The sequence below is a fragment of the Eumetopias jubatus genome, unplaced genomic scaffold (genome assembly GCF_037043125.1).
Source record: "Eumetopias jubatus isolate StellerSeaLion01/CBP00866 unplaced genomic scaffold, mEumJub1_p1.0 scaffold_5, whole genome shotgun sequence".
Lineage (NCBI taxonomy): Eukaryota > Metazoa > Chordata > Mammalia > Carnivora > Otariidae > Eumetopias > Eumetopias jubatus.
In genome coordinates, this window is record NW_028274811.1 from 126,768,499 (window position 1) to 126,840,392 (window position 71,894).

Below are 71,894 nucleotides of genomic sequence, written 5' to 3' on the forward strand. Positions count from 1 at the left end.
GGCCGACTCTGGGATCAGAGAGGTGACAACCTGATCCCTCGATTGTAAAGTTATGTTTCTCTTGTATGCCATTGTTTCAACAAACTTGAAGGCCTGGTTCTCTTTCACCTAGGGGCTTTATACTAATTGGTAATCCTTGAATCAATAAAATCATTAGGGTTGACAAAATAACCAATAACCATTTTTCAATTGTATTCACCCGCTGTCCTCCACAGAGTAGAATTTAGAAGAGGGTACAGGATAGGGAGCAGAATATTTGACTCTATGTCGATAGAGTTCCCCATGGAGAGATAGAAAACCCATTAATTTTTGTGTGAGCAATGCAAGGAGGAAAAGATGAGCTAGGAGGGTGGAATGGTGATAAGAACAGAGATTTATCTACAAAATCGAATCTGCTGGCCTCGGTTCTCCAATAGTTTATTATCTAGAGGAAACGTCTGTGAAGAAACATAACACAAGTCAGAGTGACTTCTATCTTCCTTGTTTGTCCCTAGACTCATTTTGCTGGGCAGCAGACTCAGTTTAAGATTCTCAGCTTATATCCAGGACAGAAATACCTTGTCCAGGTTCGCTGCAAGCCAGACCATGGATTCTGGAGTGAGTGGAGCCCAGAGAGCTCCATCCAGATACCTAATGGTGAGTGTCTTGGCTCCCTTTTGCTTATACTCCAAAATATTTGTAAAACAAAATGAATTTAGTAAGTTTGCATGTAGTAACTACTAACAGAGAAACTATTTTAAGCCTTGGCCAGAAGAATAAATAGAGGTGGGTTTCTCATCTCTCCATCCAATACAAAGACACCTGGAAGTGTAGCACTGCTCCCTAGGTCACTGTCAGTGAGGACCAGTTTCCAGGATAAGGGTACAAACACGGGCTTGGCATGTTTCAGAGGGCTTGATGGTTAGCCATTCTGCCCTCCCCATCTGCCCTATCCCTCTAATTTGCTCAAGGTCATCATCTAGTTGTCCCAAAATTTGTAAGGTCGTATGCCATCTCAAAGGCATGAACCAATTTTCAGTCCCTGAGGTCGATTACATCTTGACCCTGTATGAAGGCACAGTACATAAGAGGCACTCAGTTCTAAGTGCCACTAAACAGGGCGGCCTGTGGTCCACAAGAGAATGATTTATCTTGTTTTTCTAAAGTACGTTATAGTTTATAAAGGCTTCACCTTGTTTGGCCCTTCCAACCCTCTCAGGTGTTCAGAGAGAATAGGATTAGCATTAGGAATCAAAAGTGAGGAAAATGAAGCTCAGTGAAGTTTGAGGCCTTACCCAGAACCCCATGGCAAAGCCTAGCTCCTCTGCCAACTTGCCTGGCCAAAGTACAAGGCCTGCTTTGGCTTGGTGTTGAAACAGCCCTGAACTGTGGGTCATAAGATTCACATGTGCATCCAGTTCAGCCCTGGCTCTTATTAAATAAATCAAAGCATGAGGTCCAGAGGCAGAAGATCCAGGTTCAAATCCCAACTGCAGCTTTATAGTTTACATGTTCGTGGGGAAATAGCTCTTTGAGCCTCCGTGTCCTCATCTTTATACACCAGGCAGTGTCTGGAAAGAGCTTAGCACCATTGATGGCTTTAAAAAAACCTTAATATGTGATGACCTTTATTATTATTACTACAGTGGACCATGTGACCTTGAATTTTCTCCTAAAGGGCCAAATAAAATAATATGTAAAAGCATTTTGAAATTTATAGAGTACTGTAAAATATATGCAACGTGTTAAACTTTAATAATAAAAATTAAACCTGTCACTGGGGCACTCAGTGACATGAGCACTCTTTGGATTGCTGTTCAAATCAAAAGAGGGGTAGGGAAGGGGGGGAACCCTTTTGTTCATGACTTCTGCTTATTTGGGGTTTTTTTGTTTTTGTTTTTAATGGTGCTTTGATGTGATCAGAGCTTTCCGACTGTTTGCTTTGTAGATGTCACCATGAAAGATACCATCGTGTGGATCTTTGTGGCCGTTCTTTCTGCTGTCATCTGTCTGATTATGGTCACAGCTGTGGCTTTGAAAGGCCATAGGTACTTCACTGTCTATCACCCCTCCTCCCAATCATGGTTGTCAGGGATCGCAGCCAAAAAGGATAATGCACAGATGTTGAAAACCTACACATAAGTCAAGCACTTCCTTTGAGCCATTAGCTGCAGTGTGCTCGCCCATAGAAAATCTTTTCTCAGTGCTAGCACAAGGAGCAGGATGGACTCCTTTGAAGCTGGTGCTCTTTCCATCAAACTCAGGCTCCCGGTGGTGCATTAGTAAAACTCCCATTAAGAGCAGCTCCAATCAAGAGAAGCAAGTAGTCCAAATAATCCACTCATTTCAGCATCAGCCTCCTCGATGAGCCAGAGTTAAATACTATGTAGGCCCCTAAAATTATTGTCTTCAATTTGATCGTGAGTCTCATGGAGCCCCAGAAATCTAACTCCTGTCCACCATAGTCCGTGTAGCAGGTAGTTAGAGAGAATACTGATCTTTCAAAAATTACAAAGTGAGAAGGTGAGTCATCTAATTCTTTTTCACAAATTATTTTAAAGCATGGTGACCTGCATCCTTCCACCAGTTCCTGGGCCAAAAATAAAAGGATTTGATGCTCATCTGCTGGAGGTAAGTGGGAAGAGGGGGAGAATGTAGTGTGACTCACTGCTTTGTAATGGTGACCTTTACACGGGTGCACATAATTCCCGTCAATTCAGCCTGGCCGGCTCAGTCCCCGCCCAGCTCAGCCCTGCTCCTCAGCATGCATGTTTACAGAAGGACAGGCGGAGGCATGAGGGTCCTTACCTTCAGACACTAGACATCAGAGGGCAAGGAGAGAAAGTCAAGAAAACATGCAAACACACAGTAATACTTGGCTAGCTTTACCAGGTCTGTTCATAAGCACAGAAATAAACATTTTGTGCAAACAACCAATTTAGAAAGAGGGTGAATATTTTAATTAATACAAAACGGGGACCCACCACCTCCTTTGTCATACTTCAGTTGAATTGTTCACTTGAATGTTCTTTGCATATTTGCAATATCCTATTGTCATTGTTGCTCACTTTGAGCACTCAGTAGAGACTGGATCAGTACAAGCGGGCTAGTGTTTGCCAGGGCCCGCTTAGGCTGATTCAAGAGGGATTTAAATTCAAGTGTTTTGGATAAAAAGAGGGGTTAGAACATTTTAAATTTCTGTCCAGATTGAAATATATAGTTTCAATTTGACTTCAGCTTAACACTAATGTGTCTAAAAGTAATGACCTGCACATTACATCACTTGACCCAGCCACTGTGAGGCTAACAACACAACAAGAGTGTGAAAAGTGAGTCCCAGAGAATTTGTCTTGACTGCATTCAGTTTGATTGCAAATACCGGATCAGGGATTAGAGCCCCAGAACTTGGGCTCCTGGTCCAGTGCTCTTACCCCACTACCCAGTCCTAGTACTGACCTTCATAGAACCAACATGAGCATCTCAACTAAGTAAATTAACTACTGTCTAGCTCGAAATTTGACCTTGTAGCCACAGGGACTTAATAATGAAATAACTACTGTCTGTGTCACACACACACAAAAAGGTTTTCATATTCTTAAACACAATTACCTCTCATCTTCAGAAGACCCCTCCCAGATGGCTACTATTATTTCCATTTTACAGATGGAGAAAGTGAGGACCATAGAGCAACTTGTCCAAAGTCAGTACCCTTTAATAAGTGATAGAGTCAAGATTTGGGTACCAGTAGCTGACCTAGGTCACGCAATCAGGAAGAAGAGTGAAAAACAAGAGAAGGCAGGAGGAAGGAGGAGGGGAGAAGAAGGAGAACAGAGAGGGGGAGAGGGAGGAAACGGGGACAGAGGGAGAGAGGGGAGGGGAGAGGAGCAGCAGGAGATGGAGCAGAAGGAGAGGAAGGAGTCAGGTAGGAGGGGAAGGGAGGGGAAAGGAAGAAGTGGGAAGAGGCGGAGTTGAGAGAGACGGGAGAGACGAGAATCTGCTGACCGCTGCCAGACTCCAGAAGATAGTGGAGTTGGTTAGGAGGCCAGCAACCAGACCTCAGGGCCAGCGGGTCCCAGGGCACCAAATGCAGGCATGAGCACTGCGGTTTTTGATGTTTCGCAAACGTCGTATTTGATAGGTGCGTGTTTATTATATGTGCATATACTACTTGCCCATTGAACTCATAATCATTATCGCTCAGAAAGAGACTAAGTTAAAATCATGAATTAACTGGAAGAAAAATATGAGATGAGTAGTAGTCCAGGAGGTGACTCTAGATAGCCTGGTACATAAATGTCTGACGCTTGGGGAATTTTGTGAGGCAATTAGCACATCCCACTTGCCCCTAGTCAGGACCACGGGCTTGGCCGACGTGGAACGCTAGGAAGCTAACGGCCATCTCTCCTTTTCCTAGAAGGGCAAGTCTGAGGAACTGCTGAGCGCCCTGGGGTGCCAAGACTTCCCTCCCACTTCTGACTGTGAGGACTTGCTGGTCGAGTTTTTAGAAGTGGATGACAGCGAGGACCAGCAGCTGATGCCAGCGCATTCAAAAGAACACCCGGGTCAAGACGTGAAGCCCACACCCCTGGATCCAGACAGTGACTCTGGCCGGGGCAGCTGCGACAGCCCTTCCCTTTTGTCTAAAAAGTGTGAGGAAGCCCGGGCAAACCCCTCCATGTGTAACACTCCTGAGGGCATTGAGAAGCCAGAGAATCCCCACACAAAGGTTACCCGCACTCAGGACGCCCAGAGCACACGCTTGGAAGGCAAGATCCCCTATTTCCCTGCCGACGGATCCAAATCCTCAACATGGCCTTTACCACAGCCCCCCAGCCAGCACAGCCCCAGATCTTCTTACCACAGCATTGCTGATGTGTGTAAGCTGGCTGTGGGCACGGCGGGGGCATCGGCCACTTTGTTGGGCAAAACAGACACACACGCTTTAAGATCTTCAAAAACCACCGAGACTGAAGGGGAGGAAAAGGCAGCTGAGCGGAGAGAAGTAGAAAGCTTCCATTCCAAGACTGACCAAGGCACAGCATGGCTGTTACCCCTGGAGAAAACGCCTTTTATCTCTGTGAAACCCTTGGATTACGTGGAGATTCACAAGGTTAACAAAGATGGAGCACTGTCATTGCTCCCAAAACACAAAGAGAACAGCAACCAGACAGAGAAGCCCAGTACTCCTGAAGCCAGTAAAGAGTATGCTAAGGTGTCCAGGGTGATGGATAACAACATCCTGGTGTTAGTGCAGGATCCGCGAGCTCAGAACCTGGCTGCGTTTGAAGAACCAGCCAAGGAGGCTCCGCCATCTCTTCAAGAGAATCCAGCCGAAGAAGACCTGGCCTCCTTCACCTCGTCCCCAAGCAGCTGTGGACTCCAGCTGGGTGGGTTGGATTACCTGGATCCCACGTGTTTTATGCACTCCTTTCAGTGATAGCTTGATTAACGGAATGATTGGTTAAAATGTGATTTCTTTTCAGGTAACACTACAGAGTACAGGAAATGCACCCTACTAGAGAATGCTCGAGAATGTGGGTTAGAATGACACTATACAGCCCATAGTTCGCTCCTCATGCTCCATTTTCAACCAGCTGCCTCTTTCTCCAGCAGTTGATTCCAGAACAAATTGTTTTGTTTCCTGTGATTTGTAGATTGACTTTTTTTGCTCTTAGTTATAAAATTATGTGTTCAATGAAAGAAAAGCACATCCTTTAGTATTTTTGAGGGACAGTGCCAATAGGTATATCCTCTGGAAGGGGCTTTCATGGTCTGGTATGTGACCAAACGAAATGAAATACCCACAGCTGTTTACCACAGGAAGATGATAGATGTGAGAAAAATGCCATGAAAACCGCTTTCAAAAACCAACAAACCTTTGCACCCCTCTTTCATTTTATTTAGATTAACCAAATACGACCCATTTGAAGAAAGAATGCATTCCAGAACACCAGATACATTGTTTACATCAGTTCCTCTCACCTTAGTGATACATTGCCAATATGCAAGCCAAAATGATGCCTCCAATTTTTTCTTAAAATGGTTTGAATTTGTTAAGCATGAATTTTTTTTCTCCCCCTAAATTGTATTTTATTCTGAAGCCTCTAGAGAAAATAGTTTTGGAAAGCGAAATTTTCTAACATGACAGGTAAATGAGTTTCATGTGGTAAATTCTTCTACAATGTTTTCCTGTTTCATTTCAGCATAAGAGATAATTTATTATACACCCTAGTCTTCGGTTAGGTTAAAAAAAAAAATCCCCAAAGAGTAATTTTAAAAGATAATCACAGCAGGATGCTAATGGAAATACTGCCTTACTGTACATACAAATTCTACTTTAATATAAACCCGTAAGTTTCACAATGTATTTTTGAAGACTATTTTTCTATCACTTAGGTAAAATAAAAGACTATTTTCTATCTTCCCAGTACAGCTGTTTACGTATTTAGTGGGTACGGTGTGTTCTGCTATGAGGTTATGAGTATTTGCAGTACATAGTAGTATATGCAGTCCCTGTTTGTGGAGGAAGATGCCATAGCAACCCAAAGCCCATTGAGGAATATGAAGTGGATGATTATATTCAATTTCCAGCACAGCGTTGTATAGTTTATCTGATTCTTTTTATCTCTGTGATACTTTCAACAGTCGCCAGACAAGAGGTTTAGGGCTTTCCACAGACCAGAAACTACCTGTGTAATTTAGGGCTACTCTGGGGCTTCTGCTCTTCTCCGGGTGAATATTCATAAAACCACCCTGAAAAGGTGAGTGATAACATCTCACATACTATTTTAGAGAGAGGGTTTTGTTTGGTTTGGGTGTTCTGAGAAATCCTGGGCAGCCAAGAAAATGTAAGCAAAGCCAGGAGTTAGTATCTCTCTGAAGTAGATCCATTTGCGAAATCCTGACAGAGGCAGATACAGCAGTCCCAGCGGAAGCGTTCAAATAGAAGTTCTAAGGAAGCAGGCATCTGGGCAGTGGTGGCAACAGCTACAGCGGCCAGGGTCTGGTAGCAACAGTCTCCAAGTCTGTTCCAAGGGCAGCCTTCCCAAGAGCGGCCATAAGCCTGGCTCTCCATTTTAAAGAGAACGTTCATGACTCAACCTGCCTCCCTCTGTTTTTCATTTCATCTGATGGCAAAGCCATTCTCTGTGTTTACTCACTAGCTGGACGTAGTGAATTTGCACTCACCCCTGGGAGTTAAATATGCCAGCCCAGCAAGCCCATGCTGACAGGAACTGGGCTCCGCGGTGGCCCTGATGTTTGCAAGTGAACTCATCGCTAGGGCTTCCAGGGTTGCCAAAGTAAATTGATCTGAGTTCTCGTCTCCCAATATAGACCAGCACTAAGGGTGAAGGGAACATTTGGGAAAGTTGTCCAAGTTCATCCAGTGCCCTAGGTCCTTGCTACTCAAAGTAGGCCCTGAGGACCAGCTGTCTCAGCATCGCCTGGCACTGCTTGGAAATGCAGACTCTCAGCTCCCCTGCCCCAGACCTACAGAATCCAAATCTGCATCATACTAAGATCCTCAGATGACTCGTGTACACAGGGAAGTTTGAGAAGCACTGTCCTGGTTGACCATTTCCACTAAAGGTACGTTAGTGCCTAGAAACAATCCTCTCTCGGAAATACAAGTCAGGTCTCACTTGCCCTCAATGACACTCTACGTAAGGAGAAGGCATACTTTTTTAAAAATCCATTTAGGGTTTAAATTTACAGAATGATAGACAATGACTTGGCAAAAGTACACACAGCTCCAAGAGGGCCAGGGGATATACTCCACCTGGGATTGACTCTGCCCTTCCACGCCAGTCCAGCCCAAACTTTTCCCAAAATAGTCCGTTCTCCTCCAAAATGTATCTCAATCACTCTGATAATTTGAAAATTCAAAAATAACCTGTTTTGACATATGACTTGGCATGTGTGGGGGGAAAAAAATGTCCTGGTTAAAGACTCACCTTGAAGTAAATCCCCAAAATACCCCAATTAGCCACTCATTAAGTAAGCCAAGTTTACAATTCTATGGTCAATTAACAGTCTTTATTTGAATTAAGTAGGTTTGTTTTTTGTTTTTTGTTTTTTCATCTTGTGGCATATTTCCTATCAAGGAGCCAGCTAGTGCAGTGGAAGGATGCAGACTGAGGGTCAAGAGACCCGGGTTCTAGTCCTCGCTCTGTTGCCTTAGAGCAATTGCCTTTCCTGGGCCTCAGTTTCCTCTGAAGGAAATGTCAGGCCTATCATCTCTAATATCCTTTCAAACTCTGGCTCCTTGATTTCATGACTCACTAAATACTTTCCAGCAAAGATAATTTACCCAGTGTTTTGATCGTAAGGAAGCTAATAAATAATTGCCCTTCATCAGAGACACACAAGTACTCTCCAGTGATGTGCTTTTTTGATTTCACTTTTAAATCATCAGTTCTAGTTGGTCTTAACATATGACATGTGCATGTTATAAATTACATAGGTACGGGATCAGAGTCCAAGATAGCATGCAACTATGTGTGTAGAGAGGAGGCACGAGATTTTTTTTTTAAGACCTACTGAATGAGGCTCTGATTTTTAGAAATAATGATCTTTTACTGAATCAAGCCATGCTTATTTTTTGCTGAGTCCAACAGCCCCAAATCGCTTTTCTTCTATCTGACTGCGGCTTCTGGTTTTTATTTCTTTCTGATGAATTATAAACCACTATTGCATGGTTGGTTTAAAGAGCCATATGCTCTGAATTATAAAAAGTCATGTTCTTATAAACAAACACCTAAATATTCAAGTTACAAAGCACATGGAGATGGGCTAGCCAATGGGTGATTTATGGAAGATTCTAACCCCAACTGCAAAATGTTCTCTGGTCAGTTGGTAACGAACGGGTTTAAGGCACCTCAACACGAGCACAAGTTATTATCAGCTGCGTCCCTGACATTTAACAGAATGTCCATTCTCCCAAGTGCCTAAGACCAATCCTGGTAGGCAGGTATGTACCAAAACCTTGCTTTCGCTGGTTTGGTCCAACGTGAGTTAATCCCTTACCACGTGTACGAGATCAAGGAGTTTGACCCCTTGTCCTGTAGTGCCCAACTGAATCGGAGCATCCTATGAGTTCATGAGCTCCAGGATGCGGTTTGGCTGTGGAGGAAATCTGGCTTTTTTCTCGAGATTCTCCACAGCTGCAGTCACTTGCAGAAAGACTTGGCCCTGCCTTTAGTATCTTCTCTATCTCCTTAGTGTAGACAAGAAAGAAACAGATTTGTACATAGTTTACAAAGTGCCTTTCTTTACTTTTATAAAAAAAAAAGTTTTGTTTTTGCAAGAAAAGTGTATCAATTGGAAAGTAAATTTTACTTGTTTTATGTAAATGAATAGAGAAACCAGAAAGGGAATGACAAAATGGTCCGAGGTCCAACGAGCAACTGTTCAGTGGATTTTTCTATTTATTGCTTAACTGAATTACCATAGAGCTGATGTGAATAGTGTAACTTATTTTGTCTGATGAAAAATTGACTCTGGCTGGGACTTGGGGATATGCTGGCCCCCTTGTGATTTGAGACTCCTCCATTTAAAAACATATTAGTATGCTTTTGAATGGCTTCAAATTGCATGCCTGGGCCTGAAAAGGACAATGCATGCATGGTGGAAGCTTGCACACATACAGAAAAATGCAAATGACTCTGGATTACCATCCTCAGTGTTGCTAACGTAGATTTGCCATTGATGAAAGCCCCGTGTGTACTTCAGTGAACCAATTTCTTATTCTGCCTTTTTGGCTCAAGCACAATAGTAAAATTCAAGGTTTCAAAGGCCCAGGTGCAATGCAGGAAAGTATTGCTGACATGCCCTTAACCTGAATTGTGCAGTGTCACAAAGCTTAAGAGAACTATAGACATCTGTTGGTCCAAGCCAGGTTGATTTGCTTTTACATCCTGGCTTCTTTTTTTCTTAGCTATCCATACTTGTAGGCCTTCTGTTCTTCTGCTCTAGGGCCTGTATTTTTCCTGAGCGTTAATTATGTACACTAGCAACCATAGGATCCGCAAGAAACTAAGTTACTCGTGAACAATGACCTTGGCCCCGCAAAGGACTAAGTCAGATGTTAAATCAGCCACACAGCACATTGCACGTTGAGGGTCATTAGTCACCTCGTTTAGAGATTTGCATAGTTAGAAATTGCAGCTCAATTCATTAACTTCTGCATTAATTCAAAGGCCATTAATAGACCCAAGGTACACCCATGACTCAGTTCTGGAGGTCTTAAGCAGAAATTTAAAAATACAAAATGATTGCTCGAGAACCCATGTTGTAACCAGAAGTTCTATTTATAATTATGGCCTAGACTTATTCCATGATTACCAGATATAATCTCGAAATCAAATAGTTCTCTCCCTAGGCTTGTGTATTTCAGTAAGGTGATTTAGGGTCTGAGATCATCATGGTCTATTTCAAGAAAGGAAAAAAAGAGATAGGAAATAGGACATTTCCAGAGGTTTGGGCATTTCAGGATTCCACAAAATGTCAACGGTAGCCTGCTAAGCCCAAATTTTATTGGACAAAGTGAAATCTGTAATCTATTCAGTGTTCTGAGTTTATGGCTAAGAGATGTACGTAACTCACAAACACCATACGCCGGTCATTGTCTTATCCACGTCCGTTCCTTTGATCTCTGCTCTGATCTCAAGTCAAAAAGCACTGAGACGTGTAAAGTGAAAAAACATATCCTGTTTGTGTGACTGTGGTCAATGACTACAGAGACCCTCAGACAATGGTATTCTATTAATTAACTTTTTACCTGCTCCTGATTAAATAAAAAACAATGAACCCTAAAAACCTTTGGCTAGGGAAGTCGTAACATCAAAAATAACCTTGAATAATTACGTTTAAATTATGCTTCACCTGGATAAACTTCAAAATGCAGTCTGAGTTTTTCCATGCAAATTTCACAAATTCTGAAGAAAATAAATCTTGTTATTATCGTGTCTCATGCTTTGACTGGTTTTCAGTGGCATAGTTGATGTACTGGCCATGTGACACTCCTGACTTTAAGATAACTGTTCTATTATTTTATATTATATTGCTTTCTGTGGTTCAAAACTGTTTGATGCATTGAAATATATAGTTCTTGTATCGTGAAACTCATCATGTAATACAAATGAAAATAATTACATAATGATTTATAATCTATCCTTGGGTATTTTAGTATGATTGTGTCTATGTCTGTAAAACAAAACTGAAAAAAATGGAATCATATATTTCTGTCGAGACTGCGAATGTACGAATTTTTCTTATCCTTTGTCTGGTAGTAGTATCATATGCCATTGTACAGCTGATCTGGGGTGTTAAGTGTTTAGAGTACAATCCAACCACTGTTTAAAAGTCAACCCCTCAGCTTTGCTTCATGTGACTTCTGAGAACATCTTGAGTGTTATTTGCATCATGAGGCTTGCTTTTGTGCTCGATCATTCATTCTAAACAATTTCATAAGAGTCTCATGTGGAAACCAAAGCAATCTAGAACCAGCCTGTTGTGTGTTGTGTAAAGCCATTTTGAAGCAAAGACTATGTAATAGCAAAAGGTTCCATATTTTCAGAGCTCTCACTACCTCTGCTTTTTCTCTTTCCCTAGAAAATACCAAGCAAAATTCTTTAACATGAAGTGGGAAATTAGAAGTGATTGTTACAGTAAGTTGCTGGGGATTGGTTTTGGTTTGGTTTTGTGTTTTTCTTTTTTTTTAACATGAGACTACACCTTCTAATTCACCACTTTGTAGTTTTTTGCTAGGTTTTCTCACTAACCATTTTTACATTTTATAAAAACTGGATGACAAATAAAGGCCAGAAAGAATAGTTAGTAAATCACCAGATGAAAGACCAACAAAACCATAGAGTGCAGATTTTTTCCAAATGATGAGTCACCTCAAGGTGGTTACCCAAAGCCATGATAATGATATTTCTCACAATCTGATTTCCCTAACACCCCTAGAAATAAATATTTTCTTTATTTGATTTTAGCCATCAAATATATTATGGTATGGGAAAAGTCAGCCATATGTCAGAAATAGTCTTGTTTCAATTTAAAAAACACGTATTTACATGTAGTTATTGTAATGCCTACTTTTTTTTCTTTTTAGCTTTAAGGAATTTTGGAGGACTATAGTTGTCTGATTTATCTTGCATTTTTAATTCTGTAAGTCTTTGGTTATTGCCCATTGTACTTTCTATTTTCCATGGATTTAATTATTTGCCTCCTTCCATTTTGAGGGAACAACACAGACCATTAAATCCTTGTCAGTAGTATGGGAGATTATGCTAACTGCTCTTGTCATAACATCCTCACTTTTACTGCACACCAAAAACAATGCTTGCCAAACAAAATCTTAGACATCCCAGTATAATATGGTCATTATGTTTCTATTCATGTTATTGACAATACCCAGTTCAGTGCCTGGCTCAATAAATGTTTATTTCCCTTGCCTACCCTTCTTTTATTTTTATTTGACGAGTAAATAAGCAGAAAAACATGTGTGTGTCTGAAACAAATTTCTTGAAGCATTTTTGCTGCTAAGGGATCTGTAACCTGGAAATTGTTGGTATAAGTTGGATCAAAACAATTTTCCTCTTTTATCTTCGTCCTTCCATACGATTGCAAAACATACTTTCCTTCCTCCACCCTATCACATTCACATGAGAAGCTGCTAACAATAAAAGTGAGATGGAATGAGCAACACGGGGATGAAACCAGAGAAGCTCTCTTAAGTTTTGTGAAATAAAAGAAAGACCAAACCATTTTTTTTAAAGATTTTATTTATTTATTTGACAGAGAGATAGAGAGAGAGCACAAGTAAGGCAGAGCTGCAGGCAGAGGGAGAAGGAGAAGCAGGTTCTCTGCCAAGCAGGGAGCCCGATGTGGGGCTCTATCCCAGGACCCCGGGATCATGACCTGAGCCGAAGGCAGCCACTTAACCGACTGAGCCACCCAGGCGCCCCAAGACCAAACCATTTTTTAAAATGGAATCCTTTTGAATGGTGTGATTCGTTCACGTTACTAACAATCGTTTCTGACAAAAATCATTGGATTAAGTGTAAAATGATAACCTTTTCTTTTTAATGGATCTAGATCTAGAAACCTTCACCTACTGCCCATGCTTGTGTTAAGAATTATGAAATAGTGTGGAGGTTCGCTTTACAGATTCTTCTCTGCCTCCTAATTCTTTCACACCTCACAGAAATGAGGAATTTCTTACATGAGTATCACACTCCAAAATGTGTATTACACTCCACACTTCCATCACTGACTCTCCCATGCTTATGTTGGTATCACCTGTCTTTAATTCTTGGGCACACTTTTACTTCTAAACTAAAAAATCTGGAGTGTCAGTCACCAGACACAACATTCATATGATTAGTGATGAGCTGGAGAAGAAACGCCTAGCCAATTTTCCAGAATTATGGTATGCACGTTCCTGCCAGAAAACAAATTATATTTTGCCACTTCTTACCAGAATCACATCTGAAACCTTAACCTCACCAGACTTCCTACAACTCACTAACCAAGTTGTATACATTCTACATCTTCCCTATTTTTTAGGGACAGAGAGATAGAGCTTCCATTTAATAGCAATCTTGAAATGTTGCGGGTTGGGGGTAGGGTGCAACTGGGCAGGGGTATAGAAAATAGGGTTATTGAAAAAAACCCAAGAAAGGAGCTCACTGGCCAGGGAAGCAGATTCCTGCTGCATTTACCTCTGAGAGTCCCTCCAAACCACGCAGGTGAGACTGAACCCATTCTCGGTATTGGAAAAGCGTATTCTACTTTGGAGATCTCAACACCTACACAATGGAGTTCCTTTACCTACAACCTCCCCCACCCACACCACCTCACCCCTCGATTTCTGCTGCCGGCACAAGTGTCAAGCATTCTTCTCTTATTATGATCAGGTTCACATTAAAACTTAGGCTGACAGACTTGAAGCACAGTTATTTTTATGAATGTGATAATTTTTTTTTTTTTTAACAAAAAGCTAGAAGACATCAGTCAAATAAAACACTACATGGATGTGGGTTAGTGAACACCGGGATAAGAAAAGGGAGCTCAGGAATTTTTATTACTGTATGTATACATGTGTCTGAAAGAATTTGTAAAATGTCACAGGTACTTTCTAAGGTGACACACATTCGCTCCATAAATTATTAAAAATTCCAAGATAAGCTTCAATGACACTTGCCAGTAGTTTTACTTAACATGATCAATATTGATATTGTTACTGAACTATGTAATCTTATGGTGTATTTTTCTATCTTTCTTTAGAGCAACTGCTTTTGCTATGGTAATAATGCTTAGTTTAAACTGAATCAATAAATTATTTCCTGAGCAATGGTTTTGGAGGGTCTTTTTATATACATGTGAAACATGTATTTTAATGAAGATACAACTTTGAGAAGTTTTTCCTTTGCTTCAACACCCTTTATTAAGACTTTTTTTTTAAGATTTTATTTATTTGAGATAGAGCACGAGCGGTGGGGAGGGGCAGAGGCAGAGGGAGAAGCAGGCTCCCCACCGAGCAGGGAGCCCGACATTGGGCTCAATCCCAGGACCCCAGGATCATGACCTGAGCCAAAGGCAGACGCCTAACTGACTGAACCACCCAGGCGTCCCAGGATGTATATTTTTAAAAGAAGGGAAAGGGGCACCTGGGTGGCTCAGTCAATTAAGTGTGCAACTCCTGATGTTAGCTAAAGTCATAATTTCGGCTCAGGTCATGATCTCAGGGTCATGAGATCCAGCCCCGCCTAGGGCTCCAAGCTCAGCAGAGAGTCTGCTAGAGATTCTCTCTCTCTCCCTCTCCCTCTGCCCCTGCCCTCTCTCTAAAAAAAAAAAAAAGAAACAAACAAAGGGGAAAATGTCATCCTAAGCCCTTCTGGAAATAAAACACATAGTCACACGCTGCAATATTTATCTTAGAACATTCTTCAAAGGCATTTATTTCAGGCATGCCCTTTTATGCTTGTCTTTCAACACCTTCTCTTTTTTACTAAATCTAAATCAAAATTGACATCTTGCTTCCAGCTCATCTAAGTACTACATCTTCTCTTTCCACTGCCCTCAAGTTCCCCCAGTCTTAATTCATGTGCCAGATCCGAGCCTAAAAAATGCAAATATGCTTAGAAACACCCAGAAGTTCCTTGGACCTTCTGGGAACAACCAAGAGCGATCAAAAGAAGAGTTCCCAAATCTGATACGCACTCAACTTTCCCAAAGGAAGCTTAAACCACAAATCTCAGTGCCCAAGAATCCACATTTTCTTTTGTTCAGTTCTTCCTACCTAGAATTATCCTGTCTTCACTTAAAACTTCAGCTGTGATTTAATCTCCCATTTATCATCTTATATATATTGCATAAAATAGTTCATATACACTTGAAAATTACAGAGGGTGATATAACAAAGACTCATTTACCAACACCCAAATTTCACAAATATTAACATCTCACTTTATCTGTTCCTGACCTTTAAAAAAAAAAAAAAGTGAAACATCACAGATGGAGTAGTAAATATCTCTCAGTAACCAAATTCTCTACCTCCCTCTCCAGTGACAACTACAATCCTGCAGTTGTGTATCCTTTCTGGCCATGTTAAAAATTCATTTACCTCAGGGCGCCTGGGTGGCTCAGTCATTAAGCGTCTGCCTTCAGCTCAGGTCATGATCCCAGGGTCCTGGGATCGAGCCCCACATCGGGCTCTCTGCTCAGAAGCCTGCTTCTCCCTCTCCCACTCCCCCTGCTTGTCTTCCCTCTCTTGCTGTCTCTCTCTCTGTCAAGTAAATAAATAAGATCTTTTAAAAAATGCATTTATCTCATATGTATGCACCCATAAATAAATATATATGAGTTTTACATAGATAATAACATATGCCTTTATGCACCTTGATTTTTTTTTCATTCAGCTTTAGGGTTTTGAAATCCAAATAGCTCCAGTTTATTGGATTTATCTGCTATATGATTGTATACATATATACAATTTATTTGTTAATCAACTTTCCATTTCCACTATTAGCAATGACTCTGCAAGGAACATTTTACGAAAGCTTCACTTTTTAAGAATTTGCCATATTTTCTCTAGGACATACATCTAGGGGTATAATTGTTGGGTCATATAGCACATACACCTTAACATTTCCTCACTATTGATAAGTTGTTCTCTGAAGCAGTTATACCCATATATATCACCATCAACTGTGTAGGTGATTCCATTCCTTTCTTAATCATCACCTGATATTGCAAGATATTTGACAATTTGATACACATTCAATGATACACTGTTGCTGTTTTAACTTCCATTGTCCTAATTAATTCATTCTGTATCTGAATAACTCACCCTTTACCTGCTTATCTTTTATGTAATCTTTGTCATCTACCAAGTTTCTACATATGTCTGAGTCTTCCATCTGGACTTCTATTCCAGCCCAGTGGTTGGTTCATCTAACCCTGCCCTGATGTTTCCTGTTTTAGTAGCCCAGTTTGATGCAGTCTTATCTGCTACACCTGTCCGTACACCTCCGTCTCTTCTTCAGGATTATTTTAGCTATTCTGGCCATTTATTCACCATGTGAATTTTGAGATAAGCCTATCAACTTTAAAAAAAAATTCTGCTGTCAAAAACAGACACATAGATCAATGGAACAGAATAGACAGCCCAGAAATGGACCCTCAACTCTATGGTCAACTCATCTTCGACAAAGCAGGAAAGAATGTCCAATGGAAAAAAGACAGTCTCTTCAACAAATGGTGTTGGGAAAATTGGACAGCCACATGCAGAAGAATGAAACTGGACCATTTCCTTACACCACACACAAAAATAGACTCAAAATGGATGAAAGACCTAAATGTGAGACAGGAGTCCATCAAAATCCTAGAGAAGAACACAGGCAGCAACCTCTTCGACCTCAGCCGCAGCAACTTCTTCCTAGAAACATCACCAAAGGCAAGGGAAGCAAGAGCAAAAATGAACTATTGGGACTTCATCAAGATAAAAAGCTTTTGCACAGCAAAAGAAATAGTCAACAAAACCAAAAGACAACCGACAGAATGGGGAGAGATATTTGCAAATGACATACCAGATAAAGGGCTAGTGTCCAAAATCTATAAAGAACTTATCAAACTCAACACCCAAAGAACAAATAATCCAATCAAGAAATGGGCAGAAGACATGAACAGACATTTTTCCAAAGAAGACATCCAAATGGCCAACAGACACATGACAAAGTGCTCAACATCACTCAGCATCAGGAAAATCCAAATCAAAACCCCAATGAGATATCACCTCACACCCGTCAGAATGGCTAAAATTAACAAGTCAGGAAACGACAGATGTTGGCGAGGATGCAGAGAAAGGGGAACCCTCCTACACTGTTGGTGGGAATGCAAGCTGGTGCAGCCCCTCTGGAAAACAGTATGGAGGTTCCTCAAAAAGTTGAAAATAGAGCTACCCTACAACCCAGCAATTGCACTACTGGGTATTTACCCCAAAGATACAAATGTAGTGATCCGAAGGGGTATGTGCACCCCAATGTTTATAGCAGCAATGTCCACAATAGCCAAACTATAGAAAAAGCCAAGATGACCATCGACAGATGAATGGATAAAGAAGATGTGGTATACACACACACACACACACACACACACACACACACACACACACACACACACAATGGAATATTACACAGCCATCAAAAAACACGAAATCTTGCCATTTGGAATGACGTAGTTAGAACTAGAGGGTATTATGCTAAGTGAAATAAGTCGATCAGAGAAAGACAAGTATCATATAATCTCACTGATGCGAGGAATTCTTAATCTCAGGAAACAAACTGAGCATTGCTGGAGGCGTGGGGGGTAGGAGGGATGGGGTGGCTGGGTGATGGACATTGGGGAGGGTATGTGCTATGGTGAACACTGTGAATTGTGTAAGACTGATGAATCACAGACCCGTACCTCTGAAACAAGATAGTAGGAAGGGAAAAATGAAGGGGGGGAAATCGGAGGGGGAGACGAACCATGAGAGACTATGGACTCTGAGAAACAAACTGAGGGTCTTGGAGGGGGAGGGGGATGGGGGGATGGGTTAGCATGGTGATGGGTATTAGGGAGGGCACATATTGAGTGGAGCACTGGGTGTTATACGCAAACAATGAATCATGGAACACAACATCAAAAACTAATGATGTAATGTATGGTGACTAACATAACATAATAAAATAAAATTTAAAAAAATTGCTGGGAATTAGATTTTGTTAATTGAATTTATGTGTTAATTCTGGAAGAAGTTAGATCTTTATAATATTGTGTCCTAATAATGAACATGGCTTACCATTTCATGTACTATGGTATTTAGTAAAGTTTTATGCTATCCTTCATAAATATCTGCTTGTATTTTAGTAGATTCATTCCTAGGCACCATAAAATTTTTTGCTATTATAAATGGTATCTTTTTAAAAATTATTTTATTCTAAGAAGTTGTTGCTTATATATAGAAACTACTGGTTTTTAAATATTGATTCTGAATCCTGAAACCTCATTGAACTCCAATTATTAGTTCTTGTAATTTGTAGGTTTTCTTGGATTTTCCATTTTTACAATTGTATCGTTAACAACTTTGTTTCTTCTTTTCCAGTCCTTATATCTCTTATATCTTCTTCTTGATCTATTTCTTGGGGTTGGATTCAGTACAATGTTGAAGGTAGCGGACATTCTTTCTTGTTCCTGACTTTAAAGAGAATTTTACCAAAAGTTCACCATTAAGTATAGGGTTTCCTATATATTTTTACAGATACTCTTAGATATATTGAGGAAATTCCTTTCTATTCCTAAGGTGCTAATAATTTCATATCTCGAATTGGTGTTGAAAGCTCTACATCTACTGATAACAATTTTTTTCTACATCTACTGATACAAAAATGTGGCTTTCCCTTTTATTTGGTTAATATATAAATTATTACGGAATTAACTTGGAGAAAAGGCTTTAATGCTAAATTACTCTCACATTCTTGGAATGAATTCTACTTCAGCATGATGTATTTTTACAAATTTTGCTTTATTCAATTTGCTAAAAATCTTTTTAAGATTCTTGCATTCATAAGATTCATCTCTTTTGCTACTTGAGATATAATTTTTTGAGGTGATTTGTGAGTCAGTTAAAATCTTCTAGGACTATAGAAATTCCTCTTTCTCCTTGTAATTCTATCAATTTTTGTTTTGAGGCTATACTATTAGGTATATATAGATTTAAATGTTTACTCTTCCTAATGAATTATCTCTTATCATTATTAAATATGATGTCCTTTATCCGTAATGATTTTTTGTCTCTTTTTTTTTTAATATTAATATTGCTCCACCAGCTTTCTTGCCACTGGTTAATTCTCTCGTGGGTCTCTATCTTCTTACTTTCAATTGTTCAATGTCACTATGTTTTAAGTGCATCTTATAAACAGCACATAGCTACATTTTGTTTGTCCATTCTACTTGAGAATTTTTTCCTTTAGGTGATAAGTCAGGTTCTTCTGCTCTTCTGGCACCCTTCCTTTGTTTTTCTTTTGCAATGTGAATTTGTAATTTGCAATTTAAACCAGCCAATTTTGTAATAATCATTGTAAGAGCAGGATATAAATAAAAGGTCCTAGTTAGATAATTCACTGTATCTGCATGCCTACATTTAGGGACAGCTCTTCTCCCAGTCAGGAACAAGCCCAGTCATGGGGAGCCAAATTCTACTGAACCTCATCCTGCTGCAACTGGTAGAGACATTATCCTTTGGTTACAACACTCAAGGGAATGAACAACTGGAGAAGTCCAGTAGCTAAGGGGCCTATGCAATATATATATATACATATATGAACATACATATGTAATATCTTCCATACATTTAACCAAAAAGAGATTAATTTGGATGTTCAAGACCCATCTTTTATTTTTTTTAAGATTTATTTATGTATTTGAGAGCGAGAGAGAACACGCGCGTGTGGGCAGGCAAGCTGGGAGAGGGGCAGAGGGAGAGAGAGAGAGAAGCAGACTCCCTGCTGAGCATGGAGCCCAACTCAGGGCTCCACCCCAGGATCCTGAGATCATGACCCGAGCCAAAGTCAAGAGTTGGTTGTTAACTGACTGAGACACCCATGTGCGCCAAGATCCTCCTTTTAAATACAAATCTTCCTCAAGTTTCTGTCAGTCATTGGACCAGACCCATTACTGAACAACTCTTGATGAGCACTGTGTTCCAGGCACCGTGCCAGGATACAGGAAGCTCATATAGATGAGCTCTCTGTCCTCCTGGGCATCACACTCTAGTCCAGGAGGCTGAGGTAACCATTGTGGGTCTCGCTCTTCCAACTGACTTTTAAAAAATATTAAGTCTAATAATTCCAAACGAGCCTGGTCCAAAGAGTTCATCCTAATAGACAAATTAAAGGACTTTGACTTTGCACCATTTTTCAAGAAAATCAGTGCTGCATGAAACTCTAAGAGTTATGGTATCGGAGCACATCTTTGTTATCGGAGCACGGTTATTCTCTTTGAAAGCACCTGTCATCTCTTTACTTCATTCTGAACACCCTACACCTGCCCTCCTTCACAGTCCATTCACTGTGAAATGGGATACCTGAAATACAAGGTTTTGAGTAAATTGGGTTTTATCTGAAATCCTTCCAGAATTTTCGCTTCAACTCCAGGACTCCTCAGCTAGTTGAGAAAGAGAAAGGATCATTTTGGAAAAGTATTATTTATCCTCAGTAATTCTGATGGACCCTGCTCTGTCATTGGCAGAAGTACTAGGATCAAAGAGCAAAGTACACTCAGACTTAACTGATAAATCATTAGCAAACCTGTGTACAAAACAAAAAAATCCCTATAATTATTAAATTGACAACAGAATTTGTCAGGTTAATAATTTTCCCCATTACTCTCCCATGGTTTTCCCATTGTTTCCATAATCATCAATTATCTTTTTTGAGGAGAGATTCCAGTATTTTCCTACTTGATAAAATATATTAAGCTTCAAAGTAATTCATTACATGAGAAATAGAGATGGCAAGCCTCTTACGTGACATCCTGCCCCTCCTATTTACCATGACATCCTGCCCCTCCTATTTACCAGTCATGTGAACTGCGGTCCTTTCTCATCTTCCCCAGTCCTGTGTATAATGGAGAAAATTATACCTAATCTGTGTGAAGGAAAGAGAAGAAAAAGACCCAGAGCAGATGTCTCTTAAAGTCCCTGATAATTCAGAGATAACATCTGTTTATTATTTTTTTAAGATTTTATTTATTTATTTATAAGAAAGAGAGAGAGAGAGCGTACAAGCAGGGGGAGCAGCAGGCAGAGGGAGAGAGAAGCAGACTCCCCACTGAGCAGGGAGCCTGATGTGGAGCTCGATCCCAGGACCCAGGATCATGACCTGAGCCAAAGGCAGATGCTTAACTGATGGATCCACCCAGGAATCCCTGAGATAATATCTGTTTAATAGTAATTTTGCCCGCGAACCGAGGGTCAGATCTTAGATTGCTGTTTCAAGTGACTCCTAGATGGAGGAAGAAAATCTGAGGCAATCTAAGCTTGTCCCTCATCCAGCTTTCAGAATTGGTGGATATCACTGTAATTCCAAAATGGTCAAAAGACCCACCATCTTGGAAAACAGTCTTGTGCAATGTTAGTTGATGTCTTCTTACTGGAGAGCATTTTAAATGCACATACATTCTGACCCAGAAACCCCTCTTCAAGGATTTATCCAAGGGGGGAGGGGGTGTGTGTGGCAGAAACAAATTCACTTAGAGCACAAAATTCTATGCCCTAGGATGATGCAGTAAATACAGCTGTCTTCAACAGGGACTTACTAAGTAAAATATATGGAGACTTCAAAATTCCTCTTCAGCATGTAAAGAGCTTGGAAGTTTTCACCTCCATCCTTACAAGAAGAAGCTGGACAAAGAGAAAACGAATGACTTTTCTTGAACCTCTCTGGGAATTGAAGTTGCAGAGTGACTTGTCACTGTGAAATCTAGGGATACAGGCAAATCCTGAAAGTCACAGCCTAGAGCTTCTTTACCTGGAGCAGAAGCCACTGGAGCCATAACTGGTAAAAACACTTAAACAGTAATTTGGACAAATTGCTGGAGACTGAGTGCGGACTAGCATGAGAATGCGAAGCTCCCAGGTTTCCAGAGTCATTGGAGGACCCCAGAGTGTTATGAGCCATGCCTACAGTAGGAATATCACTAGGTTGTCATAGTGAAGCTCCCTTCATTGCTCTGGCTGGGGAAGGGGAAGAATAATCATTGTGGGAATGCTCAGAGACTTCCCTTTAATAAAGATCTATTCTCTGGGGGAAATGACTTGGTCAGAGCCCTGTGTCCGCTGCTTGAAAGGCATTTCTCCCACTGCAGCCCCCTTTCTGCTTCCTACCTCACCTACGAGAGAGAAAACAGAAGAAAGTCAAGGTTTCAAGGAAATAGATTGAGAAAACTCAGGCCAGGGAGAGGAGTAGAGGGTAGGAGGTTTAAATATATATTTAATTTTAAATATACATATTTTTTTTTCACACTGGAGAAACACATGTGAAAGTCAGTCTAGAGACATAGGCCCACTAAAAGACTGAGATCTAATCGTAAGATTCTAGGGCTCCTGTAATAACAAGTGAATTACAGCTCAAAGAGTTGCCAGATCCTGACTCCATTTAAGGAGTTTTTAAGGGAAGCCCTAAGATAGCAGGGACTGGGAAGAACACTGCAGGAATTTGATTCCTTTGGCACCTACAGCTACATCAGATGTTAAACACATCTCTACTTCTAACCAGATTAACATAAAACCTCACACTAAAGACTTATTCACCAGAGACCCTATTACCCAATGCAGCATGTCCAGCTCCCACAAAAAAGTTGCAAGGAATGCTAAACTGATAGGAAAAAAAATAGTCTTCAGAGACAAAGTAAGTATTAGAGCCAGACTCTGATATAACACAAATTTTGGAATTATCAATTTAAAGTAACTATGATTAATATGTTAAGGACTCTAATGGGAAAGGCAGACATTACATAATATCAAATGGATCATGTAAGCAGAGAGAAGAAAGCTCTAAGAAAGAATCAAAAGCAAATGTTAGGAATCAAAAGCACTGTAACAGAAATGAAGAATGTCTCCAATGAGCTCCTGGGCAGAGTGGACCGAGCTGAGGAAAGAATCCGTGAGCTTGAAGACGGGTAATAGAAACTTGCTGGGTTAAAACAGTGAGAAAAAACGGTGGGGGGGGGGGAACATAACAGAACCTCTGAGAACTGTAGAACAATTTCAAAAGGTGTAATATATGTGTAATTGAAATATCAGCAGGAGAAGAAACACTGAAATGATTATGGCCAAAGAATTTTCCAAAATCAAATAAAACAGCTGATGGAATATTGTGAAAGAAGTAGGAATCATGACTCAGATCTATATTTTTTGCATGAAAAGCTGAATTATTGACTTTAAGCAGGTTCTGAAATGGTATGTGTATACACAGGTGTACATGCGTAATGAAGGATTTCTGGAAGACTCCTTACTAAAATATAACAGTCAGATTTGTTGTGGTTTTTACTTTCTTCTTTATGCTTTTCTAGACTTGAGTCTGTTTTCACAAAGAACGTATCCTGTATTATGGTAACCAGAATAAATGGTTTCACTTAAAAAAAAATGTTTTCCCTTTATGTTTTTAAAGATTTATTTATGTGTTTGAGAGAAAGAGAGAGAGCATGAGTTGGGGAGTGGTAGAGGCAGAGAGAATCTCCAGCAGACTCACTACTGAGCCAGGGGACCGAGGAGGGCTGAGAGCCCGGCCTGAGCCAAAATCAAGAATCTGATGCTTAACTGGCTCAGCCACCCAGGCGCCCATTTTCCCTTTTAAATAATGAAGGTACAACTTCCCAATTTTAAGTCAGGGAGCCTGAAGCGTTTGGCTTCTCCACCCAAGGCAGCCCCTGATGTTGTTGGGTGCCTCTCGCCATAACAGTCTGAGCTTACAACCCAAGAAAAATCTGAAGGCAAGGGAGCCTGCAGCCTAGAGTGTTCACAAAGCCCAAAACTGATCACAGCCCAGTAGAGCTGAAGAACACATGCCCGACTTCAGCAACTCAACACTTCATCAGCTCAGGCCCCCTGCACGACAGACCGGGCGCCCCTGGGACCAACAGCTGCCAAAGCCACTCCCGTGGGAGCCCACGCAAAAGGGGACAATTTACATCGAATTTCAGACTTCCTGTGCTTCTCTGGGGCCCTCACCTCTGATTTTGGGTGGCGGATGTGACCGAGCCAGCTGGCCTCCCTGCCGGGTGAGGCAAGATGTCCCCTTGCACGGTGTTCACCCATCCCCCACCACTGCTGCAGGACGTCAAGGAGCGGACGGGACTGCCTGTGGCCCTGAGAGCGGGACCCAGGCAGGCAGAAGCTCCTCACCCCCTCCCTTGTCCTTGGAATACACGTTCTGCTCACCTTTCCCACATTGAGAGCTGTTCCGAAGACGCTGCCTTGAGAGAGTCAAGTGTTGTTGAGACCATGTGGATGGCCCAGCTGAGAGGTGGAAACTCTACGGAAGAATCCAGTTAACCTAGTTAAGCTCTCTATATAAACTTGGAAGATTCCAGTGGGTCGGTGTAGAGATGTACTTGGCCTGTGGCTGCCCCCGACACAAGCCTGGAAATTTCCGCAGCTTACTAGAGCCGCCCCCCCTTCCCCCACCCTGGGCAATCCCGAGCAGCCTGCCCTCCGCGTAGGGGCCCTTCCCCACCAAGCTCCATGGGCCCTTGTCGCTGTCCCCCTTAGGCCCTGCCACTCACAGGCCCAGGGACTCCCAGTCTGCAGCAGAGATGCACTTAGAGCAACCTGGATGGGTCTTAAAACCATGGCTCGGAGCGAAAAGGAAAGGACGCATTTTACATAAATTAAGAACGCGTCCACTCCACACAATACACATGTTACAAGAATACATACCAACAAAAAGATGCATATTAAATACATGAAATAGTCGCCTAATGGAGATTAGGAGTGGGGTAGGCAGGAGTGACAAATGGGAATTTTAGAAATTAAAATATAATAAAAATAAAGCACCCTGACTGCTCAGGCCTCAAGGTCTTGCCTACTCAGATGCACCGTTGTCCAGAGCCCTCTCCTTCCCTGGAGAGCAGCACCCTTTACCCATAGTCCCCTTCTCTTCCTCAGAGACCCTCAATACCCACAGCCATTTCTTCATGCACAACCTCCTTTTCTCTCTCTTACTCACACGCCTCATGTCTCAATCTCCAACCCCTTCAACTGTATCTTGAGCCCTCTCCCCCCCACCCCCCAGCCATCACCACCCTCACAGAGAGACGCTCCTCCTGATGAGAACCTGCTGGAACAGAAAACTAACAAAACTTGTCCAGAAGGCTTTCACTTTGTTTGCCTGCCTTCTTTTTCTTCTCTCTCTCCCACCTTCTTTTCTTTTCTCTCCCCTAGGGCATGGACTGGGAGCTTTTCTCTCCCCTAAGGTGCTGCACTGGGAGCTCTGGGGCTGGTCCAAAGTGAAGGCAGTAACCACTCCAGGACCCGCCCCCGGCCCGAGCTCCTCCCCTCCCATCCTAAACTCAAAGTCCAGTGGCGGTTGAGCAGTTTGGAGCCCTTCCTCTGACCTGCATTCTCCGGGCACTTGCTCTCTGACTGGGAGGGATGACTCCAGCCTGGAGACACTTGCTGAGAGCTTGGCACCTGCAGACCTCCTCTCCCAGGATCACCAAGATGTGCCCTTCCTTGAGCCGTGAGTGGAAACTGGGGGCATGTGGGTCAGCTGAGGGTTGGCCAGAGGGGCAGGGCTGAGCTCAGAGCCTGTTATCTGGGGTTCTGGGATTAGGCCTGTGTGAGGGCTTGGAGATGGGCCATCTGACACAGCGGTCCTCACTCCAGCCGATCCATGCCTCCTGCCCGCAGCCAGAATTTGCAGTGCCCCCCTCTTGCCCTGAAAGGAAATCCATAGATCATGAAACGCAACGATGCAGAATTTCAAAATGAAAACAATATGGTGTCTTAGCTCTAATATAAAGAAGAAATAAAAAGAAAGCCATTCACAATTATGTGTTAACTGCAATAAATAGATACTCAAGGATGATGACTTTAGAAGGCATAAAGCCTCCTCATGAATTCCCACCAAGCCTCCGGGAGGTAGGACCGTCACCTCAGGCACTGACAAGGAAACAGACTCAGAGGAGTGCAGCCATTTCCCTGGAGACACCCAAGAGCTAGGACTAGACCCTGAGCCCTCTTCTTCCACCCAGACTCTCTCTCCGGCAGGGACACAAAGTGTGATAAGACCTGGGGTCACCAGCCACTGGTGGCTTCATGTGTTCTATCCTCCGTGCGAGTGATCTTCCCTGCACCCCACCTCCTCCCCAAATCGCCTCCCACGAACATGAGCGTAAGCAGCTGTCTGCAGGTTTCTGTGTGCTCACAGGCCCTACGCAGGTGCAGGAAACCCTCTTCCGTCCCCCGTTAAGATCAATGAGATCTTCGTTTTCTCATCTTGCCCTTTTCTTTCTTGGTCCTTCCTCTCCTATTTGCTTTTTATCCCCCCAGCAGTCACTATTCTTTGAAACTTAATAACTTCTCATGCTTTAGATGGTTACCTCCTTCCATCTTCAACCCACACTTGTCAGTGAGTGTGATTAACCCATTTCACAGATAAGGAGACAGAAGAATAAAAGTAATTAACAAAGTTGGTCAAAGACAAACACAGAATGATTCCACCAGGCCCTTCCATCCCTACTCTTCTTCCCACCCTGTCTGGGCTTCTCTTTTCCCTCAATCATGGGACTTTTGCCAGAACATCATTGAACCCTGTCATTTTCTGAGAAGGAGCTAGAATTATACCCAGAGTCTTAGGCTCGATAGAGAGGATACTATGCGGCAAAGCAAGAGAGAATGTCCTTTCTGCCCTTCTTCCCCTTTGCCAGCCCAAACCCTGCCGGGTGCAGAGTTGGACTGATGGTGGTAGCAGGTGACATCTTCTTGATCAACTCCTGCGGACTCCTTAACATAGCTGCACCCAGGAAACTACACAGGAAAAGGACTCTTGCAAACTTAGGCCACGCAGGTATGAATGCCATGCTCCATCTGGCCTTTCAAGAACCTTTGGGGCTTTATTTCTACTTTCGGACCTACTGTACCTAGATGTACGCCTGCCTGGGTTTGTTCATTCAAACGCACACTCCTTGACCGCACCCTTCTTAAGAACCTGCTGTGTGTAAAATATATATTCAATCAAAAGTATCTGAGGGCCTACTGTGGACCCCATGTGTAGAGAGAGCCATGAGGAGCAAAAAGCCAGGGTTTTGTTTTGTATCCCAGTAGGGGAGACCGAGCACAAACAAACAGATAAATATGTAAAAAACATCCAGGAGAGACACGTGCCATGAATAAAAGCAAACTAGGGTGAGAAGATAGAAAATTAAAATGGGGGAGGAAGGAGCAGGTCTGGCTTAGATGGGGGGATCACCAGGTGTTAAGTGTGGCCAGGTAGGTGAAAATAAATAGACCACCATCCTTGTATAATGCCTACATGTAGTCTGGATGATGTATGTGTGGGTCAAAGATTCAGCCTTGCCTGTGTTGGATATACACGGTCACTTCGGGCTAAACATGTGCACAGAGTTATAGAAACAATTTGTTTCTGTATAAAAGAGTACAGAAAATATCTCCTTAAGAGGTGCCTTCTTCCTTACTAATGATAGTTGTTAAACATATATCATTTCTAGGGAGATAGGGTATGTGCTTAAAAATACCATTTTCACATGCCTGCCTACTTTTACCACAAGGAGGGGACGGGCAGGAGGGCAGATGGATGGCAAATAGCGCCCATTTCCAGCTGAGAAACTTCCCAAGACTCCTGCAAAGCCTGTTCTAAGAAAAACATTAAAATGAGCCCTAAAGGGAGGTCTCCCGCCTGCTGTGCTCAGAGCTACAGAACTGATTTAACCCCTGCAAAGGGCTAGGAGGGGAAGGCCTGCTCCCCAAAGTGCCAAGAGGAGGGACGGGCCCACCAGCCTTGGAATCAGGCAGAGCTCTTGCTTGAGGACACCAGCAACTGGCTTCACTTAAGCAAAAGGCATCGATGGGAAAGATATGGAGGGAGGGAATGGAAAGAATCAGCTGGAGGGTGAGGAGGTGGGCAGGAGTGGCTGTGAAGAGACATCAGGAGAGATAGAAATCCCTCCTGGCAGGAACGGCCTCAGAAGCAGGTCATGGCTCTGATGAGAGCCTGCGGCCACTCCCTCCATGCGGGGCATCTGCTCAAGACATCACATCCTAAAGAGAGAACATCTTGTTCACCCTTTGGAGGTCTCATGCCCATCCCTTGGCCTCGCTGGTGGGAGGCAGGCACCTGATGTGAGCACACAATTCAGAGGCACTGAGTGCTATAGCTCAATGCCAAGTCTCCCCTATAACTTCCTGCAGACTGTGGAACAATTTACAAAGGGAAAAGGTTCCCCTCTTGGGTCTGGAAGCAGATGACATAACATTTCTCCCCAGCCAACCACTGCCCCTCAATTACCCGGACTTGAACGGAATCTCAACACGCCTCCATGGGAGGGGGCATCTCTAGCCCTCAACCCTACCAAAGTCTCTCAAAACTGGAAATTCCCCATATGTAATCTGTCCCTCACTTGGCTCTTAGGTGAATAAGATCCTCCTTTCTTTTTTTTTTTTAATTTTATTTTATTATGTTATGTTGGTCACCATACAATACATCATTAGTTTTTGATGTAGTGATCCACAATTCATTGTTTTCGTATAACACCCAGGGCTCCATGCAGTACGTGCCCTCCTTAATACGGGGGGCGGGGGGGGGGAAGGGATGGGTTAGCCTGGTGATGGATATTAAGATCTTCGTTTCTTAACTCATTGGCTATCCTAAGATGTCTCGAGTGACAAGATTTTTTAAAGTTACCTAATACGCTATGTAGAAATAAGGCATAGTTAGCATTTTAATAAATCACCTTTACGTTCTACAAACTATGCTCATTGTGTATTATTAAATAATTTATACGTTTTTTAATTTGAAAGAGTAAGGAAGATCTTGTTAAATACCCCCTCTGTATTGAAAACTGGTTATGGATGTTAGAAAACTCTTTATCATTACCGAGAGAATTTCCCCCCAGAATTTTCAAATGCCCACAAAAATTGTTTCCCTCCTTTATCTTGCTTGCCCCAACAGATTTTCACTTTTTGATACTATGATTTTTTAGAGAAAGAAAGCCAAGTTAAAGTGACTTTGTTGTGGAACTCTGTGAGAATTAGGTAGCTGGAAAATTAAAACCAACTACCCATTTATAATTTGCATTTATTATACAACGGTGGTGGTGTTCTCCAAAGAGAATTCCACCTTTAAGTATCTTGGGTTGTCCAGGTGAACTGGAGAGGAAATTGGTGAATTGGATGAAAATCATTAGCTGTCATCTGTATTTAGCATCAGGCCTAAAAGAACAATATCAGATCGGTTAAAACAACAAAGAGGCCAAATAAATGCCTATACAGAAATAGACCTGGAATTCCATTTTATGAACCCAGATCTCAGTGATCCCTTCCCCCACCTCTCTTGGGTCTGTCTTTCCCCCGCAACACACACACACACATAGCCCCCATGTGTGTACATGCACACCCACAATCTCCAGGAACCCAAAAGTTTATTAACCCTCAACTCTTGTGTCATCCTCAAAACAGGCTATTTTGTGAAGGGGGGAAAATCAGAGGGGGAGACAAACCATGAGAGACTATGGACTCTGAGAAACAAACTGAGGGTTCTAGAGGGGAGGGGGTGGGGGGATGGGTTAGCCTGGTGACGGGGATTAAAGAGGGCACGTTCTGCGTGGAGCACTGGGTGTTATATGCAAACAATGAATCAAGGAACACTACATCAAAAACTAATGATGTAATGTATGGTGACTAACATAATAAAATTAAATTAAAAAAAGAACAGGCTATTTTGAATAAAGGATGCAGACAATTATCCAGATATTTAGACTTTACATTTCTTTCTAGCAAATAATGAAAACCAAATAATGAAAAACCTTTTTGTTTCTTTATGTCCATCAGTTATTATCATTACTATTAGTTTTGAGTTTGGGTTGTTTGGTGAGAGGAGAGATATGAAAGGCGATAGACTTGTGAGATGTTATCTAGACTTACTTCACTATTGACTAATTCCTTTTCCTCCTTGCTTCCCTCTCTCCCTCCCTCCCTCCCTCCTTCCTTCCTTCCCCCTTCCCACTTCCCTTCCCTTCCCTTCCTTCCTTCCTTCCTTCCCCCTTCCCACTTCCCTTCCCTTCCCTTCCCTTCCTTCCTTCCTTCCTTCCTTCCTTCCTTCCTTCCTTCCTTCCTTCCTTCCTTCCTTCCTTCCAACAGGATTTCATGTATTTCATTTGGAGCCCTCACTCCACCGTCACATTCCTATCAGTTTGGTGAACAAAGAACTGAACAAACCTGCCTTGACTGTTTAAAATTTGGGCTCTTCTTTATCAAATCCTTCTCCCCAACTCTGCCCCATCCCCCAACCTACTTTCATAATCCCTATAGCTTTGGCATCAAGAGAACTCATGGCCTTCTCAATGGGCAGCTCCAATTGTGCAGGTAGGAAAAAGGAACTAAAAGAGTGAAGGGAATTTGAATTCTTAGAAACACTCAGAATATTTTTTTTTTCCATTTCAAAAGAGTAACTAATGCAGAGAGACACAATGAAAAGCTTTTCAAAAGGTGAAATTCTCAGAAAACTTAAGCTGTTATTTTTTTTTCTCATTTCTATGCATGGATAGCCTCAAGTCACTTGTTTTTAAAGTAAGAGCAAATTAATGACATTAGTGATTATTTAGAGCAGAAAAGCGAATGAGATCTCTTTGAAAGAAAACATATTCAGAGCTGTTACTTTCCAGCTTCATTTAAAAACACAATTGTTCATTGTGTTGCTCAGGACTGTGACTTCATTGCCACACAAAACACCAACATTTCATCGAGGGCTTCAAACCTTCATGCTGGATAAGAGGCATGATTTTCTCAGCTCTCTCCACCTGCAAAATGATCTTGATACAGACCTTGAATCTTCAAAAGTAGCAGTATTCTTTTTTAAGAGTACTTACAAGGTCTCTAGACATCTCTTCCAACTGTGATATTCTATAACTCCATTGTCCCATCCCACAGCTAGAGACAGGTCAGAACCTGTGTTGGAGAGGAGGGTTGGCCAATGAATGAGAAAAAGAGAAGTAGGCTGGGAGCCAGACATTTGGAGTTTCATTCTTGTTCTGCAGCTAACTAGCTTGGTGAACTTAAGCAAATTAATTTACCACTCGAGGCTGGTTTCCTCATCTATAAAGTGAGCATTTTAACAACAACAACAATAAAAATCTGAGGCCCCTTCTAGCTCCAAATATTAAGTAATTCCTCTGGCTCACCTTATCTTTGTTTTGCTGTGATCTGGTCTTGTGTGGTCATGGTCTTTGTGTTGTGTTTTGGAGGAAGGTTTTGTCTTCCAGGTCTATTTGTGTGTATTTGTTATCACAGTACATTGCCTACCACCTATCTCTCCTCATTCTCTATAAGGATAGAGCCATTCATTCATTGTTTACCGAAAGCCAACCTGGTATCAGGAACTGGGATTGGCACCAAGATTTGGGCACTATGCAGCCCAAAGCTTAGAAAGCGCCTCTATTAACAAAGAAGATCTATTCCAGCAATGCACCCCAGTGGCAGAAGTTTGGTGGACTACAGAGAGAAATATAGCTCCTTGGGCAGGGTGTGGGAGAGCTCGTGAGGGACCACAGGGGGAAAAACAAGACTTCCCCCAATATCCTCCATGCTTTTGTTGACTAGATTGGAAAGAAACTCTCCTATTTTCCTCCCAAAAATTTGTTATTGAGATACCTCGGTTTTTAAATCCAAACTAAAGGTCGATTTGAATTATTTTTTTAAACTAAGAAATAAATGAAATTTCCTAAGGATCTTGATTCAAATTAGTGCATATAGGTGATTTTTCCAAACAGGCTTGTTTGATGTTTAATTGAGGACCCTAACTCACTTCACTTTCAGGAGGTGCTTTCCGGACATCTGTGACAAAGCTTGGTCTTCATACAAAACCCAGAATGCCTCCATGTGACTTCACACCTGAAAAATACCAGGTAAGAGTCAGTACTTTAGGAAAACCTAAGAAAGTGGTATTTCTTGAAAGGGCTAAATTAATCATTTCCTCAAGAAGGACCCACAGATGGCCCTGCCTGCCACTGAGTCCTAGCATCCTAGATATTCTATCCTTTAAGTCACCAGGAGCACCTGAACCCTCTTACTCCACTCAATACTGTTGCATGAATTGTTGTACATGTGTGAGAGACAGACAGAGCAGAGACAGACCAAGAGTACAAGAAAGAGACTATTTGTATTTATCACAGGGATATAAATATAGATACACACACAAAGACATATATCACAAATGTGGTACCACACATTTATTTTCTAAAATATTGTTTTGACTCTCTCATACAGCCATGCATGATCTGACCTTCAGGAATCCTTCCCTCCAAAATATAAAGTTATAATTTTGCTCTCAGATTAAGAAATATTGGGCTTCTCTTTCTCTCTTTCTCTCTCCCCCCCTTCCCTCTTTCCCTCTCTCCTTCCCTTCCTTCCTCCCTCCCTCCCTTTCCATCCCCTTTAAAAAATTGATTATTGTCTACAGTCAATAGTCAGGAGGTACCCATAAAGAAGAAAAGTATAGGAGAAAGTTTGGTAAAGACATGAACACCACCAGCACTTCATTTTCTTTTCATTCAAAAAACAAACAAACAAACAAAACTGTAGGAAGAAAGAAAGAGAAAGAAAGAAAGAAAGAAAGAAAGAAAGAAAGAAAGAAAGAAAGAAAGAAAGAAAAGAAAGAAAGAAAGAAAGAAAGAAAGAAAGAAAGAAAGAAAGAAAGAAAGAAAGAAAGAAAGAAAGAAAGAAAAGACATTACAGCAGACATTTATTTCTAAAGTCTTTTTATTAAAGGAAAGGGGGGAAATAGGAGGGGGAGACGAACCATGATAGTCTATGGACTCCGAGAAACAAACAGGGTTCTAGAGGGGAGGGGGGTGGGGGGATGGGTTAGCCCGGTGATGGGTATTAAGGAGGGCACGTTCTGCATGGAGCATTGGGTGTTATATGAAAACAATAAATCGTGGAACACTACATCAAAAACTAATGATGTATTGTATGGTGACCAACATAACAATAAAATTAAGTTAAAAATATAAAAATATAAAAAATAAAGTCTTTTTATTTTTTCCTACAGCTAAAATGAATTCAAAGACAAGGCTTTCTACTGAGAGGTAGAAAATTTCAGCCTCCTTCTTCATATTTGATCTAGAAAGGGATCAAAAGGCCACATTAATGATTTCCTATACTTGGGAGGAAGGAAGGACCTTGGGTAAGGAGGACATGGGGCAAATACACCTACCTGTGGACACGGGACAGCAGTCTTACGCTCGGTCAGTAGAGAGGTGAGGCACTGCATTTGGACCTGCTGTTGATCTTATAAGAAATGTGAGATCTTCAACACTTCAATTTTTCCTATCTACAGTCCCTTGCCTATGAACGTGTCCTGGAGATCCAAAATCACCATCTTACTCCCACGCGGACTGCGTATTTTCGGAAGCCTTTGTTGCTTCACCAGGGTCACATGGAGTGGCTGTTTGATTATGAGGGAAACAGATACCTGGATTTCTTTTCTGGGATTGTCACAGTCAGCGTCGGTCACTGTCACCCGTGAGTATCCTTAAAATTCCAGTGTATTCACTGCAGAAGGATATATGGAGAACAGGTTAATGATCATGTCAGTGATTCAGAAGTCTGGATAAGAATTCTCTCTCCTTTGGCATAGCCCGGTTTGTGGCTGCCATGCTCCCTGCTATTTCCTGGGTGCCAAAAAAATATCTTAACACTGCATTTTTTGTTTTCTTGACAATGCAAGATTGATTCATTCTCACATCATGTGGTGTGTACCCCGGGACTGGAGTGTGGCTGAGTATGTGGGCTTGTCCTCACTAGTAACAGCTTTCCAGAGAGAGGCCATGCACTGAGGGAAAGGCAGAAAGAAGCGAGAGGCAGGCAGTTCTCAGAGAACATGTGGGGCAGCTGGCCGTGGGGTGTGGGATGATGAGATGAGAAATCGCATCTAGCCTAAGGATCTTCTTCACCTCTGACAGATGATGAGGAAAGAAAGGATGCTAAGAGAGAGGTGTAATCACAGCTGGGAATTTACATGAGAAATGCATGGATCCATTAATCCTGAGGGTCTCCGGACCCTTGGTCATCAACCCACCCATACAAAGGCCCTGGGCAGGTTCTTTGGTGGTCCTTTTGGTTTTGATGCCACTCTCTCATTTTAGTGCCTATTCTCTCTTGCCTTTAATCATCTGGCCAATAAAACTCACATTACGTGAGACCAAAATACAGCAGCAAGCTGAAATCAATTGAATAAGTTTGGGTCCTTCTGTGAAAGCAGGAGCAAAGTCTTCCCCTCCAGCAGCTGTCAGATGGTGAGAGCAAGTTCTAACTCCAGGGTCTAGCCTCACCTAAATCTCCCACAGCCTTCTCCTTCTGGCTTCTGTCTCCGGGAGGCACTAGTCCCATGCGAGGTCCTAAGGAGCATGTAAAATTAAATTCAGAGGCAGTCTAAAACATGTGGTAAGCACACACGAGAGAAGGAAAGAAAAACAAAGTAGAGACAAATTTTAAACATTCTTATTAATAATGTTGGATGTTGTTCCTGTTAGTCGACCCCTCACCGGCTTTCATGATCTTTGTGCTTCTCCTCATCTCCCTCCAACCCTGCAGCTTGCCCTCTGACCCCCTGACTCTGGGTGTCCCACCTTCTTTCCTTAGCCTTCTGCTCTTCTCTCTACAACCCCTTCATGCCTTATTATTTCCCCCAAAGAATGGGCCCCATTCCTGGTCAATGAGTGGGACTTTCTGCAGCCTTCCCCAACTCTGTTTCTTCCACCTTGACCCCTCACCAAGCTACTGTTATAACTCTAAAAAAACCCAGAGCGGGCATTAGGATGCCCCACATTTCCCACAGCCTCCAGGACACCCCCACGCTGCCCCATAATATTCCGCCATCAGCTGAAATCCAGCATTACGGAGGCCAAACCCATCATACCCTCCACTATACTGTTTCTACTGACATATTCGTTCATTTAAGGAGTACCTGTGAGCCTCCTACTCTGTGAAGGTCCTCTGCCAGGAGCTGGGAAGCCACTGGTTGCAGCTCTTCACTAATCCTGGAGTTTCCCTGATGTTACAGGAAGAATGGTGAAGTCATCTTTGACTCGTCCCTGCCTTTTACTGCCCTTAGCCAACCTGATCCTGAGGTCTAGCTTTCCCTCCACTGAAATGCCTCTCCTACCAGCCCCCCACTAATTCCCACCAACCCCAATCTCTTAGGAGCTCTCCTCCTCCCACACCTAGAAGGCCACTTTGCCCTCCGGGCCGGCCTCATCATTACCAGTCTCCCCCAACTCCATCCTACCCTTATGTGTTTCACATGTTTATTTTGTTGAACAATGCCTTTATCAATTACCTCTTCTGTTTAAGAGTTTATTGATACTCTGCAATTTTCTAAGGTGAGTCATGGAAACCTGAATGCAGGAGAGGTTAGTTGGTAAAGTGTTCCATGAAAAAATAAGTTTTAAAAGCAGTTTAAACTGTATCTCCCTCCTGGGGAGAAACAGTGGGTATTTGACTAACAGAGGCACTGGCAAGTCCTGCAGTAAAGAAATCTGTTTGATCTGGTATTTCTCAAAATGATTTAATTATTATTTATTTATTTAACCACTGAACTGATTTGTGTGTGTGTGTGTGTGTGTGTGTGTGTGTGTGTGAACAGGTATTAATAATGAACAACTGGTATGTAACTTTAGCCATTGCTGTCCTTTAGATCAAGTTGAAATATCCTGGCCTGTATTTTCAAAGCGTTCCTCGTCAGGACCTACATATCTACCCTTAGTTCTTACTATCCCTCAACACGAGCCTTCTGATCCTTCACAGAATATGGTTTCAGAGTTACAAATGTTCATCAACACGGACCACTGTTAGGAATCAGACACCAGCATCTCCTTTGAAGGAAGAAGTGTTGCTCTTATATACATATGCATGATGGATCTATACTTTTTTAGAAGAATAAATGAAAAGACACCCAGGCTTACATCTAGTCATCTCTAGTTTCCAAACTGCTCAAAGGGTATTTAATAAGACCTAATGAGAAGAGATTATATGGCCTAAAGTAGGAATTTATTTTCTAAAATCCCTACAAGATCATCATCTGGTCTCCTTTTGAACACCTCCCTTGGTGAAGACCCCATGACCTTTTAAGGCCACCCATCCCATTGCCAGACAGCTCTTCTGGTTAGAGTTCTGTCTATATGTGGATGAAATCAGCCTCTTGAAACTGTTCAAGAAATAGCCATAAGGTTGGGTTCAGCGGCCAGTGGGCGGGGGGGGAGTGTGCCCACTGGCAGCACAGGGAACTCTGCTCTCCCCTTTATCCAGGAAGGTAAATGCAGTGGCACAAAAGCAGCTTGGACGCCTGTGGCACACAAGTACCCTCTTCTTCCACCCTCCAATCCATGAGTTCGCAGAGAAGCTTTCAGCACTTCTTCCCGAGCCTCTAAAGGTAGGATGCTCTCAAAGGAACAGGAGTCTCATGATCCCAGGGAAGCAGGAATATGAACAGGGAATTTGATCCATGCACTGAACATCTGAAATAGTGAGCTAATAGCCAAATCTGAAAGGCATCAAGGAGAAGCCAGCCAGTGTTCACTCATCTCCTCCCAGCCTCAGCCTCTCCTTGGAAGTTCTCCTCGCAGCCACGTGTCTGCAAAAGTCACTTCACAGAAGGCCCAGGCCTCCTCCCTGGACACTCTCCTCTGTGTTCCTCGGGGGTTTTCATCTCTGTGCTCCAGGGCCCCTCTACCAAGTCATTTGCCTGTCTCCTTTTACAGAGTGGAACCATTTTTTAATAAAATTAATATCCCACTCAGTTCATTCAATCTAAGATGCACTGAGATAGTTCTGCTAAATGAGATGTTTTTCTGCATCTGAAATGACTGAATGTTTTTTTAACTGAACTGAGATGGTGAAATGTTGGCCAAGATTCGCATTTTCCAGATTCAGTGAGTTAATATATGTTGTACCTAGAACAGTGCCCAGCACCTGGTGTTGGCTTTTAGTATTATTTTACTGTATTCTCTAGATTCTCTATTTACTATATTATCTACAAGAGCTGAAGAAAGCTGGACCAGCTGCCACCTAAGTGTAGCCCAGGCGTGTTCATGGAGGAGCAGAAGTAGGGACGTCAGCAAAAGCATAAGCACGTGCCTCCCGGGCCCTGAGCCTGGAAGACCGAGGCCCCATCACTTCTCGCCTTTCATTTAGCCGGGAGGAGCTGCATTTTTTCTGTTTGCTTGTTTTTTCAATATTCACACACACCGAATAGACAGGCTGGGACATCCTCTGGAGCTGCAGGATCAGGGAGCCTGCCTTGTCCAAGCCTTCAGAATCCAGGCAGGTGGTTGAGGTTCAAGAGCTAAGTAACCCAGTCCTCAGATCCACTCACCCACTAACCATTCCATACCCTTCATCAAGTCTCCCCATCTTGGCATTTTGCCGAGAGCACTGAAGAGAGCCAGTGAAAGCCTGGAATGTTTCACAATTGGGATAATCCTTGGCCATTTTTCTATCTCTAGCACGTAGCTGCTGTTCAATGAAAAGCTGTAGAATTAATATAGTAATACAGTGATGGGACTGCTTGTCTGAAGCAGTGTTCCCTTAATAATCAAAGGCCGGGACACATAGTCTTTAACAATCTCGAATTAATAATTGGGTAATAAGGACATAAATTAACGTATGAGGTCATGTGTCTCTGTTTCCCTCCAGGTCATTTTCTTGGTGAACAGTGGCTCAGAAGCGAATGACCTAGCCATGCTGATGGCCAGAGCACACTCAAATAGCACAGACATTATTTCTTTAAGGTAATCACACCCTGGAATTGTCAACTTCAATAACACTGACTTACTCCAATACTAAATGCGCATCTTTAAAACATAGCCTGGAGGGGAAGGGGGCTTTCCCAGGAGTATCATTCTAATTTTAGGTGCTAGGGCAGAATCAGTCAAATGAATTTTACAACTGGATAACCCCATCTAAATTGGCCTGACCCAAGGTAGGGGTCCCTGACTGGGCTAACGAACAGCTTGGAGTACTAGTTATGCCATTGATCCTCCTATAAAATTAAAGAGATGGTCATATGTCAGGCTTGTTTTTTTTTTTTTTTTTTTTACTTTGAAGATATGGTATTGACCAGGACATATGCCGAGTGGTGAATGACTGGTCGATACACATGGATGCTCATGGCTCTACCATATGACAGTGGGCCCATTTTCATCTCCGCTTATGCTAAGGAGCCCTCTACATTCCTCCTAGGGCCAGCTACACCAGGTTTTTGACCTTTGATTCTCTTTAAGTTCAGAGGATGCATATTTAACCTGTATATTTCTGCTTCTTCAGGTGACTTTTGAAAATTGATAATTTAATAACTTAATTATCAACCCTGGGCAGCTATATTAGCATTAAAAATAATAGAAAATGAAGCATTTTGCTTGCAGTTGCCTCCTTTGGGTCATTTTCTATAGCACATTGAAACAGGCTCTTATAATAAGCTTTATGTCAAAGAGTGACTTATAGTCAAAGTAGATGGAATGAAGAGCTAGTCCCATTCTGTCACCTGTCTGGCCATAATTTCTGTCTCAATTCAAAAGAAGATTTGATTACCACAGCACATCCAATACGGCACATTCCATATAAAACACACATGTAGTAACTACAGGAGTAAGGAAATATTTGGTATCAAAGAAATATGGCAACACAAAAATGTGATTGATGTTTTACCCAAATAAATGTCCCAGAATATACATGTCCAGGTAAGTGCTGGTCTATTCAAAGCAGTCATGTGTTACTAGGGCTCAACACAGCTTTGTGCCTCTTCCTTCAAGATAGATGACCATCCTTTTGAATCATCTTGATAGTCATAAATCCTCGTGTAAGGGTGATTTTGATTTGAGGAACTGTCAAAACCCATTTGAAGCCAAGACTGGTGATTAGGATGACTTATACTAAATAGGATAGTTTTAGGTTCAAAGAGAAACAAAACCTGTGTTCCTTATATGCCAAATAAAGTGGCCTATGAGACATTTGTGCAATAGGCACATCTCAGGAACAAATATTTGGCTTCTCAAGGTGACTACATTGAAGACTAATGCTCATTGAATACCTAATTTCTGGCATGTTGCTAAAAGATGAGTCTCACTACTGTAAAGTAATCCACCTTGCCCAGATGTTCTCCAAAGCTTCCTTTCACCATTTCAAATCTATGACCCCAGGAGAAAAGACAAATAAGTAAATTTTTCTTAGCCTTAGAAGATTTCTTAGAAATCACTGGAGTTGCATGTTAATGGTGTTCTATTAACATGGTGAATCGAAGAAAAATGAACTTAACCCTACCTTCTCACTGCTTCTTCTCTACAGAGGAAGCTACCATGGGTGCAGTCCTTACACACTTGGCCTGACAAGTGTAGGGCCCTACAGGATGGAGCTCCCCAGTGGGTTGGGCTGCCAATCAGTGAGTTCTGAGATTTTTATCTTGTTTCTCTAAAGGCTGTTGGGTACGTGGTATGATTGATCAGATTGTCCAGGCATTAGGATTAGAAATGAATATAAAGCCTATCATTAATCAGGGGCTGAATTTGACTTAGTTGAACTTGGAGGAAATTTTTATTAGAAAGGCCTTCAGAGTCTGAGTAATAATTCGTGATAGAGATCTTTAAAATGTGTTTTGTTTTTAAATAAGATCAAGTAAACAACAAAAAAATGCATTGAAATTAGTTCTCAGAGCCTTGAGTGCGTAAGATTTCTATGGAACCATCCCTGTACTCACCTCCTGTTCTCACTTCCTATATACCCACCTCAGCAAAAGAATCAGAAACCTAATTATTTCTATTCTTTCAGATGCCCTTACCAAACTCTTGAGCGAGTTGTTTCCAGTCTGACACTGCAATCAGTCTCCTTTGTAAAGTGCCCACATAACTGATTTCTAGGGAAAAAAAATTATCTTTTCAAACCAAAATATTAGGGTTTCATCCTAGGTGGGAGAGGAGCACAGGAGGAATCTCGATATCAAATTAAGAAGCCCTCTTACCCTGATTAGTATCACATGCTCCTTCAAATGGGCTACCTTGTCTTCTTGGTTTGCCGAATTCTTTCGTCATTTGCAGACGATGTGCCCAGATGTTTTCCGTGGCCCTTGGGGAGGAAATCACTGCCGAGATTCTCCGGTGCAAACAACAAGGAAATGCAGCTGTGCACCAGGTTCAAAGGGGCAGGGAGGGAGGTGCGTGGTGGAAGGTCGGGAGGGGTAAGGAAACTAGAGAAAGACTGAACCATTCCTGAGTAAATGGATTGGAAAAAAAATGGAAAAGGGAAAAGCCAAAGGAAACAAAACTAGAAAGCCACCCCCCCCCACCAACTCCCACCCCCACAGAATCAACGTTTCTCCTTGCCCACCACCACCATGGTGCTATCTGGCTGTGAGGAAGAGCATCTCACGCTATCAGAGCTAAGCTAAACAGACTATCACTTGGTACTTAATTAAAGGAGCTCTGTTAGCTCTATTAGCAACAGCTCTGCTATCAATTTTAAAAGAAAACAAGGCTGGTGGAATTGTTTACCAGTTCCCAATGGGGGAAGGGGAGAGGGGGGAAAAAGAATACTTTTAGCAATCTCAAAATGCCAGTCAAAAAGCTCCCCCAGGGACTCGGAATACCAGCCAAAGTGAGAGCGTCTGTCAAAGCTTAAGGCCATTCCCAAAGGCTGCTGACATCTCTTGCAAAAGTTTTAAAGGCGTTCTCAAAAGGGAGGCTTCCACTTACCCATCATGTTTTTATTTTCATTCTTTACCTATTCTTACCATGAGATGAGGCCAACTTTGAGTATAGAAGATTCCAGTTCTCAATTCCTCTTAGGGTTCGTTCACTGGGCACATACAGGTGCTAATCTTGGTAGAAGTTCTTTTACCCCCGGATTATGTCATCACCATCCACATGGGCATAAGCAGGGGTCCATGTTGTGAGCCTGATCTACCTGTTGCTGTGGGAGATTTCATTACCTTCCTCTCTCTTTTTGTCAGGCTCTTGTCTTTCCAAGTGTTCATTCCAGACCCTGAATTTCAGATGTCACCCATGATGACATTCACCTCCTAACGCCCACTGCCCCCGCAATGCTCCAGACCTCATACCCATCACGTCATTCTTCCTCACTTTTTGCAAAATGAGTTTCCTTTTCCTTAAGAATTGTTCTTTCTTGGCCTTTCACTCCATTTAACTGTTTCCATACTAGCAGCTAAGATAAAAACTCTTCGGTTTCTACTCTGTTGCTCGCATGGTATCCAGGAGAACATCCACTCTTCACACCCTTGGTGTTGTCATGGTGATGCCACTGCCCGCCCCCCCCCCCATCTCTCTGCAGAAGCAGCCTGACCTAGAGTTACAGCAATGAGCTCAGGAAGGAAATGTGAAATGTGAAATGAAATAAGCTGATTACGGCAGGTGACCCCTCTCATCACTGAACCTGTGGGCAGCCTGCTTCTCCCTCTGCCACTCCCCCTGCTTGTGTTCCCTCTCTGTCTCTCTCTCTGTCAAATAAATAAATAAAATCTTTAAAAAAAAAAAAGTTGACTGCAAGAGTCATTTAAAAAAAACTGTACATCAGATTAAGTGACAATAGAAGATAGAGTTATTTTCAAATAGATTAAATCCACACTCCAATTACATTTGAATTAAATCTCGCAGTTGAGAGGATAGGCATCCTTGGGTGAAATAGCTCAGTATTCCAGACTCAGTGATACTTTGGGGCATTTCTTCCCCAGATGGAAATGACTGAAGTGTTTTTATGGTTATCCTACTTTCTCTGCTCAAACCGAAGTACAAGTTGTTCTGAAAGAATGTCCCCCCTTCAGAATTCTGTGTCCTCATTTCCTGTTTACTGTATCCTAAGGATTCTAGTCAATCTACTCATCCTATTTTCTTTTTCTCTGTTTCCCCCATTCTACTGAATGCCGTTCTCACATCTTCTGTTTATTTGTTTGTTTGTTTGTTTGTGGTTCTTGTTTGTTTTTGCAGACTGCTGCCAAGCAAAGGACCAGTATATTGAACAGTTCAAAGATACTCTGAACACTTCTGTGGCCAAATCAATTGCTGGATTCTTTGCAGAGCCAATTCAAGTGGGTATATTGACCTTAGACATTAATTGGGCTGACTTTTAAATTATCAGAGAGTTTTAACTCATACATTCTAGAGAATTCCAAAATATTTAAGTGACCATTGCTGTGTCCCTCTCCAAATTCAAATCATTCTCTTGGTCTCCTTGAAAAAAGAGGGCCCCCGATTTTCTACTGACCTTCAAAAACCCATCTCCTGCATTCCTGGGCTGAACAGATAGATGAAACTATTGAATTCCTAGAATTCTGAAAAAAAGGAAACCTCAGCAAACTTTAGTTGCTTAATACCCACACTGTCAGGGGGACCCTTTCTTCAGTTTTACCAAATCCCCTTAATCTAATTTGTTTCTAATCTCAGAAGAGAGTAAGCATGTGTGTCCTTTTCCCAAAAAGCGTGGCATAGAATAATGGCCCCTCTCTTCACCCATAGCTGGAACAGTTCTAAAGACCATTTTAAAAATCGTTAGTATTACTAATGCTACTGACGATAATATCTATCTTCTTCTTCTTTTTTTTTTTAATAGTTTCAAAGGACTATGCTGTTCTTAGAGACTCCTTGATTTGGTCTTTTGCAGGGGGTGAACGGAGTCGTTCAATACCCAAAGGGGTTTCTCCGGGAAGCCTTCGAGCTGGTGAGAGAGCGGGGAGGCGTGTGCATCGCGGATGAGGTGAGCAGCCGTGGAGGGGCTGTGGTGGAGGGAGCCAGGACAGAAAAGGCACAGGGAGAAACTTCTTCAAACCTTCCTCTGCGATCCAAGACAAAATCATCTCCTGTGGGAATTCCAGGATATTGGCATGAATTAATGAAGCCCTTGCTAGTTGACTGGTTGGTTAGTGGATTAGTTGGTCCATTTAGCAAGCACAAGAGAACTTAAATATCCAGATTGGAGTCTATCAAATGAGTGGCTAGTGGGCACAGATGACGCTGTCATCACCCAAGGCACTTTCTACGTTCCCATTTGGGGATTGTGTCAGGTGCAGCTCAAAAACCACATAGGAAATTTAATCTCATAACCAAGTTTTCATCCTAATTTTGCCAAAATGGTGTTATCAAGCCTGGCAGCATTCATCTTACCTTAAAAACAAAACTTGTTTGGAATAGACATTAAAAGAAAAAAAAATGCATGGGACGCCTGGGTGGCTCAGTGGGTTAAGCGTCTGACTCTTGATCTCGACTCAGGTCACCATCTGAGCATCGTGAGATCAAGCCCCAGCTCAGGCTCTAAGCGTGACTTTTTTTTGAAGGACACTTGATCTTACTGATTGACTAAGGTCACCATCTGAGCATGGTGAGATCAAGCCCCAGCTCAGGTTCTGCACTGGGCATAGAGCTTGCTTAAGATTCTTTTTCACTCTCCCTCTGTCCCTACTCCCCTAAAAAAAAAAAAAAAAAAAAAAAAAGGAAAAAAATGCAGTCTCTCAGAGAGAAGAGGGCCACCACTACAAATATTTAAAAACTAGTTCCAAAAAAACTCTAAAATAGCTTGAGTTAAGGCAGCATTTGTGGATCGTACCTCCAAGGCACACTCTGAAGGGAATAAAATTCATTGGCTCTGTGAGCTTTAGCCTGGATCTTTTTTAAAGGCATCAATTTAATCATAATCCCACCTCGTATTAGAGTATATCAAAGACAGCAGTCTTTTGTCTACCGAGAATAGCAATAGAGGTCAAAGGACCAGAGGGTGGTCGCCAGGACCGCAGAGTGCTCCCGGCTCACTCCTGGGTGACCGGTCAGGATTCTACTAACAAGTGGTTACACGCACCAAGAACAGGTGGGGAGCTTGTGAATGTGTTTCACACTTGTTTCAGTCCTGCTGTTTTGGCCTGAACATTTTTCCTCAACTAAACATTCCCTACAGCGGTCTTAGGGCTCTCCCCTCTGCAAAACTTTTTTCGCAATTTCCTTATGTGCAGCCAGGTGTCTGGTACCCCCAGGTGACCTGGATGGCCCCCAGAGCGCTGCACACGTAAGCAAGGGCCAGCCCAGGCCCCCTTCCCCGACCTGCCGCTGGGAGTTTAGGGAAGGCAAACCAATCAAAGTCCTGAAGGAAGTTAATGGCTATTAGAAGAAGAAAGAAAAGTATATTCTGTTAGCTTACAATTTGCTACGTCAGTGAGAGAATCAACTTTAACCTTTGGAATCAGCACACAGTGAAGCTGCCACAGTCGGACTAATGAGAGAAAGAAGATTAAATGTTAAAAATATATGACTTCCAGAATTTTCTAAGATAGGTGGTATTATCACTGTTTTTATAAAGATTTATTTATTTATTTTAGAGAGAGAGTGAGCGAGTGCATGAGCATGGGGGAGGGGCAGAGGGAGAGAGAATCTCCCGCAGACTCCCTGCTGAGCATGGTGCCTACATGGGGCTCAGTCCTAGGACCCCAAGATCATGACCCCAGCCGAAACCAAGAGTCAGCCGGCCAACCGACTGAGCCGCCCAGGTGCCCCGGTTTTATCACTTTCAAGGACATAATTAGAAACTACCTAACACAGGGGGACCTTAAGAAGGATTGTCCTAATGACTTAAGGGAAGATAAGAATTGCTAGAACTATCTATAAGGTATATATAATAACAATTCTATAAGGTATGCCCCACTGTTACTATTTCAAGGAGATTTTACCAGAAAGGCTCTGGCAGCAATTTGTGTAGAAATGTCTGTGTGGCTTTATTCAGTTAGGCACTTCGGCTGCTTCTGTATTCATTCTACTTGCTAAATTCTGACTTTTATCAGGCACTTTGCCAGGTGTTGTGGAGAAAGAGAGGAGTAAGATACAGTCCCTGTCATCGGACACATGCAGTGGTGACAGTAGTCCAAGACGAGAGGTTCTGATGGCAGCATGCCTAGGGTCCTCAAGGGGGAGCCTTACTAGGACTCAGGAAGCTCTTAGACCAAATGATGATGAAGCTATGTTTTGAAGGACAAGAGGAGTTAGTGAGATAAAGAAGCAGGGAGAGTGTCTTCTAGAAAGAGGGCAAAAAGCATGCACAAATAAACTAAAGTTGACTTAGTTCAATCCTGATTTAACTGGCTTAACTGGATCATCTCAGGACATAATTCTCAGGAAGGAAAGGAGATCACAGGGAAGAGAGTGACTAGCCTATGTGGGCCAGGTGGCAGCCATACCAGCCCCAATCCACTCCCTGTGACTCCTTCGTCCAGCCAGACAGAAGCAGCTTCTCCCTTGCTCCCTTACTCACTGGAGATCCTTATTAAGGATTGCTAACCAGAATGTTCCTTTTATGTGCATTACTTATGACCCTCACAGCAGCCCTGTGACATATTGCTATTGCTATTTCCACTTAACAGAGTTAACATAGGTTCAGAGGACTTCATGAATATATCCAAAATCCCACAAAGCTAGTAAATGGTTTCTGGTAACTAAAAGCTCAGCCACAAAAACAAAAGAAAAAAAAAAAGAAGAAGAAGAAGAAATAAAAGCTCAGCCACAGATTAAGTGCTGTGTCCATGATTGTACAAAGATGGCAATACTGATGACGAGCCCTGATGGTATGGAAGAGGAAGGGTCGAGGAAAGGGAGGCGATCACAGTCAGAAAAGCCATCATTTCTTGAAAGGTTTCCAATGATTTGGGATTTGTTTCCATCAGGTGCAGACAGGATTTGGAAGGCTGGGCTCTCATTTCTGGGGCTTCCAAACCCATGGCATCCTGCCAGACATTGTCACCATGGCTAAAGGGATTGGGAATGGCTTTCCCATGGCAGCAGTGGTGACAACTCCAGGTAGGGCCAACAGGCAAGTTGCATTTGCTTCTGGGCCTCTTGCATCAGTGATGGTAGAAAACAGATATTTTGGAACTTGTGTGGGTTGAAGACAGTGATGGGAACTATATGTGCATTTCTTAAGCAATGATAAAGAGAAACGGTCTGCCAGATTGTGGAAGAGATGGGAGACAGCCAGCCCTTTTTGCTCTTGCTGCAGGGAAGAGTACTTCTCCTACACCCATAATGCAATGCAGGGTTCTCACCCTCCAACAAGGTATAGGAAATTGTGCCACAAAAACAAAACCCACAAAAGAGATCTTTTTTAACCAACCTGAAGCTAACCGTGAAATTTCCAAGGGAATCACATTCTGAAGGAGACTCTTACTTGGTTTTGCTATTCCAATATGCAGGGTCCAGAGTGGACAGTTTTCTCTGCTTCTGTCTCGTCAACAAAACAGCCCAAGACAATATATCTCACTTAGCCAGAATATTCTATCAAATGAACATAAGCAGAAACCCTATTTCCAGTTTTAGTGAGGTTTTACAGAAAATGATTTTTATGGACAATTTATCATTAAAAATCTCTAAATTGTTTTGTTCTTCCCACCAGTAGTGAGCATACTTTAGAGATACGAAAGGATAATTAAGTGCTCTGATATTTAGTGTTTTTATTGAATGAATAAAGATATGTTACTGAGTCCAAGCTCCTTCTGCTCTCCACATGACAGGCCAATAATTTGAGAGCCAAGATATTGGGGTCAGAAAAGCCAGCAAACTGAGGAGATGGCAGACGATCACCCTGAAGAAGCATCTCCCCTGGGCAGGAAGTCCAAACTCCTTGCTTGTTAGCAAAAGGGGGAAGCATGACGGGGTTGGAGACAAAGGGGACCAATGTTTGTAGACATCTGAGAAAGGTCTTGTAACTTCTTTGTCCTTGGTCAGTTGATCTTTGCCTACAGGAATCTGGTCCTGTCGTTCCTGTAAATCTTAACCATAGCACCAGCATTTCTATCTGTACTTCCTTATCTCCTCAAGTGATACAGGTTTCAGGTAAAAAAAAAAAAAAAAAAAAAAAAAAAAAAAAATTTGTAAATCTCAGCTGTAAGCAAAATTCCTTCAGTGATTAACATGTCTGCATACATGCAGAAGTTTCTAAGCTATAGGTCACAACAAGGGAAAATGAAGCAATATGGAATCAGACATGCTAAGTTTCTGTTACAGGTACTAAAATGTGGATGTAAAAAGTGAACTATATGAACCAAATATATGCTCACCCTGAAACAATCCAGAAATTATATTACTAAATCCTTGATGTGATCTTTTTTAAAAAAAGTATTTCCTTCTTAGTCCCAGTACAGAAAAAAAGGTAAACTAATGGAGGTCCCATGTAAAAATCCCATAAATCCAATGTTAAGGTACTTTTCAATTCACACAACACATTAAAGAGTTTGTTATCACACTTCTCATTGAGTGAATAAGCAATTTTTCCTTAGCCACTGGATGAGTGGATCAGTCAGCTAGGGCTACCATATCAAGACACCACGTGCTGGGCGGCTTAAACGGCAGATATTTATTTTCTCATGGTTCTGGAAGCTGGAAGTCCGAGATCAAGGTGCCAGCAAAGTTGGTTTCTGGTGAGATCTCTCTTGCAGATGGCCAACTTCTTGCTGCATCCGTACATGTCCTTTTCCTCAGAGAGAGAGCTCTAGTGTTTCTTTTTCTTCTTAGAAAGACAGCAGTCTTATAAGGGCCCTACCCTTGTGACTTCATTTAACCTTAATTACTTCCCTAAAGGCCCCATCTCCAAATACATTCACATTGGGAGTAGGGCTTCAACATCTAAAGAGGGGTCCAGCAGGGCAGGGAGACACTTAATTCCATCCATAACATCCATTCTCTGGTGAATGAAGAATGAACTGGATACGATGCCATGAAATATATTATGAATACAACACAAAAGTCAATATAATTCAAATGGTGCGATGGGAGATTATAGATAGGAATGTCTCACTCTCTATCCACCTTTTATTTTCTCCTCCTAGAGATTGCCAAGTCTCTGGCTAAACGCGTTTTTCACTTCAACACCTTCGGAGGGAACCCCATGGCCTGTGCCATTGGGTCAGCGGTGCTCGAGGTATGTTCCAGCAGCGATGTTAACATCCCTCATTTCACAGAATGGCTACTTCGAAACCACACGCACATTATCCAACCTCTATCACATCACATTATTAAAGTGAAGAGGTAATTACCAGGGCACGAATTTAAGTTAGATTTCCCGTTATTATTCTGCCCCTTCACCCCTTTTTAAAGATCTAGTTTGGGTGTTTGAAGCATTAGACACAAAAGAATTTATAATAAACCTCTTATGTGTGGGAAATAGAAGGAAAGGTCGCTAGCTGGGAGCACTGAAATTTCTTTTTTATTTGAGTGGTATGTGATGGAGAGTCACCAACTGCTACCCTTGAATTCAGGTTAATTTTGGCCTGTCCTTTAACATTCTTCCTTCCTTTTGTTGTCCAGTCATAAAGAGAAACTGAGTTCAGTGAGACCAATGAGGTAATTCAGCTGTTGTTCAGCCCCAGTCCCTGAATTTCCCTGGTGTGTCCTCTGTTCAATGCCGTTGCTAATGTGCATAAGAGCATTTGCTTAAGTAAGTGCAGGGTATTACTGGAAGAATGCCCCCGAGACGACTCACCGTGGTTGTTTGTGGGGCGGGAAACTTGGCAGCTTGGGGGACAGGGGTCAACGAGGATCGTTCTACTGCATACACGTTTATACATGCTGATTTTTGAACGAGGCACATGATTCACCTATTCAAAAAATTTTGAGCATTTTTAAATAAAAATAAGTGAGTAAAAGCTTCCCTTGCTGATTAAAAAGTATCTTCAAATATGATAAAAATCACAAAATGAAAAGCGAGGGGAGGAATGTGTCATTTACTTCATTTTATAGACATTGGCAGCTTTTTTTTAAGCGTTGTGTCACCTCTACCAGGTAGAGAGGATTTAGGTGAACAAACAGGTCTTAAATCATGAAGCCATGCAATTATTATCAGCTAAATCTAAATGTAGTAGATTTGTATGTAGTAGACAAAAATCACAGGTCTCTGCCATGAGCGGAAGTAGGTGAGAATTTTTTTGTATCTTCAGGGCCCTGGTTCTGGGCCCACCCAGGGCTTCACTCAGCTCGCGAGGCCACGGCCCCATGGTGGAACACCTGGGCAGTGACAGTCTGTGTCTGGCTGCTCCACATAGGTCAGTAAGTTCCCAGTAGGGTGAGAATCAGTGACAGGTCTTCCCCCAGATCATTTGTCTTCTTCACCCCTGTATCCTCCTCTCCGCCAAGCCTGGCAATAATGAACCTCAAGACCATGGCGTCTGTGTCACAGACTGCACTGAGACATGTCTTTTATTCTTTCCTAAATTTTTGATCACCCCTGAAGATGAGGACGGTTTGGGGAAAGTATCCCCTATACCAAGCCTCTTTTTTCCCCTTACAGCAAAGCTTTTTGTAGTACAGGGCATGGTCACATTACACTTTGGGTTCCATGTGTCTGGTCAAGTTTCTGTAAAGAAGGTCATACACATTTACCTCTCTGTGTTTCTCAGTCAATATTAGAACTTTTTTTTTTTTTTTTAATGCAAGACCATTTGGGACTTTCTCTAAACAGGTGATTAAAGAAGAAAAGCTACAGGAAAACTGTCAAGAAGTTGGCACCTACATGCTGCAGAAGTTTGCTGAGCTGCGGGATGAGTTTGAGATTGTCGGAGATGTCCGAGGCAAAGGCCTCATGATAGGAATAGAAATGGTGAAGGATAAGGTAGGTTCTGATCTGCTGCGCTCTCTGTGACTTCTTGGGATCGGGAAGAATTAAAGGAGGAAGCATGAGCTACAAGGTCACTTCATTCATTCTCAGGGAGAGAACACACCAAGCTCAGCCAAGATAAGCAGGGAGTGCCAAACACTAGCAGGTCATCAAGAGTTCTGGAGAAGTGAGGGAGGGCATTTGGAACAGGGAGCTGATGTTTTTCCTGCCACTCAAGGCGAAGAACATTGCTGATGACTGAATATTTAGAATTAGACATATGGGGAGAGGAGGAAGTTATCTGGAGAGCGGCAGGCAGCCCAGAGCGCTCATGGAAGTAAGGGAGACGACCAGGAGAGCGTTGTGATGATGGTTTGGGGTGAGGACATTAAGGATCTATAGGATTTTGAGTTTGTTTGTGAATATTTTTCCATCTCCCAAGTAACCAGGCAGGGTGTGGCTTTCCGATAACATTTCCCACTGTGGCCTCAAACTCAATATGACAACAATTGAACTTGGCATTTTCCCCCAAACCAGTTATTCCTCCTAGTTCACTGTTTCTGTTTCTCACCCTCCACTGTTCTCCCAATGACCCAGCCTCCAGACCAGAAAACAGCCTGTAACTCCTTCCCTCCCTTGTCTCTAGTGCCAAGTCCAGTTGATCCTTTCTCTGCCACATCTCTCCAACCCTCCCCTGTGTCTCCACGGCTGCCCGTGCAGCCCATGTCCCTCTCCTCCATAAAAGCAAAGCCTAGACCCGCTGAGAGGAGCAACAGGGGGAGAATCTTGGCCGCAGGGTGAAAAGTCAGACTAACCCCTTCACCCGAACTCTTGTTCAACTTTCTCTTCAGTGGTTTCTTGCTATTTGGTCTTAACACAGCGTCCTAGCTTAGGAGGGTGGATGCTCAATTAGTTTAGGACTCAGACCAGACCATGGATATAAGACTCTTCTGTTAATGCCACACAGCAGAGTCAATACAAAGCTGGAATGTTTAAACAAGATTTTAAAGCTAAGGGAAGACAAGAGCAAAATAAGAGTAACATGAGACTGGGCCCCTCTGGCTCACAAGCCACAAATACTTACCCTCAGCGTTCCCCCAAAGGTATCTACACTTCAAGGTCCAGACTCCACAGAGGAAAACCCAGTGAGAGAGGTGTGGCTCTTCTCTTTCCCGCTGTTCCAAACCCAGCTGCTGCCTGCTTACGGACACATGAACAAATTGTTCATCAGGACTTCACCCGTCACCCGTAGACATCAGCATCCTCCCACATGGCCACTGATACAGTACAAGCTAAATTGTGGGACATCCATCCCACAATTGACATAGTTATATGTTTGATAAGAAAGGTGTGCAAACCGTGTGATGGAAAAAAATAAAACAGGCTATCAAGTAGTATCTGTTGAACGAGTTCTGCCGTTTGGTCGTGTTAAACATGGGCTCTGAAGGCAGACCACCCAGCTTTACATCCCAGCTCACCGATTCCTTAGTTCCAGTCAAAGTCCACTCAAGGCCATTCACTTCCCTACATCCAATGCCACTCAAACTTTTCCCCAACCATGGACCACAGTACTCTCCTGTCTGCATCTACCCGTGGAAATCCTAGCCCTTTTCCAGATCCAACTCACACCTCCTCCCTAAAGCTTGTTTGCTTCTCCCCTACACAGGGGCTCCAGGCCTTAGAGAATCCCTCTAGCACCCACTCCCTAAAAAGCTCCTTTGAACAGATCTTTCAAAACCATGTATTTGTTGATTCGGTTTTCATGTAGAAGTATCTTACTTTCCTAAATAAGTTATACAGTTTTGAGGCCAGGAATCATGCAGATGGTGAGCACTTTAAAAGTGTGTGTTGACTGAGTTCAGGTCCCTGCAACAATTCAGACCATGTTCACATAATTACAACAGCTCAGAACTTGGCTATAACACTGTCCACCATAACCCAGAATTGAAACTCTCTTTTGCTGTTGGTGAGGACATATATTGGTACAGTCCTTTAGACAGCAATTTGCCTGTATCATCAACATCTTAAATGTATACATTTTGACCTAGCAATTCAACTTCTAGAAATATGCCTGAAGCAAATACTCATAGAAGTTTGAAAGATATAGATGAGCAGAGATATTTGTGGCATTGTTTATAATCATAAAAAAATTGGAAACAACATAAATGTCCAACAAAGATGATTAAACAAATTACCAACAAACTCTGAAATATCAGGTAACCTTTAAGAAGATGAGGTCCCAATACAATGACATGGAAAGATGTCCAAAATATATTGTAAATTGTTAAAAGCACTGGAATTGGAAATTCCAATGTAAATTGTGAAAAGCATAAAAATTGGAAAGCCTCATAAAGCATGACTCATTTTTCTGAATATGCATATAGATGTATTTGCACACATAGAAAAAGTGTCTGGTTCACAGGAAATTATCAACAGGAGGTGAACCTAGGAGTAAGATTGGGGGAGAGGAAACTTTCCATTTTACTTTATGCACCTCCATTTCAGTTTAAGGCTTTTTTCTCAATAATCATGGATTACTTTTATTTAAATGCAGATTTACGGGGGGGGGGCGCAAAAAAAAGGTAAACATGAAGAGACATGAACACCCACCAAGAGGTCGGTTAGGAACATGCTCACTCGATTATCAAGCAGCTGGGACACGGGCTTGAGCACAGGGCCTGGGCAGCGGTCCCCGGGGGCTGTGTCTCAGAGTTTTCAGCCCTGCTTTTCTCTGTGAAATGCATACAAGATGTTCAATTAGTCACAGCAGTTGAGGCCAGGGGATGATAAAATGGGCAAAGGAACAGGAATGGTGCTGGCCCAGTCCAGAGTGAGGCCAAACTCCACCTGTCCAGACCCTAACTGTCCAGCAAGGCCCCACCAACTCAACTTGCCCCGGGAAGACCTTTCCAGAGGGCGCTGAGTGCCCCCTGACGTCTCACTATTCCCACCCCGTATTTGACCACTTTACAGCTCTCACAGGTTACCTCAAGTATTTTGTCATATTTTAGTCTTCTCCGTCTACTAGATGAGAACGTCAGGGGCAAGCAGGAATGCATGATGACATTTTAGGATCAGTGACAAGATCCTGGCCTGGTCCCCCATACCAAGTCCTCATTATCTAACAGTCTAAAAGTCTGAATATCATTTTCTTTATCTTGAAGCTTTAAGACAGACAAAAATGCGAACGTCTCCGGGAGGTCCAGTCTTACTCTGTGCTGGGACCCTGAGACTTAAGCAGGAATGAAGGGTTGGGTGGAGGGGGCGGGGGATGGATACTGAAGCCTAGAGGGAGGGTGGGTAGGAAGCCCTGAGAAGAACAAAGCTAGGACCCCTGGAGGGAGTCCCCCTGTGCCTCACAAGGATGGCAGGGGCCGGCCCAGGGGCCAGGGTCATGCCTTATGCATGTGAAACCAGAGAGCCAGACCCATGCCGATGCTCACCACAGCCGAGCCACAGAAGAGAGGTGGCGCTCAAGACAGGATCACAGCAATAACTCCCACACGGGTACCTGCCAGGCATCTTACCAATCCAGATGCCCCAGCCTGCCCCAGGTCTTCTCATTGCATAGGCCAAGCCTGAGTCCCAAATGTCTGTAGTCTGGAAATGCCTCCAGGTCATGCAGACACACCGTCAGACTCGAAATGACTTAAGTCAGAGGGAGGCGTCTGTACTCAGTCTCGGGAGACAGGAGACACACAGAAAGGGCGCCGGCCCCCAGCCCAGTGCCACCACAGGGGTAGGGGCATGTCTGGACCCCCCAGGGAGAGACCAAACTCAGATGCCTGATAACCCGAAACAGCCTCAGCCTCCCCCCCCCCACCCACCCCCACCCCGGCCAAGTGCTTACCTTTCCTAACCCTGGAGTATTAAGTCTTGGGGGAGAAAGAGCAAATTCCCCAAGCGAGGGAGATGAGGACAGTAGGCCCCACCCCAGCTGCCCGGGCCCTGCTGTGGCCCAGGGAAAGCCTGGATCATTCGTGCCTTTGTGGAACTTTGGAGCCATTTCCTGGACTTTGAAATGAGTCCTTTACATGAGCAAAACAAAGTAAATAGTTGAGAATTACCACATCAATAAAGCCGACTCCAAATTTGGCTCGGAAAGAACCAAATTGCCAGCACAGCCATTAGCAGAGCCAAGATTCACTGGCTATCTGCATTCAACTTCATTTTTTTCTTCAGGAATTTGGGATGAATTGGGATAAAAACAAATACTTTTAATAACACCACCCCCCCAAAAAATTCCATCCACCAACTAACAGATTTATTTTTCTAATAGCTGTATTCAATTACAGTGAGGAGAGAGAGATTGAGAGGGAGAGAAGGGCATTGATGGCTCGAGTTGCTTTTTTTTTTCCTCTCTTGGAAATAACGTCCCTAACAATTCGAACCCAAATAGAAAATATATTTTTTAAATGTATTTGCAGGTGAGCAGCCAGCCTCTTCCCCAGGAAGAAGTCAATGAAATCCATGAGGACTGCAAGAGCATGGGGCTTCTAATTGGCAGAGGCGGTATTTTTGCTCAGGTAAGAGAAAGGCCGGTCTTTCCCTATCCCTTTAGGTAGGCGTCTCCCTGATGTCCCAGAGCCGGTCTCTTTTTTTTCCTGACCCAGCCCCACTTCCTCTAGGCGTAACGCTCAGGTCTTTTCATGAAAAAGGTGACGTGAGGCCTGAAGGCCACCAGGGGGCGCTGCGTGCAAATGGTTTCGTTACCGCCGCTCTAGGAGGACCGTCTAACAAGGCATAATAAGAGATGTGCACACCTACCAGAGGATTTACGGTAGAGGTCACAGTAGAGTCGTCACAATCAGGCAAGGACTAATTTCTCTCATGTATGAATTAGTTCTAACCCCGTGAAAGCAGTTCTAGTCGGGAGAAACCTAACAGTGCTGGCAGGCCCAGGGGACCCTGCAGGAGGGGCGGGAGACCGCCCTGGCTGGGTCCCTAATGAGAAGTCAGCATCAGCCACTCCCAGGGCCCTCCACCTGTGCAGAGTCCGGGTCCGCCGGCTCCTTTCTGGAAAGGCCAGGAATAGTCCGAGGCAGGCGCGGCCCTGCGCTCTGGGCCCATGCGGCAGCTGCTAGGAGAGCCCTCTCCCCAGATCTCTCACACCAGCAGGACCCTCGCCCTAAGCGGCTCCAGGGCAGGCATGGAAGACTTAGTGTAGCTCCTGCTCCTCCCCGGATTTGTCCTTGCCCTTTGTCATCTTTCTTTCCCCTTTGAAATAGTCGTCGTTCTTCCCGGTTTCCTGGCTCCATTCCTGCCCTGCGTTCCAGTTGAGGGAACACTCTGGCCTCCTACTTCTCAGAGAACACAGAAGCTCTTAAATAAGATCGCTGGGTAAACTCATCTGCCCCACATCCGTTTCTTTCTTACTTTCCTGAAGATTCGCTTCGGGAAGTGTCTCTCCTATTCAGATGTAGATCCTGGACCTGTGCCCTTGACTCTTGACACTCTCCAGCTTTGTTCAAGGGGACATCACCGTGTTCTCTTCTATCTGTAACTTTGCCTCAACTTCCCCTCACCCTGTTAAGAAATAGGCTCACAGCTCTCCCAGCCCAAATCAAACCACCTTAAACAAAACCAGAATGAGCACTTTTGCTGGCACATTCTCTCTGAGTTTTTTCTAGTCCCGGTCACAGGTATTTTTCTGTACAAATTAATGATTAAAAATCCTGTAACTTATCAAAACATGAAACAGTTGTTTACTTGCTTAGTTATTTCTTAGGTATCTGGAAAACATGTAGGTACTAAGCAGCTGTTGCTATGCCAGAACTAACGTTACAATGATAACTAAGATCCAGTCCCTCCCTTCCCAGAGCTGGCAGGAAAGACAGTCGTAATAGCAAATGAGGGGCGCCTGGTGGCTCAGTCGTTAAGCGTCTGCCTTCAGCTCAGGTCATGATCCCAGGGTCCTGGGACCGAGTCCCATGTCGGGGCTCCCTGCTCCGCAGGAAGCCTGCTTCTCCCTCTCCCACTCCCCCTGCTTGTGTTCCCTCTCTCCCTGTGTCTCTCTGTCAAAGACATAAATAAAATCTTAAAAAAAAAAAAACAGCAAATTAGAATACAATGTAGCAAGCTCGTCTACAGCTATAAAAAGGGGTATCACAGGAAGAAAGAGAAGGGACTCCTAGCCCAGACTTCCTAGCCGGACTGAGCCTTACACAATGAGGTAAACACTCAAAGCTTGCGTAGAAACATGGCAGACTGCAAAGAGCTACAAGCTCACCTGTGTGGCTGAAGCATAAGGCTTGGGGCAGTGAGTGGTAATAATACAAACCCTTAATGCTTGTCAGGCATTTTGCATTGACTCATTTGATGCTCTCAACAAGCCTATGAAATAGATACTATTATTGCTCTAATTTTACAGATGAAGAAAAAGAGGCACAGAGAGGTTAAGTAAATTCCCCAAGTCACACAGCTAGTCAGTGGCAGAACCAGGACCCAAGCTCAGGCAGTCTGATTTCTGAGTCTGTCCTCTGGGGAGAGTAAACCTGAGGGGCCAAGACTGGGGGCAGTGAACGGGAGGGGGGTGGCCGATGGTGCTGTTTGAACTCTCTCCGCAGTAGCGGGATTAAGGGCACATTCAGAGAACGATTCCAGAAGGGTGAAGTGCACAGACTGGGATACGAAGCATGAGGGAGAGTCGGGGATCAAGCCTCATGTCTAACTCGGTTGAGAGATGGCAAGGATGAGCGCCGCTGTGAACATGCGCCCTCTGAGGGGTTTATGGACATCTGTTTCTGCAGACAAGTCGGTAGCTCAGAGGAGAGAACTGGGGCCAAGTCACGATTTTTGGAGTCGTCAGCCTCCCAGCGGTGAGAGGAGGACGTCTCCGGGGAAGGGAGTCTCCACGGGGAACGCAGCCCGCGGGAGCAGGCCACACACCTGCGCCGCAGCCGCCTTTACCGGTGGGAAGCAAGGCGCCCAGACGGAGGACAGACAAGGGCCCAGGGTGCGAGGAGAGTTAGCAAGCCCCGGGGGCACGAGGGGGGCGAAGTTCAAGGGGAGGGAGGGACCCAGGCGCCCCAGGCGGCGTCCCAGCCCGGACGGTGAGGGCTGAAAAATGCCCCCCACCGGGCTCCCCACCGAGCAGCTCCCTGGCTGAGGCCAGAGAGGCGCCGGAGGGCTGCTGGAGGCCGAGGCCTCCCGGGCTGCGGTGGGTCAGGGTATGGAGAGACCAGACGTGGGCAGAGTGAACAGTAAAGGCCAAGCACCAACCCCTCTTTTGAGTCAGTTTGGGTAAAAGGAGACAATCGCGTTTGTATAGTGGCTGGAAGGGGGGCGTGGGGGGCGTGGGGCCGACAGCTTCTTATTTGGCGTGGTTTGGATTTAGATTGGCAGAGGTTTAAGTCAGCTTGTTCACGGGGGGGGGGGGGGCGGGAGGGGAGGTCCGAGAAGCTGGGGACGCCCGAGAGGAGGGGATGCTTCCCGGAGGCAACGGGAGGCGCGGCTCCAGGGCCCAGGGCTCGGACTTCCATAGGATAGACGCCTGGTCCTCCTCAGCTTCAGGCGGGGATGTAAGACTGGAGGTGGGAGCACACGAGTTTCTAGAAAGATCTTGCCTGGCAGCTTCCGAGCCGCCCGGGGCAAGGTCGTCTGTGGCACAGAGGGAGAGGCGTGGGAGCTGGGGGAGCAAACTGAGAGGGAGGGTAAAGGTTTCCAACCGGGAAGGAGGAGGACAAGAGAAACTTAGGACCAGCTGAAGTTGGAGCGGCTGAAACAGCAGTGGTGTCCGTCTGTCCGTCCGCCCGGCGGCGGGACGTTCTCGGACCCTTCCCGCCGGCCACGGTGGGGTGGGCGGGGCGCTTCAGCCCCGGCGCGGACCCGGCAGGCGCCTGCTGCGTGCATGCGGCGGCGGCGGGTGCGGGGCGCGCGAAATGAGGGCCCGCTGGGAAAGTCGTGCGCACTGGCAACCGGACGCGGCTGGCCGGGCGGGAGTGGGAGGAAGACGCGGAGCGGGGCCGCAGTCCGGAAGCCCATGGGGGATTGAGGAGACTGAAGTTTTACTGAAAAGGGCAGATGTAGTGGGAATCCGAAATTGGATTGTTCCTGGTGAAGAAGAGGCTCTTGGCGCTGGCCTTCGTGCGGGGGAGGGGGGGCGGGGGTGGATGCAGAGGAGCAGAGATGAACGTTCTGGGAGTCTTGGCAATCAGGAAGCCAGTTTGTAGGGTTGTAAACCCGGACATGGAGGCCACCCTCGGTAACCGCAGAAATGAGGTGTAGATAGGTGCCCGAGACCTCAGTGAAGGTGGTGGAAGGACCAGGAGGTGAGCAGATGGCAAAAAAAAAAAAAAAAAGGAAGAGACGCAGAACCAGGTGGTACCAGAATTGTTAGGAGACTAGAAGGTGAATGGCCTGGGTACAGCACTGGGGAGGGAGGAGACCAACCCAGGAGGGAAATAGAAGACATGTCATAAAAATAAGGTTTATGAGCCTTAGCTTAGTGCATTTTCTCAAAGTTATATTTGATTCTATGATGATCCGTTGCTCTATTTTCCTTTGTCTCCTCAGACATTCCGCATCGCGCCCTCAATGTGCATCACTAAACCAGATGTTCATTTTGCAGTGGAAGTATTTCGGTCTGCCTTAATCCAACATATGGAGAGAAGAGCTAAGTAAATTTTTAAAAAATAAAAAAACAACAAGCTTCAAGAACTTCCCACTTATGTTCAAGGGTTAACTTGAGGAATTCAATTAGATAATTGGTAAAAGTTGTATAGGACATGGTTGACTGCCTATCAGCCAAATGTGTTACCAAAGCCCCCATTATCTTAAGAACTCCATCCTTCAGGAAAGGATCTTTACCTAGCTCAGAGAATAAATCCTAATTATTCTAGGTTAGTTACGGTCATTTAGTTCCGCCTGTCAGTGATTGGTTTATGCATGACACGTGACCTATTTTGGGACAACGAATCCTGAAGGAAAATATTTTGGTGGAGGTGCCTTCAGGTTTCTTTATTCAAGAAATTTCTTTAATAAAGAAGGTTTCTTTATTCTTCATTCTTCATCACCAGAAGACATGTCTTCTTGCACTGATCATCATAGGTCGTGCTCAAATCATGTCAGCCATTTTGAGGCTATGAAGACAAAGCTTCTTTGCTGGGGTTGGAAGGTAGAAGGAAGCTGAGTCCTTAGTAACGTCAATGAGCCTGTGAGATAACCAATCCTAGATTCTTACCTTGGAGCTTCTTGTTACATGAGATAATAAATTCTGTGTATTGCACAGCCTTTTGGATTTAAGCTTATTATCTATTATTGCAGCCATAAATATCCTAAGAAATGAGGCAGAAAATACCCCAGGTAGATAACTGTCCCCTACTTTTTTAACTCCCTTACAGTAATCTGTCAGAGCTTTCTACTCGATTTCCACTTCCCTCACCCCACCCTGAACTAAACCCTCATTACTCCTATTGCAATAGCCTCCAAGAACAGAATTTTTCAAACCTTAGTCATTGGAATGCACATTCCTAGTGTTTTTTTCCCCATATGTGTATACCACCCGTCTTAGAATTGACTTAATATTTTTCCTTAATTTAACTTGTTTTACTTAGAGTTATTTGACAGTAACCTTTCTATAATAATAATAAATGGGAAATCAGTACTTCTTGTCATACTGGAAAGTAATCATCCAAATAAAATGAACACAAAGCAATGTAATTCAGCTCTAGCAAGACGCAATTGCTTGCCGATGTTCCCAATCTGAGGCTTGTTCAACAGGGAGCCTAGAGAGTATTTGAAGGGTGTCAAAAACTACTAGCAAACTGATACCCACTCCTTAACACAAACAGAAGAGGGTCCACAGAATTGAAAGGGAAACAACTCTCTCAGCATGCAGTTAGATGTTTATTTGAGCTGTGTCCGGTCCGGTGCCATGTTCTTGTGGCCTACCCCCTGGGGTGTCTGTTCCACTAATGCATCCTACACCTCACTGCCAAATTTGTCTCCCGTGGGCATTGACTTAAACATGGCATTCCCTTGTACGAAACCTTTCAGTTGCTCCCCATTGCACCCTGGATAAGATCAATACCCCTTTAACAAGGAGCTCAATGCCCTCCAGTATCCAGTTGCCAAACAGAGTGAACACTTCAGAAATGCTCTGTTTTGACAAGTGGAAAGATCACTGCATTGAGAGCCAAGTGATCTGAATTCTAAGCTCAGTTCTTCCACCGCTTATTTGCTCTAGTTGACCTTGAGTAAGCCTTCTAAGCAATTTTTAAACCTCATTTTGTTCCCAGTCTTATGGATACTTGCCCTTCCTACCTCCTGAGCTGTATTGGGAGTCAAGTAAGCTAAGGAATGTAAAAGCACTTTGAACTATGCAAATAGAAATTCTTCCCTTCAAGCTGCATTTCTCTTCTTCCTTTACTAGAAAACTTCCCAGGAGCAGTTTTTGTGCTTCAGTGATCCTTCCTTGCCTCCAGTCCATGTCTCAACAACTAGGATCTCACTCCTGCCTCTCATTCCTTGGAAACTGCCTTCTCAAGAGGCCATCAGTGACTTCCTTATGGCCAATACTTAATGTTTCTTTCGAATGTTCTTCCTTTTTCTTTTTCTTTTATTTATTTACTTGAGAGAAAAAGAGAGAGAGTGAACAAGCAGGGGAAGCAGGCTCCCCACTGAGCAGGAAGCCAGATGCAGGACTCCATCCCAGGGCCCTGGGATCATGACCTGAGCTGAAGGCAGACGCTTAACCAATTAAGCCACCGGCGCTCCTGAATGTTTTTTCTAAACAACTGCTCCTTTTTTTTTTTATTTTTAATTGTTATGTTAATTGCTCCTTCTTGAATACGATTTCCTTGGCTTCTACACTGTGGTCCTTCTATCTCCGATGGCTCTTCTCAGTCTCTTTCCCGGCAGCTCCTCAACTACAAGGTTCTGTCCTGGGCCATTGCTTCACCCACGCTGTCCTCTCCGCTCTGAGTAACCTCATCCGCTCCGGGAATTTCAGCTGTCCTGACTATGCTGATAACTTCCAAATAGTCCTCTTCGGTCTCACCCTTTTTTCTGAGCTCCAACCCCAAGATTCTAGCCATCTAGACACCTTCATTTGGATGTCACAAGGACACTTCATATTCAGCATATCTGACATAAAATGCACTGAATATCTCCCCTCCAAGGAACCCCTTCTGGATTAATGGTAACTTTTTGTCTCGGGCTCACAACTTAGGGCATTATTTTCCTCCGTTATATTTTTGCCTTTCATATGACTAATCTCATGGATACGTTCTCCAGCATAGTTTTTCTTAACCAATCCTAGATTGGTTATATGCCCATTTATTACTAAAACTGCCTTAATCTGGGCCATCATTCTCACTTCTAAACTATTTAAACTACCTCCTAACTGGTATTCTGGACTCTTTCCTAATCCATTCTCTACACTGATACCAGAGCCACCTACTTAAACAATAAATATCACATCTCTCATCTCCTGAAGCCTTTGAGGGTTCCCTATTGTCCATGGAAGAAGTCTAAACTCCCAACTATTAGGACATTCAAGAGCCTTCACAATTTGCTCCCATACCACCTTTTTGAGCTTTACTCTTGCTCTTCTTTCCATGCTACGCACATTGGCTCGCTCTACCTGGAACGTTCTTCCTCTCCTCTTTGTCCGTGGAAATCATGGGGTTAGGGGGATTGGAAAAAGAAGCCAAGACTCACTTCTTTGTTCTTCTTCAAAGCCTTCCCGTTTTCAATACTCCTTTTCTTTAAAAATAAAGTAAAAGGAAAGAACATTGAAAATAAAGTTTATGATAACTATTCAGGAATTTAGCAAAACATGAAGAGGAAACAATAAAACACAAATTTAAATAAAACCAAAAGCAAAACAAAATGTTTCCCTCCTCCAGCCCAGGTCCCTGCCAATGCCAGAACATAGTCTCCTGGAAGAAATGGGCTAAAGGGTTTTAGTTGTTCATATAAATTCATAGAACATATTCCTTGTGGCTTCCTGAGTCCTACAGGATCTTGTGTATGCCTAACTGTGCACTGTTATTCTCCCACCTCCAGGGGTCACTCTAGAGTAAAAGCCCGGAATGGAATTCTGCAGGGTAAGGGGGTCCTGGGCCTCATTTCCTGACTATGACAGTTGATGGCTCTATCTGAGTGCCTGTTGATCAAGAGAAACTGCTCCTCTTCCTTGAAGAGCATTTGGGGACTTAAGATGCATAAACCTTCAGAGGCATGGAGCAGAAAGAGCAAAAATTATGGCCTTCGAGCCTGGATGGTCATTCCCTTCTCTCACGAGTTTATAAACATGATGGATTCTTACTTCTTTCCATTTGGAGCCGTGGGCAGGAACTTCGCACCCCCATTTTCCCCCTTCCATTTTCTGCTCTACCCACAGGAGGTGGGAGGTAAGCCAGCTTACATAAGGCAAGGAGCCCACATTCTTGCCAAGCTCTTTTTTATTTCCTTTCTTGTTAAAACGGTCTAAAGTGAAGATAATGAACACTCAGCTCAAGTAAACTTTTTTCCACACAAGGAACATATTGACAGTTCATCATGTGTTTAGAATATAACGGTAAAATGTCGGTAGCTGTTTAAAAATTCTTGAAATGCCAATCCACTCAGGAGGGAGTAATTAAAATTAAAAAAAAAAAAAAGACCCCATCACATCAAGCTTTGGCTATGCCATTATTAACGATTATAAAGAGATGTAAAATAACACTTATAAAGAGATACTACAGTAACAAATTATGCTTTTGTTTTATAAAACTCCATTTTTTATATCAGTGTAGTTTTTGACTCCATAATTCAAGCTAACCTCAAAGGGTATCTCTAAATTATGAGAGGACTTAATTCTTCTACCTTTTAAATCCCACTTAAATCTTACCTTTCTTGTAAAGAACCACAAAAGAATAGTAGAAAAACATCACAACATTTGCCACTTGGTCATCAGAACGCCAATGGCAGAGCATCTTCAGCAAAGCTGGTAGAAGGCTGCTGGGCCCCACATCAGCCGATCGCTCTGGGTTCGTGAAAGCTGAAGGCTCCCTTCCAACTGGGCACAAGCCATAAAAATGTGTCATAGCTTTGCCCCATTAAAAATGGGTACAGTAGCATACAACTCCACAAAGTATCTCAACAAAAACAAAGGTCCCCCTAGTTTAGTAAGAGCGAAGACACAGAAGCAAAGATTTCTTTATACCAATCCAGACGCAGGGAGTGTTTGGCAGAACGGAAAGTGTCATGCTAGCGTCCATGACGCAGAGCCGCCACACACAGGGATGTCGGGAACACAATCTAATTCAGAACTGGGCGGGGAGGGTCCTTGCAGACAGCAGCTACTGAAACATGAACCTTTAATTAGACGGAACAACACGATGCAAGGGAGTGAGCCTGCACACTCTCTCCACTTGATTGGTTTCCAGCAAATGCCCCTCTCTGTGCTGAAGCTTCCCCTGTCCAGAGAATAATAATAGAACCTCATGGAACCCGTATGAGGATTAAATAAGAAAATACACTGGCAGCTACTCAATTAAGGTTAACTCTTTCCTTGGAGTCTCTTGCCTTCTGACACAGAACTGCCTTGGTCGGTGCTTGGTTCTCACTGCCTTAGACTAATGTTTATTCCCGTGTATACAGCTCATCTCCCTAACCAGACCTGATGCTCCCTGGCAGGGTGACCTCATCTGCTCCGTCCCCATATTCCTGCCTAACACAGGGAACCTCACCGAAAGGCAAGAACCAGCTCTTCTTGGTGCTGCGGGCCTTTTATCCCTAGGTGCTACGATGTCACCAACAGTTGAAGGCAACAATTAGCCCGTCTGAAATACACAATGAGCCATCTGATACAGGCTTGTGTGTGTGTGTATGTGCGCGTGCGTGTGTGCGTGTGTGTGTGTGTGTGTGTGTGTGTGTTCAGAAACCTATATATTTAGAAATATATACAGTATATATATTTAAACATGTGGAATATATAACTGAAACATATAACATATAGAAATAAGTATTTGGAAATGTTTGTGTAAGTGTAGAATTTCAGGTAACAAAAGTACCTAGGATTATCTTATTTGTTTGTTTGTTTTAGGAATTTATTTATTTAAGTGATCTCTACACCCAACATAGGGCTCCAGCTCAGAACCCTGAGATCAAGAGTCCCATGCTCTTCGGACTGAGCCAGCCAGGTGCCCCTGGGATTATTTTAGAAAGTAAGGAAGCCGCCCTTGGATGAATGGTGAGAACACCATAGTACCCACAGGAGGAATTGAAAGGGCTCCCAGATACCTCTCCTGCCTTCTCCAAGGGGGTGTCCCAATTCTTAGCACTCTCCTCAGGCCCCCAGTCCACATCGCTGGTGCGCTCACACCGGTCTCCCCCTCCCAGGACCTGTGCCCTCCCTCTTGTCCTTCCGCAGCGCTGCCCTCCCGACGCCCGCAGGCTCCCCCACCCACGGCTTCCTCATCCTTCACGAGCCCGCAGCCACGTTCAGGGGCATGTTGTCATTTCACAGAAACCGTTGTTCTCTCCCCCTCAATCACTCCATGTTCTCTCAGGATCTTGCTGCATAAATTGTTCATTCTCTGCTGGATTTTCCCCTTCTATGTTCTTCTTCCTTCTTTCCCTCAACCTATAAATGTGCTTTTCTCTCCTACAGAAAAAAAAAAAATTCTTTAAGCACATCCCCTCTTCCTAAAGGTGACATTGCTGTGAAGAAATTGTGGGGTGCTGCTCCAACCTTTCCTCGGGGCCCTGCAAGCTGACTCCTGGAAACCGGTTCTTTTAAAAGTCACCAGTACCTAGAGGTGCCTGGGTGGCTCAGTCGGTTAAGTATCCGACTCTTGGCTTTGGCTCAGGTCATGATCTCAGGGTGGTGAGATGGAGCCCCACATCAGGCTCCATGGTCAGTGCAGAGTCTGCTTGAGATTCTCCCTCTCCCTCTGCCCCCCTCCAAACCCATGCTTGCTCTCTCATTCTCCCTCTGTCTCTCAAATAAAGAAATAAATCTTTAAAAGTCACCTGTAACCCCTGTAATGGTTATTCTTACGTGGCTACTTGATGGGCCATGAGACTTTCCAGATATCTTATTAATTCTTATTTCTGGGTGTGTCTATCAGGGTGATTCCAAAAGAGATTAGCATTTGGATAGGTGGACTGTGAAAGCAGATGGACCTCCCCAGCCTGAGTGGGCATCATGCTGTTTGCCAGGGGTCCGACTAGAACAAAAAGGTGGAGGAAGATCAGATGTGCCCTATCTCTGTCTTACCACTAGAGCTGAGAAATCAATCTCCTCCTGCCCGGCATCCCTGGTTCTCAGGGCTTCAGACCCAGACTGGAATGTGCACCTTCAGCTCCTCTCCTGGGTTCTTGGGCCTTCAAACTACAGCCAGCTTCTCTGGGTTTTCAGCCTACAGATGACAGACTATGGGACTTCCCAACCTCCCTAATCATGTGATCCAATAACTTATAAGAAATCTCTTTCTAGATATAGATATATATCTTTCTATGTAGATATACATATAGAAAATCTACTTACATAGATACATATGTGTATCAGCCTATATAGATATATACATCCATCTATATAGATAAATAGGTGGTTAACTAGCTAGCTAGCTAGACCCTATTGGTTCTTTTTTTAAAAATCTCTACACCCAGTGTAAGGCTCCAACTCACAACCTCAAGATCAAGAGTTGTATGTTCTACCAACTGAGCCAGCCAGGGACCCCAATTCTATTGGTTCTGTTTCTCTGGAAAACCCTGACTAATACACCCCCTTAACTGCTAAATTCGACAGAATGTCTTCAGCCCTCACCTTACTTGGCATTTCCATGGCAGCTGAGACTGCTGGTCACCTTCTTCTTCTAGAAATTCTCTCCCTCTACTTTTTTTTCCTAATGGCTCCACACTCTTCCATCATCTTACCACCTCTTGAGTCTTTTGCATTCTTATGCATTGGTTTTTGTTTAGTTTGCTCCCAGATGCTGTTATACCACAGGGATTTTTACCTTAAGCTCTTTTTTCCCCTCTTCATCTGAGTGATTGCATCCGTGATCCATGATGTGAGGCTTTTTACTATCTAGATGCTGAGGATTCTCAAACATACCTCCACGGCAACCTCCCCATGGCTTAGAGACTCGTGCTGTCAGCAAGCCCTTGAACATTTCCCCTAAGTACCTCCTGCATTCTCTTCCTCCTCCCTGGAGCACAGGTTGATCCAGCTGCCTTCTTGCTGTAAGGGCCTGGTGCCGGTAATTCCCCACCCACCCCAGCCAGTCCAAACCAAACTTCTGACTCTGGCTCGCCTCCCTGCCATCCGTTTGTGCCGCCCCCGTAACTGCTGGTCACAGCTTCCTCACCTCCTCTAACTGCCCCAGCCCTGGCTCTCATGGCTAGTTGGGAGTGTTTCAGCGATGGCCCTTGGTACACTTTGGGCCTTCTTTGTCTTGGTAGTTGCCCTGTTCCCTTCCTTGTCGCATGGCCCACCCTGCCAGTCATCGTCATCCTCACCCATGCCAGAGTTTTCCAGTTATCTAACTCTTTCTCTGCTCTAGCTCAGAGCCTCAGTTTGCAGGCGTCATTGATTGCCACTTGAAGCAAATTTTTAAAAAGCAAAAGGTAGGAGGAGAGAATGAAATTATGCCAGAAATAAAATATTTTTAGGATTTTTTTTTCTTCCTGTGATGGTACTAGGGGTACATCAATGTAGTAAGTGAACTTTAGCAGACGTGTCATTAAAAACCACTCTTCCAGCGAGTTCCATTCGGCACCACCACCCACCAGGACCTGGCACCGGGACTTGATCCATGCTCCTCCAGGGGTCCTGAGCCTGTTCCACCAGCCTGGGTTAGAGGGCCCTCTTTATCCTTGCTAACAGCCCTGGAGTCAACTCCTAGACCCCTCCAGTAACACCCCTTCCTTCTTTTTAGCAATATTCTACCCTCCATCTTCTTTTTAGCAGGGAGCTTTTTCCCCTTCCCAGGAACATTGCCTTCCCCTACATGTACACCTCTTTTTGTACTTCTTTAAGTAGAATCTTACACCCAGAATTAACTCCTCCCTTACTTGTCTAACTCATCCAGAAGGATTGTGGGGAGAGGTGGTGGGTTTGCATACAGGAAAGCAAGATGTATTTTTGCTCAATCCTTTTAGTGCAGCAAAGAAAGGGTAAAAAAAAAAAAAAACAGTTTAATTTCTGTATTAAAGTTCTGAAGGTTCAGATTTTGCCACTCTTGAAAATACCTTTCAGAAATGCATGCTGTCTAGATGCACACCTTTAAAAGAATATATTTGAACGAGAAGGACAAAGCTGAAGGATTCACATTTCCTGTTTTCAAAACTGATTATGAAGCTACAGTAATCAGAACAGTGTGGTCCTAACATAAAGACACACTTTTAGACCAATAGAATAAAATAGAGAGCCCAGAAATAAACTGTCTCGTAAATGGTCAATTTTTGACAAGGGTGCCAAGACCATTCAATGGAGAAAGGATAGTTTCTCAACAAATGGTGCTAGGGAAACTGGATACCCATATGCAAAAGAAGGAAGCTGGACCCTTTCCTTACAACATATACAAAAATTAGCCCAAAATGGATTGAAGACTTAAATATTGAGCTAAAACTTTAAAAGTCTAGAAGAAACACATAAAAAAAAACTTCATGCCATTGGATTTGGCAATGATTTCTTGGATAAGACAACAAAAGAAAAAATAGGTAAATCGGGCTTATTCTGAATTAAAAGTTTTGTGCATCAAAAGCACTGAGAGAGTGAAAGGACAGCCCAAAGAATGGGGTACTATGTTTGCAAATCGTATGTCTGATAAGGACTAGGAATTGAGACTGTATCAAGAACTCCTACAACTCAACAAAACAGCCCAACTCAAAAATGGGCAAAGGAATTCTCTAGCCATTTCTTCAAAGATAATATACAAATGGCCAATGAGCACGTGAAAAAAATGTTCAACATCACTAGGCATTAGGGAAATGCAAAGCAAAACCACAGTGAGATACCATTTATACCTGTTAGGATGGCTCTTACCCAAGCGCGCGCGCGCGCGCACACACACACACACACACACATACACACACACACACACAGAGTAACAAGTCTTGGGGAGGATATGTAGAAATTGGAAACCTTGTACATTGCTGGTGGGAATGTTTTCCATTATGGAAGCAGTGTGGTAGTGTGGTAGCTCCCCGCAAAAAGTGAAACACAAAATTACCATACGATCCACTTCTGGGTATACATCCAAAAGAATTAAAAGCAGGGATTCGAACAGATATTTGTATAACTGTGTTTATAGCAGCATAATTCAGAATACTCAAAAAGTGGAAATAACCAAGTGCTTTCTGGATGAATGGATAAACAAAATGTGGCCTATGCATAATGATGGAATAGTACTCAGTCTTCAAAAGGAAGGAAATCCTGTCACATGCTACTGCCTGGATGAACCTGGAAAATATGATGCTAAGTGAAATAAGGCAGCCACAAAAGGACAACTACTGTGCGGTTCTGCTTGTATGAGGAACCCCGACCAGGCACACATTCGTAGAGAGAGATAGTAGAATAGAGATTAGCAAGGGTGGGGGGAGGCAGGGATGGGAAATGGTTGGTTAGCAGGTCCAGAGTTTCTGTGTGGGGTCATGAAAAATGGATAAATGGATGATGGTCGTGCAACACAGAATGTGCTTAACACCACTGACCTATACACTTGGAAATGGCTGATATGGTAAATTTTACAAGTTTAAACATTTTTGCAAAGAAGATACTCACGTGTAGGGAACACTTTCTCCAGCAAGCACAGACTGCAGAATATAGAGCTTTGGATTACATAAAGCAGTTCAAGGACACAGGGAATCCCTTGCCTTAAAGCCAACAGACCTCACTTCTCCGTATCTGGATGAGAAAAAAATGTTCACTGCAGCACCGAGAACTCATGTCTTCTCTTTGCGTCTGGGTTTCTCAATACCAGACCTTTGGTCTGCGGCGCCTCTTGGAACTTTTGTCTGTAAATACCAGCAGTGGTCACTGTCCACTGAGCGCCCTTACCAAAGTAGGGGACAGTCTATTCCCTGCAGCAAGCGCTCTGATCTGTAAAACGACCAGGTTGAACTAGATAGATGAAATCGAAGACCCATCTCAGTGCTAGCATTTTGCTGCTCCCTGAAACTTTAAAGAAGTAGGTACATCAAGAGGGCTTCGGTATAGTTTTTCCTGGAAACAGCTGAACCCAGATTTTTGAAGGGTCTGGGCTCAGTGACTTCGGGGCATGGTTGTTGCAGACTCGCTCAGCCCTGAGTTCTAAGGTCTCCTGGAGAACAGGTGTGTTTCTAAATGGCTATCAGGATGCAAATGGTGCTAACAATGTGGGAAATTGGAAAGACCTGGGAATATATGGACTATGGAAGACTTTCTTTCCTTGAAGCGTCAGAAAATGCCTTAGGCTTCCCTTGACCGCTTGAATCCGTTCTGATAATGGTGTCTCTCAGCATTCTACCCGGCAATCTGCTCTTATGTCACAATGTTTTCCATCCTGTGATGAAGCTGATGGCTCGTGAGGAAAGTGTCAGGCACAAATGATAAATGATTGAGAGATGGGAGGATTTTGCTTAATGAGATTACCGTGCGTTAAAAAAAAGTGACAATGAAGCGTTAGATGTTAAGGCTTCCACAGGAGTAACAAATCAACCCCTAAAATTTCAAAATAGACTATTTAAAAATGTATAATGCTATTATCAGCCCCCCACCCCCAGCAAAGGGTGATAATGGGGAGAGGTCATTACCTCATCTTCTCAGGAGGCGAGACGGTGCTAATACTGACAATGATAAAGAATTAAACTGCATGTTAATTAAATTTTAAAGAAAATAAGACCTGGGTCTAACAGGCTGAAGTTTCCATTTGGAAATGGACTAGGGGAAATCCATGCTCCTCGGTGCACTCCGGGGGAAGAGGACGGGACCGGGAAGCGGGGTGAACAGTCACCTGTGTACCACGCACTCCGCTAGGCCATTCGTAGAAGAGATGTCATGATTTTAGCCACTAAACTAGGACATAGCAGTCATCATTTCTATTTTACTCTGAAGTTCACAGGCTCAAAGCCTTGACATAATGTGACATGGTTAACAAACCTTGTAAAGTCTGCAGCTGAGAGATCTGAACCCATGTGGCTCTAACCTGAATACCTATGCCCTCTCCACTCCGATCCTCAGTGGAGGAAATAGCGATCCCCACCTTTTGGGTTTGAGGTGCCTCAAAAGCCTGCTCGCATACCTGCCGTTTCTCAAACTGTTGCCGTCTTGGATGATCTCCTCACTGTTATCCAGGACTTGAGGAGGGCAGGGTCTCTGGGCAGCAGGGCCAGGAGGGACACACACGGGAGGTACCAGGATTAGGGAGTGGACATGGATCCCAGGCCCACATCCAGCTGCCAAGGGGCCTGAAGTCAAGGTACCTCCAGAGAGTGGAAGGGAGAGCACCGAAGACGTGTGTCCCCAGCTGCACAACCTTCTCTCAGGCTGACCCGGATCGAAGAACATACTCAGTTCAGCTCCTTAATAGCTGAGCAGACGGGCTTGCCCACCTTGGGTGAGGGGATTTCTCCTCAAAACTCCTTGAGGGTGATTTGCCATCTTCCTCCACGCGACCTTTTCCAAAACACGATTCGTGTCTGGGGAGAAAGCAGATGCGTGAAGTACTGTGTGATCACCCGCCCCTCTGCAGGAGACCCAGAGGGCATCTCCAGCCTCTTCGGCAAGGAAGCTTCCTGAGAAGTGAGATGCTCCACTTAACACAGACTGCTAAAAGCAGAACCACTGGGACTTCGAGAGAGATTTTCAATGCTGGCTGATGCCGGCTTGCTTTTTGTTTGGGGAAGGTATCAAAAAAGACCAAAAATAAGCAGATCAAAGCCGGAAACGATTAAGATCTCTCTTCATCCATGCGAGAACTCTGGAATTACATTAAATGCCTAAATATTCAGGTGGTCTTGGGTGGGAGAGTGGTGTGAGGCCCTGTGAGGCTTCGGTGTGGCCATGTCGCCGGCAGCTCTGAGAACGTGCCACCCAGCCGGCTCCCAACCACAGGCCATCGGTGGCTGTCACAGAGGAACACGGCATCACTCAAAACAACGTCAAAACAACGCTTTCACTTCGGTTCATGTTTAAGACGTGTTGTGGACAGTTCTGTGGTTTGGCCTGGCCATACTACCCTCTCATGCACCGTGAAGAAAACAAGCAGATACGCTTTTGGGGGAAGGCAACCCGGCAGGTGGGTCAACGTTTTAAACGGGTAATCCCTTTGACTCCACATTCCCTCTTCCAGGAACTTACCCGAAGGGGAAGAACACAAACAGCATAAAGGTAAGTCTAAAGATATCCATTAGAGTGTCGCGGTGAGCAATTTTAGGACCTAAAGATCAGTTCTATCAACCACATATAGTCCTTTATCTGCAGTCTTTAACATGATAATATATAATAGTTGACACAGGGCATGTGCCTAAGTGGAAAGGAAGTTATAAAACTGTATCGAGAGGACAAGTTCAGTTTTTACGTATCTTTATCTGCCTAGAAATAGTCTTGGGAGTATTCATTAAAATGTTGATACGTGTGGGATTCCAGGTGACGTCCATCTTCCTCTCAGTATTCTGGGGGATGTTTTGCGAACTGCATTTCCAAATCCTATGGTTAAAACAGGCAAGTTTCAAACACACACAAAATCACTTTTTGAAAAACTGTTGCTCCTTTCTGAAAAAATGAAGATTCAACTCCAAAACAGAAATACGACAACTTGTCCCTGGCGGTCTTGCCAGCAAGAGCACGACTCCTAAGACGTTCAAAAAGTACTTCCCAGCTGCTCAACTGGCAGGTTAGAACAAGCGTCACTTCAGGAATCAAGAATGATAAAATTAGTGCCAACAGAGGTGTCCTGAAAACAAGGTTGCTGGTCACGCAGAGCTTGAGCGCGAGACGACGGCTGGGACAGGTGTCTGCAGGTGGGGACCAGCCCGGGCCCCTGCGGTCACCCGGGGCTCCTCCCTGTGGCATTTCCCCGCGGCCGCAGGCATCCTC

The 71,894-nt window shown here is 43.6% G+C and overlaps 2 protein-coding genes across 7 annotated transcripts in view; both read left to right on the forward strand.

Moving 5' to 3' along the window:
- Nucleotides 1–5,616, forward strand: part of PRLR (prolactin receptor) — a 15,616-nt gene extending 10,000 nt beyond the window's left edge. For both annotated transcript variants that reach the window (XM_028098037.2, XM_088023708.1), the window contains exons 5-8: nucleotides 495–636; nucleotides 1,928–2,027; nucleotides 2,541–2,610; nucleotides 4,394–5,616. In XM_028098037.2, coding sequence (XP_027953838.1) covers nucleotides 495–636; nucleotides 1,928–2,027; nucleotides 2,541–2,610; nucleotides 4,394–5,416 — 1,335 coding nt within the window. In that variant the 3' untranslated portion in view covers nucleotides 5,417–5,616. The remainder of the gene's footprint in view (nucleotides 1–494; nucleotides 637–1,927; nucleotides 2,028–2,540; nucleotides 2,611–4,393) is intronic.
- Nucleotides 5,617–25,681: 20,065 nt separating this feature from the next.
- AGXT2 (alanine--glyoxylate aminotransferase 2) lies at nucleotides 25,682–58,504 on the forward strand. 5 transcript variants are annotated; one of them, XM_028098072.2, is made up of 14 exons: nucleotides 25,682–25,769; nucleotides 32,081–32,169; nucleotides 33,603–33,787; nucleotides 36,572–36,695; nucleotides 37,958–38,052; nucleotides 39,605–39,698; nucleotides 40,351–40,444; nucleotides 42,253–42,353; nucleotides 42,926–43,018; nucleotides 45,963–46,095; nucleotides 48,120–48,211; nucleotides 49,748–49,897; nucleotides 54,310–54,408; nucleotides 58,397–58,504. In XM_028098072.2, exons 1-14 carry the CDS (start codon nucleotides 25,682–25,684, stop codon nucleotides 58,502–58,504), a joined length of 1,545 nt encoding a protein of 514 aa, XP_027953873.1. The 5 variants fall into 5 exon arrangements, with proteins under 5 accessions (XP_027953873.1, XP_087879835.1, XP_087879836.1 ...); XM_088023709.1 differs by having other exon boundaries at nucleotides 32,084–32,169; XM_088023710.1 differs by having other exon boundaries at nucleotides 25,682–25,766.
- The last annotated feature ends 13,390 nt before the right edge of the window (nucleotides 58,505–71,894 follow it).

Coding starts and splice junctions, on each gene's coding strand:
- AGXT2 (XM_028098072.2), top strand. CDS start 25,682: ATGACTCCAGCCTGGAGACACTTGCTGAGAGCTTGGCACCTGCAGACC. Junction 25,770..32,080: donor GATGTGCCCTTCCTTGAGCC/GTGAGTGGAAAC, acceptor CTTCACTTTCAG/GAGGTGCTTTCCGGACATCT. Junction 36,696..37,957: donor TTCTTCCCGAGCCTCTAAAG/GTAGGATGCTCT, acceptor GTTTCCCTCCAG/GTCATTTTCTTGGTGAACAG.